At 38.6% G+C, this 72,089-nt stretch overlaps 3 protein-coding genes and 3 pseudogenes across 3 annotated transcripts in view; 1 reads left to right on the top strand and 5 right to left on the bottom strand.

The window, feature by feature from the left end:
• Window positions 1–48,502: 48,502 nt before the first annotated feature.
• Window positions 48,503–50,398, bottom strand: LOC148561363 (expansin-A8-like). The gene is made up of 3 exons (XM_088490271.1): window positions 50,143–50,398; window positions 49,418–49,730; window positions 48,503–49,204 (listed from the first exon to the last, which is right to left on the bottom strand). Exons 1-3 carry the CDS (start codon window positions 50,285–50,287, stop codon window positions 48,901–48,903), a joined length of 762 nt encoding a protein of 253 aa, XP_088346397.1. The 5' UTR covers window positions 50,288–50,398; the 3' UTR covers window positions 48,503–48,900.
• A 2,495-nt stretch (window positions 50,399–52,893) lies between these two features.
• LOC148561362 (uncharacterized) lies at window positions 52,894–54,497 on the top strand. Its single transcript, XM_088490746.1, has 3 exons — window positions 52,894–53,416; window positions 53,837–54,414; window positions 54,477–54,497. The coding sequence occupies exons 1-3, from the start codon at window positions 52,894–52,896 to the stop codon at window positions 54,495–54,497; spliced, it is 1,122 nt and encodes a 373-aa protein (XP_088346872.1).
• Window positions 54,498–58,425: 3,928 nt separating this feature from the next.
• LOC148561361 (uncharacterized) lies at window positions 58,426–59,268 on the bottom strand (annotated as a pseudogene).
• Window positions 59,269–60,090: 822 nt separating this feature from the next.
• On the bottom strand, window positions 60,091–61,049 carry LOC148561360 (uncharacterized; annotated as a pseudogene).
• An 882-nt stretch (window positions 61,050–61,931) lies between these two features.
• LOC148561359 (uncharacterized) lies at window positions 61,932–62,876 on the bottom strand (annotated as a pseudogene).
• Window positions 62,877–69,346: 6,470 nt separating this feature from the next.
• LOC148561358 (transcription factor RF2b-like) overlaps window positions 69,347–72,089 on the bottom strand; it is a 2,758-nt gene continuing 15 nt past the window's right edge. Inside the window, exons 1-4 of the mRNA XM_088491742.1 lie at window positions 71,650–72,089; window positions 71,065–71,197; window positions 70,339–70,423; window positions 69,347–69,778 (exon numbers count right to left, since the gene is read on the bottom strand). The exon at window positions 71,650–72,089 is cut by the window's right edge and continues 15 nt beyond it. Coding sequence (XP_088347868.1) covers window positions 69,399–69,778; window positions 70,339–70,423; window positions 71,065–71,197; window positions 71,650–72,062 — 1,011 coding nt within the window. The 5' untranslated portion in view covers window positions 72,063–72,089 and the 3' untranslated portion in view covers window positions 69,347–69,398. The remainder of the gene's footprint in view (window positions 69,779–70,338; window positions 70,424–71,064; window positions 71,198–71,649) is intronic.

Below are 72,089 nucleotides of genomic sequence, written 5' to 3'. Positions count from 1 at the left end.
CGTACCTGACTTGTTGGACCGGCTGCGCTGCTGATCCTTTGTCACCGGAGGGTGGTGGTACCTGCAAGGGACTCCGATGCTTAAGTTAGCAAGGGTATTAAGCAGGTTTTTAGTAGAATCAGAGTATGAGTTATACCTGGGTGCTCCAGTATATTTATAATGGTGTAGAGTGACCTTTTTAGATAAGATAAGTTAGTTATCTTATCTTTATCTTTTAAGCGAGGTCATCTTATCTTCTGGGGAGCTGCCCTTATCTTTCTAGGCTTTAACTACCTTTAGATTGGACTGTGTCCCTTCATTTGGGCCTGTTTGGGCCCTTCATGTCGAATTGGCCGAACTCTTTTAAAGAAGAGGTCGGGGGGTCCTGACCTGAAGAGGTCGGTCGCCTTGTCGCTAAACATTCCGGGTCGGATAGCTCGACCCAGGGTATGAACAACAGGTTCTGCAGCGTTTCCTGGATGAGGCTTCGATTGTTGCCCCCTGGTTTGGTGCTGGCTAGCTTTGAGAGTGCATCAGCTCGGGCGTTATGTTCGCGGGGTATGTGGCGGACCTCATATTCCCCGAGTTGTTCGAGCTGTTCCTTGGTTTTATCCAAGTACTTTTTCACGGTGGGGTCCTTGGCTTGGTAGCTCCCTACTATTTGTGAAGTGACCACCTGTGAGTCGCTGTAGATGATGAGTTTTTTAGCTCCGACCTCTTTAGCCAGCTTCAAACTAGCTAGTAGTGCCTCATACTCAGCTTAGTTGTTTGAGGCAGGGAACCCAAATTTGAGGGAAAGTTTGATTTGGGTTCCCTGATCGCTTTCAAGTATCACGCCCGCGCCGCTTCCGTTTTTGTTTGAGGAGCTATCTACATAGAGATTCTATTTTGTAGGGGATTCCGGGGTGTCTGTAAATTCTGCAACGAAGTCGGCCAAATATTGGGATTTGATGGCTGTCCGAGTTTCGTATTGAAGGTCAAATTCAGACAACTTGACTGCCCATTGTAAGATTCTTCCTGCTAAATTTATTTTCTGCAGAATGCCTTTTATTGGCTGATTGGTCCGAACCCTGATGCTGTGGGCTTGGAAATATGGGCAAAGTCGCCGAGATGTTAAGATGAGAGCATAGGCAAATTTTTCTATTTTTTGGTAGTTCAGCTCGGATCCTTGTAATGCTTTGCTGATGAAGTATACGGGTTGTTGCCAACTGTCATCTTCTCGGACAAATGCTAAGGCTACTGCCCGACTTCCTATCGCGAGGTACAATATGAGTGGTTCTCCCTCCCGTGGCCGAGTTAGGATAGGTGGGTATCCCAGGAATCTTTTGAAATCTTGGAAGGCTTGTTCGCACTCAGTGGTCCATTCAAAATTTTTTCCTTTCCTTAGAGTGGTGTAGAAGGGGAGAGATCTTATTGCCGATCCGACTAAAAATCTGGACAAGGCTGTTGTTCCGAGGGTTACCTGAAACTGGAGGTCGATCTCGGATGAGATCTTCTGTACTGGTCGGAGATGACGTGTCCGACTGGCTGGTGGTGGCCGGAGCTGTTGTGTCCGACTTATTGGACTTGCTGCACCGCTGATCCTTGGCCACCGGAAGGTGGGGGGTACCTGCAAGAGACTCCGATGCTTAAGTTAGCACGGGTATTAAGCAGGTTTTATGTCGAATCAGAGTATGAGTTATACCTGGGTGCTCCAGTGTATTTATAGTAGTGTCGGCTGACCTTTCTGATAAGATAAGTTAGTTATCTTATCTTATCTTATCTTTATCTTGAATGAAGTCAGCTTATCTTTAAGGGAACCGCCTTTATCTCTGTAGGCTTGAACTGCCTTTGGATTTGGGTCGTGTTCCTCCATTTGGGCCCTTTACTGGGCTCTCATGTCGATTTGGCAGATCTCTTTAAGAAGAGGTCGGATAATTGGACCTGAAGAGGTTAGTCGTTTTGCCACCAATCATCCCGGGTCGGACAGTTCGACCCAGGGTATGAACAGTGCCCCTGCTTGAGCTCAGTCTTCTTTTCTGAGGTCGAGTTCTTGACTTCGGTCCTTCTCTAATGAAGCCGAACTCAAGCATTTTGTCGATTTCCTCTGTAGAAGCTTTTGAATGTAGAACATTTTTCCTCTAAAAGTGCGCGCTTTTATATCGGTGCTGTTTTGGGAATGCAAGCGGTTTTAATATCCGCATTTAATTGGCATTTAATTGCCCCGTTTCCCCTAACTTCTCTATTTTTTTTGAATTTTGCACTCAGGAAAACGGTTTCTCTCCTTCGCCCTTTTCGTAACTTCTTCACATTTCTTCTTTCACTCTCTCGCTTTCTGTCTTTCGCTTGTGCTTCTGCTTTCGTCGCTTGGCATTTTTTCTGGGCAGCCTTTGTCTCTGCGCTTCCTCTCTTCCTCGCAACTTCTTCCGTCTCCAGGTTAGTCCCATTTCATATTTTCCTCGTTTGTTTTTGTCTTTGCGATGGTTTTCCTTTTGATCTTCTTTTTGGAGAAAGTTTGGATCTTTCCGTTTTTTATCATGCTTGACTTGTTGCATGCTCTGAAATTTCTTTTTTTTTGGTGCGAATCTTTTTCTTGTTGCTTGAATCTTTTTCTTTTGCATGTTGCCGCCGTCTCTGTTTGTGCCTTGGCTGATGATTTTTTTCTTGATTTCAAAAGAAAGTTTGCGTCTTTGCTGCTTGGTCTTTTTTGACATTTCTGATATACTGTAGAAGTAGTGTTTTTTGCTGGTAAACTATAAAAGTGTGGTCCTTTGCGTTTTTGCTTCCTTTGTTTTCTTTTTGGATTTTGTTTTGATGAGTGCTGGGATGTAAGCCGTAGAAATAACTTGAAAATCTTGCTTGTTTACTGCCTCCAAGGGATGCCCCAAGACCTTTGTCTTGAGTCTTGGGGTTTTCCCTTTTTGTTTATCCGCCCGTCGAGATGTTTTGCCCTCTGTCCGAGATATTTTTGTATAATCCATTCTTCCTTTCTTTTTGTAGGATTTAGTTGACCTCATGTCTTCCCGAAATAACGTAACAGAAATGCCTTCCCAGGTTCCCGCGGGTATGGCTGATTGGGTGGACTCCATGGTTCTTATGTGTGTCTCGCTGGTTGATTCCGAATTTTGTACTCAGCTTAGGCAGTTTCACAGTGTCTGTAGTAATTCTGGTGATGAGAAGAATTATGAACTTGTCCCTCCCTCTTCTGACGAGAGAGTCTGTTTTTCGACTCGAGTTGTTGACAATCGCCCCTTCTTTTATGCTTACGATTTTTTCTTTGGTCAACTGGGTATTACTCTTCCTTTTACTCCATTTGAAACCGACTTGTTATGGTCTTGTAATGTTGCCCCTTCTCAACTTCACCCCAACTCCTGGGGTTTTATAAAAATTTTCCAGTTGCTGTGTGACGGTTTTGGTATTCCTGCTTCCCAATCTCTCTTTTTCTATTTGTTTGTTTTGACTAAGCCCGGTGTGGTAAAAAAGAAGTCAGCTTAGGTTTCCTTTCGTTCTACCCAAGGAAAGAAAATTTTTTCCATGTTTGACGAGTCGTTCCGTGACTTTAAGAACTACTTTTTCAAGGTCTGAGCTGTTGAAGGAGCTCGACCCTTTTTTCTGGATGAAAATGACGAACCTGCCTTTCCCTTGGAATGGCAAAAAGACATGAGGGTCTCCCGGTATTCATGGGAGATGTTGGATGAGGCTGAGCGGGCCTTTGTGACTATCTTGGAAGAACGCTGGGGTCAACCTCCCCATCTTGACACAAAAGAAATTCCTAACCAATCCTTCTCTTCTTCAATCTAAACTGGGTATCTTGTGTTTCTTTTATGATTTTGTTTATGTGGCTTGTAGCTGTCTTTTCCGACTTGTCCGACTTGTAGCTGAGTTTTCTGTTTTGTTTTGCAGAGGCAATGAAGAATAATGAATCCATGAAAGCTTATAAGAGGGTGCAGAGGGCGACTGCTGCCAGAAATGCTGCTGCCCTGGCGGCTGGGGAGGGATCTTCCCAAGTGCGCGGGAAGCCATTGGTGCAGAGTTCTGCCGGGGTGAAGAAGGTGATCCCTACTCCCCGAGTTCGTTTGGCAGATCCTCACATCACCTCTGCTGCCCCTTCGGTTGCTCCTCCCAATAAAAAACAAAAAACTGCTGAGCCTTTTGACCTCGATGCTCCTGATTTTAATGCTATTGAATTCGTGGATCAACAAATCGGCCCCTACGGTGCTCTTTCCATGGACGATGTGTCCATCCTTCATCACTTGGATTTTATGGCTCGAAATCATGTTAAGATGGCGTACATGTCGGCTGCCATATATCGGACTGCTCAGAATCTCCCTCTCCATGCTACTAAGGCATTTATGGAAGAGGCGAAACAAGAATTCGACCGGATGAAGGGATTGAAGGAGGAGCTTGAGGTGAAGGTGGCTAAGCTGGAAAAAGACTTGGAGAACGAGAAGGCGAGTTCTGAAGCGCTGGCTGCTTCTTTGAGGTTGGCTGAAGACGCAGCCTTGATGCATAAGGATAGCTATGTTACATCCTATAGGGAGGGGAGGCGCCTGAGAGAGGAGCTTGACAATGCCCGGGAAGACTATGCTGAGCTCCAAGGTCATCTCGTTGGCAGCGTGACTGCTGCTTATGAGAACTTGAGAGAACAAGTTCGAATCATTGCTCCCGAGGCCGATCTTACCCTCTTTAGCTTGGATAATATTGTCAGGGATGGCAAGATTGTCCCTGATGATGAGGGTGATGACGATGAGGTGGTTCATCCCCCTGTGTTTTCTACCAAGGTGCCGACTTCTTCCGCTCCTCCAGTTGGGCCTGAGTTGGATTGCCATATCCTGAACCGGGAGGATGGTACTGTAGATACGGTGCCGATTCAGACTCGCCCCCCTCTCCTTGTTCTGACGCAGTCAAGAAGGCTCCTGATGCTGCCGAGAAGGCTTCTGATGCTTGTTGATCTTTTTCTTTAAAGTAGTTGGCCCGGCTTGTGGGCATTTGGAAACTTTTTATTTTATTGCTGACATTTCTTAGTTGCTTTTCTAGCAACTTTTTATTTTTGAAAAACAAACAATTAGCTTGCCGTCTTTTGGATAGTAAGTGTTGGTGGACTTTCGAAGCCTTATGACTCTGTAAAGAACAGGTTTTTTGGCCAGGCTTCCTTCTGCCAATGCTGACATCTTGCAGCCCGACCTCCTTGGGTTTTTGTTGTGTAGCTTGAATCTCCGTAGTTGTAGGGGTCTGACTTGTTTGGTTTTCTCGCTTTGTGTGTGTTCTTTAGCGCTCTATAACCGATTTCTTTGCGTTGGTCCCCTGCTAAACTCTTGGACCTTTGTCAGGTCTCTTTCGTAGATTACTTTTTACGATCTTCTCGTTTGTAGGAGATCGACTTCGTTAGGTCGACCTTTTCCAGGTTATTTTCGTAATCCTCTTTCTTGGACCTTTGTTAGGTCTCTTTCAGGGATTACTTTCAGTAGTAGGAGTCCGACTTGGTTGTATCGGTCTCCTTTAAGTTATTTTTTGTAATCCTCTTTCTTGGACCTTTGTCAGGTCTCTTTCAGGGATTACTTTTATAACTTTTTAGTAGTAGGAGTCCGACTTCATTATATCAGTCTCCTTTAAGTTATTTTTGTAATCCTCTTTCTTGGACCTTTGTCAGGTCTCTTTCAGGGATTACTTTTATAACTTTTTAGTAGTAGGAGTCCGACTTCATTATATCGGTCTCCTTTAAGTTATTTTTGTAATCCTCTTTCTTGGATCTTTGTCAGATCTCTTTCAGGGATTACTTTTATAACTTTTTAGTAGTAGGAGTCCGACTTCATTATATCGGTCTCCTTTAAGTTATTTTTGTAATCCTCTTTCTTGGATCTTTGTCAGATCTCTTTCAGGGATTACTTTTATAACTTTTTAGTAGTAGGAGTCCGACTTCATTATATCGGTCTCCTTTAAGTTATTTGTAGTCCTCTTTCTTGGATCCTTGTCAGATCTCTTTCAGGGACTACTTTGATAACTTTCCATTTTGGGCTGACTTTGTCATGTCGAGCCCTTCTAAGTTAAAGTAATCCTCTTTAATAGGGTTGGCCAGACCTCTTTCCAGGGTTTACTTATAACTTGGGTTGACTTGGTCCGACTTCTCAACGTCGGCCAGTCTTTAAGTTATTATTTTAGCAATCCGTAAGACCTCGTCAGGTTTTTTTTTAGATCACTTTCGATAACTTCTTACATTATTCTGTGTTCATCTTTGCCGATTTGTAGAAAGTGGTTGTCATCTCTAGATCGTCCTTTGGGTGAATCGCGTTTTCACCTTTATCGGACGGTTGTCTTTATCGTGATCGTGCAGTGAAATTGTTTTTCACTTTCTGCCGATCTGTTGCTTTATAATCGGACGATGAATGCTTTAGATTAATGTGTCTTGAAATCTTTGTAGAGTATCTTTAAATATATTTTATTTAAAGGGAAAGTGCAAATATATACATATAGGATTGTCTGAGTCTCAACTTGGTGCCTCGTTAAAAAACTTTTTCAGGAAAAAGAGTGCATCCAATGTTGAGATCTTTTATCTTTTCTGAGGTTGCAGGCGTGCCATGACCTGGGAAGCTCTCGTCCATCGAGTTCAGACAGTCTGTAGTAGCCCTTTCCAAGTACTTCTACAACTCGGTAGGGTCCTTTCCAGTTTGCTGCCAGCTTTCCCTCTCCTAGTCGAGTTGTTCCGATATCATTTCGGATTAGGATGAGATCATTTTCTATGAAACTTCTCGGCACTACTTTTTGATTATATCTGGAAGCCATTCGGCGTTTTAGAGCTTCTTCCCTGATCCGAGCTCTTTCTTGGATTTCGGGTAACAAGTCGAGCTCTTCTCTCTGAAGTTGGAAGTTTGCTTCCTCATTGTAGTGAACTATTCTGGGCGACCCTTCCTCAATCTCTATTGGAATCATCGCCTCTGTTCCGTATGCTAATCGGAAGGGGGATTCCTTCGTGGTGGAATGTGGCATTGTTCGATATGCCCACAGGACCTGTGGGAGCTCTTCTGCCCAGGCTCCCTTTGCATCTTGTAATCTCCGTTTTAATCCGGCCAATATGACTTTGTTAGCAGCTTCGGCCTGCCCATTGGCTTGTGGATGTTCGACGGAGGTGTACTGGTGCTTTATATTCAAGTCGGCTACTAGTTTTCTGAAGCTTGTATCTGTGAATTGGGTGCCATTGTCTGTGGTTATTGAATATGGAACCCCGAATCTTGTGACAATATTTCGATATAAGAATTTCCAGCTTCTTTGAGCGGTGGCATTGGCTAAGGGCTTTGCCTCGATCCACTTTGTAAAGTAATCTACTCCCACTATGAGAAATTTAACTTGTCCTGATCCCTGTGGGAAGGGGCCGAGAAGATCGAGTCCCCATTTTGCAAACGGCCAAGGCGAAGTCACGCTGATGAGCTCTTCTGGCGGGGCGATGTGAAAGTTGGCATGTTTTTGACATGGTGGACATGTCTTTACAAATTCTGTGGCTTCTTTCTGTAGAGTTGGCCAATAAAATCCCGCCTGGAGTACTTTTTTGGCGAGAGCTCGTGCTCCGAGATGATTGCCACAAATGTCGCCGTGTATTTCTTCTAGCACTTCCCTTGTGTTGGAGGTCGGCACGCATTTTAGTAAAGGTATTGAGATTCCTCTTTTATACAGGATGTTGTTTATGATGGTGTAGTACTGTGCCCCCCTTTTTAACTTCTTTGCCTCTTTTTCTTCTGCGGGGAGTGTTCCTTCTTTGAGGTAGTTGATTATGGGGGTCATCCATCCTTGGTCCTGACTTGTTATGGCCAGGACTTTTTCCTCTTCCGAGATTGACGGGTTTTGTAACATTTCCTGGATGAGGCTTCTATTGTTGCCCCCTGGTTTGGTGCTGGCTAGTTTTGAGAGTGCATCAGCTCGGGCATTTTGTTCGCGGGGTATGTGGCAGATCTTATATTCCCCGATTTGTCCGAGTAGTTCCTTGGTTTTATCCAAATATTTTTTCATGGTGGGGTCTTTGGCTTGGTAGCTCCCTGTTATTTGTGATGTGACCACTTGTGAATCGCTGTAAATGTTGAGTTTTTGAGCTCCGACCTCTTTAGCCAGCTTCAAACCAGCTAATAATGCTTCATATTCTGCTTGGTTATTGGAGGCCGGGAACCCGAACTTGAGGGAGAGCTCAACTTGGGTTCCTTGGTTGCTTTCTATTATCACGCCTGCACCGCTTCCAGTTTTATTTGAGGAACCGTCCACGTAGAGATTCCATTCTGTGGGAGTTTCCAGGGTATCCGTGAATTCTGCGATGAAGTCGGCCAAATACTTTGATTTGATGGCCGTCCGAGCTTCATATTGGAGGTCGAATTCTGACAACTCGACTGCCCATTATAGAATTTTACCTGCTAAATATGTTTTCTGCAATATTCCTTTTATGGGCTGGTTAGTTCTAACCTTAATGGTGTGAGCCTGAAAGTACGGGCGGAGTCGTCGAGATGTTAGGATGAGAGTATAGGCAAATTTTTCTATTTTCTGGTAGTTCAGCTCGGATCCCTGTAGTGCTTTGCTAATGAAGTAGACGGGTTGTTGCCCATTTTCGTCTTCTCTGACTAGTGCTGAGGCTATCGCCCGGCTTCCTACTGCGAGATATAATATGAGTGGTTCTCCTTCTCGTGGTCGAGATAGGATAGGTGGCCGTCCTAAGAACTCCTTGAAGTCTCGGAAAGCTTGCTCACATTCTGTCGTCCATTCGAACTGTCTTCCCTTTCTTAAAGTAGCATAGAAGGGGAGAGATCTTATCGCAGCTCCTGCTAAGAATCGGGATAGGGCGGCCAATCTCCCGTTGAGTTGTTGTACTTCTTTGACACAGGTTGGGCTCTTCATGTTGAGTATAGCTTGACATTTGTCTGGATTTACTTCAATTCCCCTTTGTGTGAGCATGAAACCCAAGAATTTGCCTGCTTCGACTGCGAAGGTGCATTTTGCGGGGTTGAGTCGCATGTTATGCTTCCTTATAGTGTCAAACACTTGAGCTAGGTCGGACAATAATGTATCTTCGCTTTGTAATTTTATCAACATGTCGTCAACATAGACTTCCATGTTTTTTCCGATGTGATCTGAGAAGACTTTATTCATTAGCCTTTGATAAGTAGCTCCCGCGTTCTTGAGACCGAAAGGCATCACGATGTAGCAGTAGTTCGCCTTTGGTGTTAAGAACGAGGTCTTTTCTTGATCTAGTGGATGCATGGGGATTTGGTTGTATCCCGAATAGGCATCCATAAACGAGAGGTATCTATATCCGGAGGAGGCATCTACCAGAGTGTCAATACTTGGGAGTGGGTATGGATCTTTTGGGCAGGCTTTGTTGAGATCGGTATAATCGGTACACATGCGCCACTTCCCGTTTGATTTTTTCACCAAGACGACGTTGGCTAGCCATAGTGGGTACTTCACTTCTCTTATGAATCCTGCCTCCAGTAATGTTTGTACTTGTTCTTCCACAGCTTGGAATCGTTCTGGTCCGAGTTTTCTTCGCTTCTGCTACACCGACCGAGATCCTGGATAGACCGCCAACTTGTGGCACATTAGCTTAGGGTCTATGCCTGGCATGTCTGCGCCTTTCCATGCGAAGAGGTTGACATTATCTCGTAAGAATTGTATCAGTAATTCCTTTGAATCTCTTCTTAGGACCGTGCCGATATTAGTCGTTTTGTCCGAGGTGTCTCCAATCTGAACCTTCTCTACCTCACCTTCTGGGTGCGGACGGAGCTCTTCTCGACGCTGAGCTCTGCCAAGCTCAATTGTATGAAACTCTTCTCCTCTGCCTTTGAGGTTTAAGCTCTCGTTATAACAGCAACGTGCCATCTTTTGATCTGCTTTTATCGTGGCTATCCCCTCTACAGTTGGGAATTTCATGCATAGATGCGGAGTCGAGACTATTGCGCCAAGTTGATTGAGTGTTGTCCGACCTATGAGAGCATTGTAGGCCGAACTTACGTCGACCACAATGTAGTCTATTTTGAGGGTCCTAGATTGGTTCCCTTTTCCAAAAGTAGTGTGTAGCGATACGTATCCCAGCGGTTGTATCGGAGTGTCTCCTAGTCCAAACAGATTGTTTGGGTATGCTCTAAGTTCCTTTTCGTCTAAACCGAGCTTGTCGAAGGCTGTTTTGAATAAGATGTCAGCAGAACTCCCTTGGTCTACTAGTGTGCAGTGTAGATTGGCGTTTTCCAGTATAATAGTGATAACCATGGGATCGTCGTGTCCCGAGATGATGCCGGATGCGTCCTCTTTAGTAAATGTTATCGCCGGGATGTCGGGTGCTTCCTCCTTTCCCTCAACATGATATACTTCTTTGAGATATCTCTTTCGGGATGATTTGGAGATCCCACCTCCCGCGAATCCACCGTGTATCATGTGGACGTGTCTTTCTGGTGTCCGAGGTGACCGTTCAACTCGTCCATCATCTTCTTCTCTCCGTCTTTTTCTTTGGTCATCATCCCGGGTGGCCAGAAATCGATCTAATTTTCCTTCTCTTACCAATTTTTCTATGATATTTTTCAAGTCGAAGCACTCGTTGGTAGAGTGCCCTCGAATTCGATGGTATTCACGATATTCCTTCCGGTTTCCTCCTCCCCTTTTACCTTTGAGTGGCCGCGTTGGGGGGATTTTTTCTGTATGGTAGACTTCTTTGTACACGTCGACCAGGGATGCTTTTAGAGGAGTATAGTTGTGGTATTTTTTGATTTTCTCACCCTGTCGATCTTCTTTCCTTTTGGGGTCCTTGTCTTTGTCTCGGTAGGAGGCCCTAGATTTTGAGATTTCCCCGAGCCAAGCGTTCTCTTCCATGTTGATGTATTTTTCTACTCGCTCCTGGACTTCGTCTAAGGAGGTAGGATACTTTTTTGATATAGATTGGCTGAAAGGTCCCTCTCGTAAGCCATTGATAAGCCCCATGATGGTGGCCTCTATTGGTAAACTTTGTATGTTCATGCATGTTTTGTTGAATCTTTCCATGTAGTTGCGGAGGCTCTCCCGATCTCCTTGCTTGATCCCTAGTAAGCTGGGTGCGTGCTTGGCCTTATCTTTCTGGATGGAGAATCTGGCCAGGAACTTTTTGGCCAGGTTGTCGAAGTTTGAGATAGACTTCGGAGGTAAGTTTTCGAACCATCTGATCGCCGTATTCGTGAGAGTTGTTGGAAAAGCTTTGCAGCGAACGGCATCTGAGGCATCGGTAAGGTACATTCTGCTTCTGAAATTGCTGAGATGATGGTTGGGATCTGTAGTGCCATCATACAAAACCATATCCGGGAGCTTGAAATCCTTTGGGATTTTGGTCTTCATGATTTCCCTGGTGAATGGATCATGTTCTTTGCGTGAATTTTCCTCAGGAGTGATCCGAGGAGCTTTTGATTTGAGGTCGGCCTCCAATTGCTGTAGTTTTTCTTCTAGTTCTCGACATCGCCGTACCTCTCTTTGTAGATCCTTTCCGATCTCCCGTTGTTGTTGGGTTTCTTTCTCGAGTTGCTTTAAGCAATCTTGAAATGCTTCCATGGCTCCCGGATTTGGTGAGTTTTTGTCCCCGTTGGATTCCGGAGTATCCTTTAGCGTAGTGTCCGCGTTCTTGTACGGTGTTCTGTTCTCCAGATCCGAGTCGTGGTTGTTGTCATGGCCGTCCGCCATGGTTTTGGGATGACTTTCAGGTTCCCCGGCAACGGCGCCAATGTTCTGAGGGTTACCTGAAACTGGAGGTCGATCTCGGATGAGATCTTCCGTACTGGTCGGAGATGACGTGTCCGGCTGGCTGGTGGCGGCCGAAGCTGTTGTGTCCGACTTATTGGACTTGCTGCACTGCTGATCCTTGGCCACCGGAAGGTGGAGGGTACCTGCAAGAGATTTCGATGCTTAAGTTAGCACGGGTATTAAGCAGGTTTTATGTCGAATCAGAGTATGAGTTATACCTGGGTGCTCCAGTGTATTTATAGTAGTGTGGGCTGACCTTTCTGATAAGATAAGTTAGTTATCTTATCTTATCTTATCTTTATCTTGAGTGAAGTCAGCTTATCTTTAAGGGAACCGCCTTTATCTCTGTAGGCTTGAACTGCCTTTGGATTTGGGTCGTGTTCCTCCATTTGGGCCCTTTACTCGGCTCTCCTGTCGATTTGGCCGATCTCTTTAAGAAGAGGTTGGATAGTCGGACCTGAAGAGGTTTGTCGTTTTGCCACCAATCATCCCGGGTCGGACAGTTCGACCCAGGGTATGAACAGCTGCTAACCTTCCATTGAGTTGTTGTACCTCTTTGACACAAGTCGGGCTCTTCATGTCGAGTATGGCCCGGCATTTATCTAGAATTGCCTCGATTCCTCTTTGTGTGAGCATAAAACCCAGGAATTTGCCAGCTTCTACTGCGAATGTGCATTTTATAGGATTAAGTAGCATGACATGCCTTCTTATGGTGTCGAATACTTGGGCGAGATCGGATAGCAACGTCTCTTCACTTTATGTCTTTATTAACATGTCGTCCACATAAACTTCCATGATTTTTCCGATGTGATCCGTGAAGACTTTGTTCATTAATCTCTGGTAAGTAGCCCCTGTGTTTTTAAGTCCAAAAGGCATGACGATGTAGCAGTAGTTTGCTCTTGGAGTTAAGAATGAAGTTTTCTCTTGGTCGGGAGGGTACATCGGAATTTGATTGTATCCCAAATATGCATCCATAAACGAGAGGTACTTGTATCCAGAGGAGGCATCCACTAGGACATCGATACTTCGGAGTGGGTAAGGATCTTTTGGACAGGCTTTGTTGAGATCAGTGTAGTCGGTGCACATTCGCCACTTTCCATTTGATTTTTTCACCAAGACGACGTTAGCTAGCCATAGTGGGTACTTGACTTCTCTTATGAATCCTGCCTCCAGTAGAGCTTGTACCTGCTCTTCCACAGCTTGAGATCGTTATGGTCCGAGCTTTCTTCGTCTCTGTTGTACTGGCCGAGATCCTAGGTAGACCGCCAGCTTATGGCACATTAATTTAGGGTCTATGCCTGGCATGTCTGCTGCCTTTCACACAAAGAGGTCGACGTTATCTCGTAAGAACTATACGAGTGATTCTTTCATGTCTCCTTTTAAGATTGTACCAATATTGGTTGTTTTGTCCGGGATGTCTCCGATCTGGACTTTCTCTATTTCACCTTCGGGCTGCGGGCGGAGTTCTTCCCGCCTCTGAACTCCTCCGAGTTCGATTGTATGGAACTCTTCTCCTCTGCCTCTGAGGTTTAGACTTTCGTTGTAGCAGCGGCGTGTTGTTTTCTGGTCTGCTTTTATTGTAGCTATCCCTTCTGCAGTTGGGAATTTCATGCATAGATGTGGAGTCGAGACTATTGCGCCGAGCTGATTTAATGTTGTCCGACCTATTAAAGCGTTGTAGGCCGAACTTACGTCGACCACGATGTAGTCTATCTTAAGTGTCCGTGCCCGGCTTCCTTTTCCGAAGGTTGTGTGTAGTGAGACGTATCCAAGTGGTTGAACTGGGGTGTCTCCCAGTCCGAACAGGCTGTTCGGATATGCTCTGAGTTCCTTTTCTTCTAGGCCAAGCTTGTCAAAGGCAGTTTTGAATAAGATGTCAGCGGAGCTCCCTTGGTCTATCAGTGTGCGGTGGAGATTTGCGTTTGCCAGTATAATAATGATGACCATGGGATCGTCATGTCCTGAGATGATACCGGATGCGACTTCTTTGGTGAAAGTAATTGCGGGGATGTCGGGTGCTTCCTCCTTTCCCTCGACATGATATACTTCTTTAAGATATCTTTTGCGAGATGATTTGGAGATTCCTCCTCTCGCAAATCCGCCGTGTATCTTGTGGACATGTCTTTCTGGTGTACGAGGTGATCGCTCGGTTCGTCCGACATCTTCATCCCTTCTTCTTTTTCTTTGCTCATCGTCTCGAGTGGCCAAGTACCGATCTAATTTTCCTTCTCTTACTAGTTTTTCTATGACATTCTTTAAGTCAAAACATTCGTTGGTGGAATGCCCGCGGATTCGGTGGTATTCGCAATATTCAGACCGATTTCTTCCTCCTTTTTTGCCTTTGAGTGGTCAAGCTGGGGTATTTTTTCAGTATGGCAGACCTTTCTGTAGACATCCACAAGGGACACCCGAAGAGGGGTGTAATTGTGGTATTTTTTGATTTTTTCCCCATGTCGATCTTCTTTCTTTTTGGACTCTTTATCCTTATCTCGAGAGGAGTATGTGGATCCGAATTTTGAAGTCTCTCCTAGTTGAGAGTTCTCCTCCATGTTGATGTACTTCTCTGCCCGTTCTTGCACTTTATTCAGAGATGTGGGGTGTTTTTTCGATATAGATTGGCTAAAAGGTCCCTCTCGTAAGCCATTGATGAGGCCCATAATGGCGGCCTCTGTTGATAGGCTTTGTATGTCCAGGCATGTTTTGTTGAATCTTTCCATGTAGTTGCGAAGACTTTCCCGATCTCCTTGCCTGATTTCCAATAAACTTGGGGCGTGCTTAGCCTTGTCTTTTTGGATGGAGAATCTGGCTAAAAACTTCTTGGCTAAGTCATCGAAGCTTGAGATGGACCTAGGAGGTAGATTGTCGAACCATCTAATTGCTGTCTTTGTTAAAGTAGTTGGAAAGGCTTTGCAGCGAACTGCATCTGAGGCATCGGTGAGGTACATTCTACTTCTGAAATTGCTGAGATGATGGCCGGGATCTGTAGTCCCATCATACAGAGTCATGTCGGGAAGTTTGAAGTCTCTTGGGATTTTAGCCTTCATGATCTCTTTGGTGAACGGATCTTGGTCTTTACGAGAGTCATCTTCGTGACTTGATCGAGTAGTCTTGGTTTTGAGATCGGCTTCGAGTTTTAGGAGCTTGTCCTCTATCTCACGGCGTCGCCTAACTTCCCTTCGTAAGTCTCTCTCAGCTTTTCGTTGATGCTCCATCTCCTTTTTGAGTTGCTTCACGCGATCTTGAAGTGCCTCCACGGCTCCCATATTCAGTGAATTGTTGTCTTTGTTAGGTTGAGGAGTATCTTTTGGTGTAGTGTCCACGTTTTTGTGTGGTGTTCTATCCTCTATATCCGAATCGTGGTCGTTGTCATGGTCGTCTGCCATGGTGGTGGGATGACTTCTAGGTTCCCCGGCAACGACGCCAATGTTCCGAGGGTTACCTGAAATGGTAAGTCGATCTCGGACGAGATCTTCTGTCCTGGTTGGCAGTGACGTGTCCGGCTGGTGAGTGGCGGCCGGAGTTGTTGTGTCCGACTTGTTGGACAGGCTGTGCTGCTGATCCTTCGCCACCGGAGGGTGGGGGTACCTGCAAGGGACTCCGATGCTTAAGTTAGCAAGGGTATTGAACAGGTTTTTTGTAGAATCAGAGTATGAGTTATACCTGGGAGCTCTAGTGTATTTATAATGGTGTAGAGTGACCTGATAAGATAAGTTAGTTATCTTTATCTTATCTTTAGGTGGGGTCATCTTATCTTTAAGGGAACCACCCTTATCTCTATAGACTTTGAGCCGCCTTTGGATTGGAGTCGTATTCCTCTATTTGGGCCCTTTATTGGGCTTTCCTGGCAATTTGGCCGAGCTCTTTGAGAAGAGGTCAGATAGTCTGATCTGAAGAGGTCGGTCACCTTGTCGCTAAACATCCCGGGTCGGATAGCTCGACCCAGGGTATGAACAGTAATCTTGTCATATTCAAGAATCTGAATACTAGAAGAATTGTGCCATGCCAGTCTTAGACATCAAGAAGACCAAGAGTCCGTTTTAAAAATAGTAGTGCTGAAAGGGCAACAATTCACAAGGCCTATTGAGCTAAGACAGGACAACAAGAAGCCCAATAAAGCTTTTCAAATTTAATGGGAGACATAATTTTTATTAATTTTCGAAATTTTTAGTCATTTAACTTTAATTTGTTTTGCCGTTAGAGTTTGTTGGAAGATTTGATTTACTTCTGATTTACTTAGTAGAAATTTTAGGGATTTTAAATTTAAATCAAATCTGATCTAATCCAATAAGATCAAATCTGATTTAAATTAGTTATCTTATCTTATCTTTTAGTTAGTTTGTTAGGGGTCTATTTAAACACCTTTGGTGAGACAATTTACACAACTTTGATGAATAAAATTTTTTAGTGCTTTATGCACGTTTTTTTAGTGTGATTAAGTGAGCTGAGTGATTTACTTCGCTTGTTACATGGAGAAGATTGAGTGATTCAATTTTCATCCCTCTGATCTAGCTTCGACAAGAGTGCATTAGTATCATTGAATTCCACGGAGTCCTTAGTTTCTCATACACCTAACCATAAAATTCCTAGTGTTTTTATATCAACTTTTCCATGCTTTGTAGATTCAATGGTCAATTATGGAGGCATTAATATGGAGGAAAAGGAAGAGAGACTACATACTTTGGACAAGATATTGAATGTATGGTTGGAAAGATTGAACTTGCACACACGAGGGACATACCCATAATTCAGTGGATAGAGCAGAGCTATCAAACCACAGTATTTGAACTAGGAGATTGGGTTTGGATTCCTTGGAGGGAAAAAGAGCTCCTCATTCAAGATTCAAGGATGAATCTTTTTGAAGAGGGAGAGGATGATACGTGGTCAGGAGGGCATTTTCGTCATCTTAGAGCTAAGTGGGCAAAATGGTAATCTTGTCATATTCAAAGATCTGAATACCAGAAGAACTATGCCATGCTAGTCTTAGACATCAAGAAAACCAAGAATCCGTCTCAAAAATAGTAGTGCTGAAAGGACAATAATTCATAAGGCCCATTGGGCTAAGGCGTGACAACGAGAAGCCCAATAAAGCTTTTCAAATTCAATAGGAGGCATAGTTTTTATTAATTTTTGAATTTTTAGTCATTTAATTTTAATTTGTTTTGCTGTTAGAATTTGTTGGAAGATTTGATTTACTTTTGATTTTCTTAGTAGTATTTTTAAGGATTTTAAATTTAAATCAAATCTGATCTAATCTAATCCAATAAGATCAAATCTGATTTAAATTAGTTATCTTATCTTATCTTTTAGCTAGTTTGTTAGGGGTCTATTTAAACACCTTTGGTGAGACAATTTACACAACTTTGATGAATAAAATTTCTTTAGTGCTTTATGCACGTTTTTTTAGTGTGCTTAAGTGAGGTGAGTGATTTGCTTCGCTTGTTGCATGGAGAAGATTGAGTGATTCAATTTTCATCCCTCTGATCTAGGTTGTCAAGGATAGGTTCTTTGAAGGTCTAGCAGGAAAAACCCTTCCGGGGGCCTAGGTTGCTAAGAACAAGTTTCTTAGAGGTCTAGTAGGAAAAATCCCATTTGTCTATCCTTTAATGTTTCTGTTGAGTCTTTTCTTCGTCTTTTTCTTATCCCTCTATCCTTCGTTCTAATTTTTTCTTATCATGGGATGATGATAATGATGATGTGGAACCTGCCACGATTGCTGATGATAGCGATAATGATATAGCAAGGAGTATTCCAGTTGGGATGATAGAGCATTTAGTTCGGAAACTCAGTAATACCCCCCACACTTTTCGACTTTAGACTTGGAGGCTATGACACAGCAGGGGTTACTTGATGTAGTATCTAGATTTGGGGCCAGAGATACATAGGATACATGAGGTCTAGCTAAGTTCCAAGTTGGTTAGCAATTTCAGGATAAAGAGGAGGTCATCTTAAGCATGAAGACTTATAGTATCCGCCATGGGGTTGAGTCCAAATTGCTGGAATCTGATCATGTCAAGTACCATAGAAAGTGTAAGGAGTTTGGCAACGGTTGCACATGCATGATTTGGATCACTCTTCACCAGTAGAAGGGTATTTGGGAGGTAAGACGGTACAATAGAACTCATATATGTCAGGTCACGTGTAACACCCTAATATTCAATCCTTATGCTCGAGTCATAAGTCAGTGATAATAAGGTGATACGACTCTCAAGGTGGATTTTTAATACATAGTTATAAGTATAATTGAACGGAGTATTTATCGAGAAGCCTGAAAAGGAGTGAAAATAAAATCGCGAAATCATAACACTCACGTATCGACAAAAGGAAGGTAAAGCGTGAACTGAGATGATATAAAGATAATGCCATCGAGAAGAATAAGATAAAACAAAATATAGATAGGTAACATAAATAATTAGCCACTAGTCACGACCCGCGAAGTTTAGGCCGGCTAGGATACAGTATAAAAGCAGTTTGACAACCATATCTCCTAATCTCTCCCAAAGGATACACAAGGGCCTCTATAGGCAAGTTTCCAAAAGGATTAAATACATAGCATGAGTTCTTTAAAAACAAAAGCGGAGAGAATCTAAGCAAAATGTAAATAAGAGATCTTAAAGGTCTTCGTCGTCTTTCAGACAAACCACAGCTCACTGCATAGCACCTGGACCTACATCTGAAAAATAAGAGATATATACGGAATAAGAACCCCCGACCCATGGGTTCCCAGTACGGTAAAAGTGCCAAATAAATATAATGCATTGTAATAAAAACTCACTAAGCATCCTAAACTTGCTTTCACCAAATATTCATCCTATATTCTCGCTAATCTATAAATAGGCAACTATCATAAGGGAATGCTAAATCTAATTCATATTCCTCATGCTTTCCAACTTTCTAACTCTCCGACAATTCACAATCAGAATTATAAACAAAACCATCCCCAACTATTCTATCTCAGCAATTCTATATCATTACCTCATATCCTCACCTGGAGCAAGTGAAATCACTTCACTGCGTCTACCCAGGGAAATTAAATTACCTCATTCAATAATCATCATTTTAAATTAATCATATCATTATTCCATTTCAACAAGAACAACCTTCAGTGTCAACTGATACCAGCATGAGAGACCTCTCAGTGGTACAAACATAAGTAATACAGACAAGTAATACACAATTAAAGTACAAGTAAACCAAGTAGCATTTAACCAGGTAGTATAGCATATATGTACAATTTAGCAATCCAAAACAAAATAGGTAAACCCAAACAAGTCAAACATATGCAAATGATGAATGCCTGCCCTATGACTGATGATATCATCTATCGGTTACAAAGCTAACCCGACATGTCCTGGTAGCTAACCATTGGACAATCCTTGCGAGCGCGCATCCCCAAGCTCAAAGTCATAACCAATAAAATAAAATATCCATGGGAGAGAGCTCATCTGGAAAGGTCTAAGTGTCCGACCACATCTGATGACGCAGGATCAACAGAATCTCGGATCTCAACCTGGAACAAGTGGAGCCAACCCAGTGCATAAGGAAATCCGAAACTTAGATAGTTTCACAAATCTTAAATCAACCTCGACTGGGAGCAAGTGGGGGCTAACCACCGTATCTACCCGAGGAGTCTCAAACCAAACCCGGAGCAAGTGGAATCACTCTACTGCATCTACCCAAGCATGTATATCTCACCACGTCCCGGAGCAAGTGGAATCAATGCCACTACATCTACCCAGGCAGGTATATCACAACTAGTATCATATTTAATATCAATCTCATAATCGTTATCATTCTCATTAACAATCTCATAATCATCATCATTCTCCTTATCAGTCTCATAATCATCATCATTCTCATCAACAATCTCATCATCATCATCACTCTCGCTAATAATCTCATAATCATAATCATTTTCACGATTCATCTCTAATTTTCTTCTTATTTCATCCACAGAACTTACTAAGCTTAAGTCACCGTCCTCTAAACTCATAACCACAATTGCTCCTTTTATTCTTTTACTATTCTCACCCTTGATTCAATACCCTAAAATGGGTAAAAAGGTTTTGAGTAAGTGTTACAGAAGGTTGCAAGCTTGTCGGGAAGGTAAACAGTTAGAAACAAAGTTTTCTTTGAAAAACAGGGTAGTGTGTGTATGCATAGGGTTGTGCGTACGCACGCCCAGAAAGATTTTCAAGAAGTGTGCGTACGCATAGAGGGGTGCGTATGCACAGTAAGTAAAAATTTTCATTCTGCTTATACGCACGATGCGTGCGAACGCCCTCAATAGTGTGCACCTACCCACGTGTGCGTGCGCACAGCTTGCAAAACCTCGTTGGTTGTGTGTGCGCACAGAGCGTACTAGCGCTCCCAACAACAGCCATATCTCTGTGTGTGCGTGTGCACAAGAGTGTGTGTGCGCACATTTTAAAAAAATACACAAGGTGTGCGTGCACACAGGACTGTGCGTGCGAACACATACCAGAAATCACAAATTCTGCAGCATTCACAGAATTCAGATTTCAGACACCAACTTTCAACGATCATATCTTTCTCTATAAAATCTTTACCGTTTTAAAGTTCCTTGAAAAATATTTAATTTGATATTAAATCCATCTAATTTCAAAAACGGCAGCTCCAAATATGATCCGTCAAAGTTGGCTTAAAACTCATTTTTACCAAAAACACATATTGACCAATTTTTCAATGATTCACTAGTCTCAATCATTTTCCAACCAACAAAATGAATCTAGACCAACTCATATTACCTGTTCACACACAACCAATTCCAATGCTTCTCCTTTTACACATTCCACCTCAATTGCATCTATTCCACATTCTGAAAAACCTCATTTTTTCACTATTTCATTAATTAATCACATTTTCATATAATACATACCAACCCATCATTCAATCTCATACATTATCACACAATTCAATCATCTCTTACTGTCCTTACCTTTTTTCGGCCTCCGGCCCAAACTCCACGGCCTCCGACCCAAATTCACAATTCAATACACATTACTCAAACTATTAATCATTATTCAATTCCTCAATTCCACAACATACCAAACACACTCATTCCAATTCATTAATTTCCACATCATAATATATATATATATATATATATATATATACATCAATTCAAATCAAGACACACAATTCAAACCTAATTCTAGGGGCATCTAGCCTAGGAATTCACATCACACCACACGGTACTTAAATAAAACTTAAACCGTACCTCTTGTAGTCACAATAATTTGATCCTTCCTTGTAAATTTCCACTAAGCACTAGCTTTAAACTCCACCAAGAGTTTCGCAAGCCAAATTCAAGTTCCCAAGAGCACCAAAATCTCACCCAACAACTCTAACACAACCAATATCATACATACATCAACTTAGGGCTCACTAAATGTCATAAATTACAAGGGTTAGAGGGCTCTTTACCTTAATCCACGAAATTGGTTGATGGAATTCCCCAATGGCTCATTGATAAACCCATATTTCATGAGTTCTTTTGTGCTTAATTTGAGTGATTTATTCAATCCTCCACCTACTTATTCATATTAACTGCATGGTTTTACTTTCCCTTCCTTATTATGTCATATTGTGAAAAACATGTTTTTCTAAGCTTTAAAAATTAATTATTTTAATTACCTTCATTTCCATTCGATGCCGTGATTAGTGTGTTGAGTAGTTTCAGATTTTCTAAGGCAGAATGACTTAAAGGATGGAAAAGGAAACATACAAAAATGGAAGGAGAAAGCAAAACGGAGCTTTGAAGGAAACTGGTATTCACGCGATCGCATGGACGACGCGATCGCGTGCCAGAAGCGAAGATGCAGCGACGCAGCCGCATGACTGATGCGACCGCGTGACATAAGCAGAATGCATACGACGCGGACGCGTGACTGACGTGACCGCGTGGCAAGGAAAAGCTCCGAATGACGCGACCGCGTGACCCACGCGAACGCGTGACAGAGGCCACGTATCAGAATTTACAGAATACGCCCCCAGCAATTTCTGAAGCCCTTTTTGGCCCAGATCCAAGTACAGACAACATAGACCAGAGGTTATAAAGTGTGGGAATGCACCCATTCAAAGAGAGCTCGCATATTTTATTTTTTTCAATGATTTAGATTTAGTTGAGAGGGAGATCTTCTCCTCTCTCTCTCTCTCTCTTAGGATTTAGGATTTCTTCTTGCTTTAAGAGTGACTCTCAATCCAGGTTTTATATTTCTTTGTTCTAAACTTCCCTTTCACTTTATTTATTTATTTCAGTATAAGAGTTGGCTATTTACCTTTATAATTGAATCTATGAATTCTTCCATGTTACAGACTGTTATTTGAATTAATGATAATTGAGATATTTTCAGTTTATGATTGTTCTCTTTGATTTAAGTTACCATTGCTTCCCATCTAAGGACATTTTTATTATTCCAGCAATTTTACTTTTTCCCCTTTTGGTCCTGGTTAAGAATTCAGTAACTCAACAGTTATTAAACTCAACATAATTGATAATCGTTATCTTGCTAATTGAGCTGAACTTAAGTAATCCCAACCTTTTCTTAGGAAATAAATAGGATTCAAAGGTCAATTTAATTAGTCCCTTGACTTTCCTTTGCCCTAGTAAAGGTTGACCAAGTGGAGTTTAGATTCAACTTTCATTATAGTTGAGAGAGATAACTACGTTGGACCTCCAACTTCTCTTACCTTGCCAAAAGTCTGCTTTACAGTATTTATTTATTTTAATTGCCATTTACTTTACTTGTCATTTAAATTACTTGCTTCTCATCTTCTAAACCCCGATTACAACCTTTATAGCTAATAATAAGAACATACCTCCTCGCAGTTCCTTGAGAAGACGACCCGAGGTTTGAATACTCGGTTAACAATTTTTAAAGGGGTTTGTTACTTGTGACACCCAGAACGTTTGTATGAAAAGACTTTTGAAGGTTTAGAAACTATACTTGCAACGAGGATTTATCCGCAAATTTCTAGACCACGCAAAAGTTCTCTCATCAAAATGGCGTCGTTGCCGGGGAACTGCTAATGTGTGCCTTATTATTGGTTATTGTAAATATTTTTCTTTTGCTTGTTTATTTTTTTTTTTCTGTTTATCTTTATTTGCTACCATGAACTCTCACCCCTCTCGCTTTGAGTTTGGTTCTAATATTGTTAAAGGAAATAGAAGTTACAGCAGGAACGCGCATCAAGGTCAGACCAATCAAGGATGGATGGAACCAAGAGGATCTAATCAACCCTTTTGGCAGCAACACCCTCCGAGATATCCTGGACAAAGACCATTCTACAATGCATACCCAGCTGAAAGATATGGTGGACAACCTTGTAACTACCAACAAGCCCCACCCCGTGCATGTAAACCATCCTTTCAATATAACCTCGAACCACCACACTTACAAGCTTCTCTTCACCATTCGCCACCATATGATCCTTCCTTACCCCAGTGCCAATCCAATCGCTCCCAATCACCACCACTTTCCTTTGTGTCATGTCCAAGTCCAGCAACCCGAGAAGCAGAGGTTCGCCTAACGGAAACAGTAAATAAATTTCAAATAACCATTCAACAACTAGAGCAAGCGATAATTCAATGGGTTTCTAGGTGCTCAAATACACAAGGATCAGCCTCAGCCCCATGTGAACAGTCTAACAAAGAGCGTAGCATGAAGGAGATACCAGAAACTCCAGTGGACAAGACAGAAAATGAATTCGTACTAGAACAAGTAGAAGAAGCTGTCATCGCTCAAGAAGAAGAGTTGGTTGAAGATCTAGGAGATGCTGAACCTCCATGGGGATCCAGAATTGAGGAACACGCCGTCAAGGAGACTACAGTTGATGCTAAGGAGGATATTTTTCCAAGGCAAGTCGTTTATGAAGAATCAGACGGAATAATCCAAGAAACAAATTCCCTCGATAGTGATAGTCACAAGTCTAGCTCTCTTAGTGATGAACTTGCATCCGCAAGTGAATTCTCTGAGATCGAAGAATCTTCCCCAAGTGAATATGAAGATGATACAGAGGTAGATTTCTCTCAACCTCCAATCTATGACTCAAGTGATGAGGAAGACACAGAAGACTTTGACCAGGACACAGATACAATTGAAGATCTTTGCAAAGAAGTGGAGGAATTCAAAGAAGAGCACAATGAAATGGAACTTGCAGAACCACCAAAAACACCTATCCCAAGGCCATTACCAACTAATACAACTTCAAGTGGGTACAATCCTTAACTTATAACTTTACTTATTCACTTGAATATGGTTTGCTTGAAACAGATGGCCAGCTTAGAGCTCTCTGCGGCTTTAAGAGTAAGCGGGAAATGGCTCGTACTCAGAGCTGGTGCACAAGGTTCAATAAGGTTCCACGCTTCACCTCGAAGTACACGGATTGGTATCATGCTCAATTGCATGGATCACGGAAAACGTTTGGTCACCAAGGTGAGATTCTACTTTTTAAACCGCCCAAATGGAAACATGTAGATCAAGACGGAGGCGGATTTAAAAGCAAGGCTTGGAATCCTGGACTCTATCCTGACATTCGTCGTCCCAGGAGCCTGAAAATCTGTTTGGAGCTGCTCAGAAGCTTTGCATGCTTGGTTTGGGACCCCGGAGGCTATTGGCATTTCAAGCACTGGTGGAGATTTTTAGACGAATTTAAACATAAGCCACCATAACAGGATACTCCTCCAATGTCCAACTTAAGGACTTTAACTAAAAATGCTAGGTGGGAGACAACCCACCATGGTATAGTCGCTTCTTTTTCAATTTATTTCTTGTTAATTGCTTTCATTTTTCCTTTTTCATTTTAATTTATTAAACCTGGAATCATGCATAGCATTCATGCTAATCATTGCATTCTGCATTTTTCATGCATATATAAAAAAAAAGGGTGCACGACGCGACCGCATGCCCCATGCGATCGCGTCACTTGCACAATACCAATCCCACGCGACCGCGTGAGCGACTTGATCGCGTCGCATGGATTGCACATCACCCCAAAAGGAGACAAAGAGTTGCGCTAAAACGGCGCTGGAGTCGTGCATTTAGCACGAATTCCAGAGACGCGATCGCGCGACCCACGCGATCGCGTCACCCCTCTTTCCCCCCTCTCATGCGATCATGCGCTCCACGCGATCGCGTCACTCCCAGCGACCGCGTGCCCCACGCGACCGCGTGCCCCACGCGACCGCGTGCCCCACGCGACCGCGTGCCCCACGCGACCGCGTGCCCCACGTGGCCGCATGGATTCGAAAATATAACCCCCCCAGCCATGCGAACCCTATCAGTCGCGCAGCCCCCCACCCCCAACCCTCTTCTCCCTCTCTGCTTCTTCTTCCTCCAGCCACCACCCAGCACCACCCAGCCGCCACCGCGCCACCACCCAGACGCCACCGCCGTCCAGACACCACCGCCGTACCACCCCCTCCCCCTTTTTCTTCTTCTTTCTTCCTCTCTCCTCCCCTCTCCGCCACCACCCAGGGCCACCACCCACCACCGCCGGCCATCCAGTCGCACCCCCCCTCCGCCACCCACCCACAACCTCCCTCCCTTCCTCTATCACTAACCCTAAGACCCTATCTCCATTCCCCCTCAGCCACCACCGCGCCGCCGTGCCCCGCCACCGCGCCGGACACCACCGCCGCCATCACCCAACCGTTCTGCTTCTTTCGCTTTCCAGGTTCCACAACACGCACTCCCTTTTATCCGTTCGTCGTTTTTCTGTATTTTTTTCCGTTTTTGTTCATACTTAGGATAGATAGATATGCATGCTGTAGTGGATTTTTAGGTTGTTAGGTAGCTTAGGCTGTGGTTAGTGGATCTAGGTCTGTTTACTTGCACTGTTCCTGTTTCTATTTTATCATAACTGCAATTCTGCTGTTCCTGTGACCTCGTTCATATGCTGTGATTTCTTGCATTTGCTGCTTGTTACTCTGAATTTTCCTGTTTCTATTAATTATAGGTAACTACAGCAAGTTTTTAATTCATATGAACTGCTATGATTGCTGTTTATTTTTCCGGGACAATCCAATTTTAGCCGGAATGCTGCCCAAATTTTTTGTAAATTGTTTTCATTCATGTTTTGGTTTTGCATTTCTGAACTCTGTTTTACTCTGCTTTACCCAAACCGTTTCATGAATTCTATGGCAGACTTTCTTACCCTCTTTGGTTTCCTGGTTCATAAACTGCTTTTGTGATTCACTGGTTCCAATTTTTTCTTTCTTTATTTCTATTCGAATCAGCATCACCCTGTTTTCCTTGTTCGATTATGAGTACTTCTATTCTTACCTATGAATCCTTGTTATATGGAATTTTTCTCTATGCCACTTACTTTAACCCGCACTTTACTAACTCACTAATTTTAATTTACTAATTTCTTCTTCAAATTCTAACCATACTAACCCTTTTGATCTCTTTTCTGTTTATTTTCACTTTCCTCTAACTTTCTAACCATGGCATATTGATTATTTTTCCATTTAACATAAATTCAATCACATTTCATATACTCATTTTCCTTATTTTATTTCTCCTTTGCCTGTTTGAGTTTCCTTTGTTTAATTGCCTATTTACTTTACTATTTTTATCCACATCCTGGTTTTCTATTTTTTAGGATACCTGCCTCACAAAGGAAAGGAAAAGGCAAGGCTACTGGCAAGCACAAGCGCGGAGATTCCTCACAGTCCATCATTGCCCTCATGCACAATTCCTCATGGCGGGAGAAGAACTTCACACAGCAGGAAAAAGCTGACCAGCTGCTCCCTGCAAATGATCCTATAAAATTTGCAAACCGGTACTGTGAGCTGAAGTACCCGGCTTTTGCAAACTCCAGAAATCTATACCTGGAGCGAACTCTGAAGATTCCAGAAGCACTCCAGCAGTACACCACTGAGCAAATCAAGCAAAGGGGCTGGTTCTTTCTGGAGAGAACACTGACAGAGGTCAACGCATCTTGGGTCCGGGAATTCTACTGCAACTACTACCTCACCACCCTAGATGTAGTGAACCTGAGAGAAAAACAAATTCTGGTCACTGAGGAGGCCTTAGAGGACATTCTCCGGCTCCCAGCCAAGTCCGATCAGCCTAATGGTTATTCAAAGGCTGAGGAGGACATGCGTCAGATGCAGTTTGATTGGGATGCCGTGAAGGCACGGATAGCTCTCGACCCGACAGTTCCTTGGGAGATGGGTCAGAACACCACCATGCCTAGAGGGATCAAGAGAGCGTACTTAAATGATGAGGCTCGGTTATGGCATCAGATCTTGAGTAATTATGTGATGCCGAGTACTCACGAAACGGAGATCCCGGCTGCTATGATCACCCCCCTTTGGTGTGTGATGGAGGGGAAGGACCTTTATCTGCCACGCTTTATCCGGCATTTTATGGCCAGGGTCCACGTCCGAGGCACCCTCCCTTTTCCGTATCTGGTTACACAGCTAGGCCGTCGAGCTGACGTGCCATGAGAGGATGCCGATGAGAGACCACCAGCGGCGGATTGCAGGAAGATCATTCCTCACAGCAGGAACTTCTTAGCTTTGGGCTACAGACCACCACCCTTCACTGCTACTGATGAGCCAGCCCCACCGGCTGCTGGACCCTCTTCATCCACAGCTGCCACTGCTGCTCCTGCTGCTACCACTGCACCTTCATCTGCCTATGAGCCCGTATACCGTCTTGTGCACCGCCTATTCCGACAGTTTGATCAGATGGAGCACCGTAACCGGCGCCGGTATGAGAGATTGGAGCGTCGCAATAAGCGACGCTATGAGCACCTGAAGCTGATGATACGATCCGGTGACATCCCCTCTGAGCCCGACACACCATCTGAGCCATCAGAGGAGGAGGAGGATGGGCACGAGGAGGAGACTCATTTCCAGGAGGAGACCCATCAGCAGGCAGCTACAGAGCAGGCTGCCCCGCATCAGGAGGTTATGCCCCAGATAGAGGCTGCGGATCCGGAGATCCTGATCTAGTCAGACCCACCTCTACAGCAGCCAGACCCTCAGCCCACCACCACCACAGAGCCTCCAGCTGCCATCCCTACCAGTGATCACACCCCTTCACACCCGGCTTGATTGAGCATCAGGGACGATGCTTCATTTTAAGTGTGGAGAGGTCGCCATCTCTGGCGTTTATTTTGGTGAACCACTACATACTTTTTCTTTTATTTTGAATATTTTTCTGTATTTTTCTTTTTACTGTTATTTTCTGAGTACTTATACATTGCTTTTATGTATTTTTACTCTATTTTTGCATATTGCATCTTTAGTTCATATTTTTAGTTATTTAGTTTAGTTTGCAATTCTGATTTATTAGTGGATTAATTAGTATAGTTTACCCTTTTTAGCATAAGATAGTATAGTTTAAATTGAAAAATATAAAAAGAAAGTAAGCTAGGAAATTGAACATATCAGATTTAAATCCATAAACCTTGTATATAGCATTACATGATGTAGTTAAGCTGACAACATTTCATCAAGGAGGAACATTAAAACTTTAAAAGCTACCCTAAATAATTTTTTTTTATGAGAATAATGGGAATTTTTAACTAAACCTGCATAACATATATGAATGATATATGATGTTTGAGTTAGAGAACACACAGCCTGTGAGTCTTGAGCTTAATTGTATGGTTGCATTCAAACCATAACTTCATTCCTGTGTGTTTCGCTTCTTTTTATTCTGATGTTCTTTACTTTGCTTTAATCTATATGTCCAATTATAGAATATAGAATAGATACATACCAAAAGAATGATTGAGGCCATCATTTAATTTTAGCTCACTTACCCCAAATTAGCCTACCTTTCACATCACCCTTGTCAGCCCCCTTGAGCCTTTAAAATCCCTTTTATTCTATTTAGCCACACTACTAGCCTTAAGCAGAAAAACAAAATAAAATCCCAAGTTGAATCCTTGGTTAGCTTAAGATAGAAAATTATGAATAGATTAGAACATGGGAAACCTATTGGGAACATGGATGATAGAAACAAAAGGGTAGAGAAGTTAAAAGAAATAAAATAAATTTGGGTAGCATGCTCATGAGAAAATCAAGGTGATTTAATTGCCATGTGCCTTGAAAAAAAAAATTCAGCATTTAATAAAAGGGGATACAAAAAAAATTCCCCAATGCAAAATAAAAGCAATGCACATGGAATAAAAAAATAAAAAGTGAAACATGAGCATGTAACAATAAGTGGGATAATATGGGAAAATAGGTAAAGAGATTTTGTTTTACTAAATATGTATGTTAAGGTGAGATCTTAGTCTAATTAAGGATTCACTTATTAGCTCACTTGACCCTATACATAAATCCTTACCTTTACCTTGACCCCATTACAACCTCAATTAAAGACCTCATGACTTTTTGGTATTACTATATTTTATAATTGTTGATTAGTTAGATAAAAAACAAAGCTATAGAAAGTAAGAATAAAAAGAAAAGTAGAGTGAATAAATCCAGTAAACACTGAGTGGCTAGAGGGTAAACACAAAATCCAGTGAGGGTTCAATAACTTATCAACATATATCTGTACTTAATTTACTAATTGTTTTGCAAGTTTGTACAATGTTTTCTTTCCCATCTCATTTGCTGAAATGCTTCATTATTTAACGGTTGGCTATACATATACATGACTCCTTGAGAATATGAACTAACTTGACTACATGTAAGCTTTATATATGAGTGAATAATTTAGAGTTGCATGATGCATCATTCATTTAGGTAGTTGCATTTAAATTAGGTTGCATTGCATGACATTCCATCACTTTAACCTTAATTATTTACCTTGGGTTTAGCATGAGGACATACTAGTGTTTAAGTGTGGGGAGGTTGATAAACCCATATTTCATGAGTTCTTTTGTGCTTAATTTGAGTGATTTATTCAATCCTCCACCTACTTATTCATATTAACTGCATGGTTTTACTTTCCCTTCCTTATTATGTCATATTGTGAAAAACATGTTTCTCTAAGCTTTAAAAATTAATTATTTTAATTACCTTCATTTCCATTCGATGCCGTGATTAGTGTGTTGAGCAGTTTCAGATTTTCTAAGGCAGAATGACTTAAAGGATGAAAAAGGAAACATACAAAAATGGAAGGAGAAAGCAAAACGGAGATTTGAAGGAAACTGGTATTCACGCGATCGCATGGACGACGCGATCGCGTGCCAGAAGCGAAGATGCAGCGACACAGCCGCATGACTGACGCGACCGCGCGACATAAGCAAAACGCATACGACGCGGACGCGTGACTGACGCGACCGCGTGGCAAGGAAAAGCTCCGAATGATGCGACCGCGTGACAGAGGCCACATATCAGAATTTACAGAATACGCCCCCAGTGATTTCTGAAGCTCTTTTTGGCCCAGATCCAAGTACAGACAGCATAGACCAGAGGTTATAAAGTGTGGGAATGCACCCATTCAAAGAGAGCTCACATATTTTATTTTTTTTAATGATTTAGATTTAGTTGAGAGGGAGATCTTCTCCTCTCTCTCTTAGGATTTAGGATTTCTTCTTGCTTTAAGAGTGACTCTCAATCCAGGTTTTATATTTCTTTGTTCTAAACTTCCCTTTCACTTTATTTATTTATTTCAGTATAAGAGTTGGCTATTTACCTTTATAATTGAATCTATGAATTCTTCCATGTTACAGACTGTTATTTGAATTAATGATAATTGAGGTATTTTCAGTTTATGATTGTTCTCTTTGATTTAAGTTACCATTGCTTCCCATCTAAGGACATTTTTATTATTCCAGCAATTTTACTTTTTCCCCTTTTGGTCCTGGTTAAGAATTCAGTAACTTAACAGTTATTAAACTCAACATAATTGATAATCGTTATCTTGTTAATTGAGCTGAACTTAAGTAATCCCAACCTTTTCTTAGGAAATAAATAGGATTCAAAGGTCAATTTAATTAGTCCCTTGACTTTCCTTTGCCCTAGTAAAGGTTGACCAAGTGGAGTTTAGATTCAACTTTCATTATAGTTGAGAGAGATAACTACGTTGGACCTCCAACTTCTCTTACCTTGCCAAAAGTCTGCTTTACAGTATTTATTTATTTTAATTTCCATTTACTTTACTTGTCATTTAAATTACTTGCTTCTCATCTTCTAAACCCCAATTACAACCTTTATAGCCAATAATAAGAACATACCTCCTCGCAGTTCCTTGAGAAGACGACCCGAGGTTTGAATACTCGGTTAACAATTTTTAAAGGGGTTTGTTACTTGTGACACCCAAAACATTTGTATGAAAGGACTTTTGAAGGTTTAGAAACTATACTTGCAACGAGGATTTATCTGCAAATTTCTAGACCACGCAAAAGTTCTCTCATCACTCATACTAGAACACTCCTAAACAACTAAAACCACAAGATTTCCTCAAAACCTAAACCAAATTTGAAATACAAGAGAAAAAACAAAACTGGGTAGAGGTCTTTGAGAAACTTACCACATTACCTAGATAGAATCGAAGAGGGCGAGAAGAGCGACGCGTGGTCGCAAACGGCTTGTCGATTGGAGTTTCGTAGCTCAAGTTATGGTGATTTGAAGTATTTGGGAGCATCTCTTTTCATTTCAGCAAAAATCACATTAAATGAGGGTTGCGGTGGCTGAATGGCTTTAAGTTAGGGTTTATATATGTTGGGCTTGGGCACAACTTGGGCTCGATTCACATATATGGCCCGTTTGGCCCATTTTTGGGCCAAAACCTTTAAGATTGGCGTTTTAAATGTGTGTTTAATTATTTTTACCTTCTCACTTACAACTTTTAAGTTTTTAATCTTTCTTGCTAAAAATTAATTTTCTCAGCTGCAATACCGGGCAGATTTCAGCCGGTACTGACAGTCAAATTTTTCACTGCGCATTTTTTACGCAGAAAATTATGTTTTCCGACTCAGAAAAATTCACTGAGTCCAAATATCATATTTAAATTATCAAATTCATATTGCTAAATTTTCTAACCATATTCGCTCATATTTAATTTATTATTTAATAAATTACGGTTTGACCAGATTTTATGCTACGTCAATATCTAGTGAGTACATGATGCTTGATTCTCATGTTATATCGGCTTTTATACTACCTATGATTAGAGCTGATGCTACTGTGACGATCAAGGTACTGCAGAATATGACAGAGGCACATTTCAAATTTAGATCGACTTACAAGAGGGTTTGGTTGGCTAAGTAGAAGGTCGTTGCGTAGATTTATGGAGATTGAGAAGAGTCATATAATGAGCTGCCGAGATGGGTACTAGGTGTGCAGATAATAATGCCAGGTAGTGTTGTAGTGTTGAAGATGAGTCCTGTGTGAGTTGGAGGGGAAGTCAATGAGTCATCAGTTTATTTTTATTGGTTTTTTTGGACATCCCCACCGTGTATCGAGGCCTTTAGGTATTGTAAGTCGTTGGTTAATATTGATGGGACATTCCATCAGCTTATTTCCTTCTTTCATTTACTTTAATGTTATGTCGTTTGTAAGTTTTGTTGTATTTTGTATTCCCGTGTTACTATTAACTGAATTTCATTATTTGATATCTAGTTATGTCGTGTATTCTTGACTCGTGTTAGGAAACAGTCATATAAGAAATTATGAAATAGTAATTACAAGACATTAAAAGTTCACATTACATAAAATGAGATAAAACAAACATCGTATCTCAGCAACATATAGGTACCATCTAAATAATATAACATACATCTTATACTAATAACATATAACAATCATGAAAAATAATAATGCATACACCGTAATCAAAAGAGATATGAACTTGTAAAGCAGTGGTGGCGGCCTTGATACTCTGTGCTCTCTGGGCCAGAGGGACCTCATCCTCATCTCTGTCACCATCATACTCTATCTCGTCTAGTGTGCACTCGTGTGGCCTAGATGGATTAGGATGTACTGGGGGAGCTACAGCGAATGCCGGGGGGAAGGGGGGAAGAGTACCATCCAATGCAAATGTGTCATCCAAAGGTCCAAATGGAGGCTTATTCAGATCCACATCAAGGAGTGTTTGGGGTCCGGCTAGTTGAGATCTGCGACGCTCCAAGTCATCCTCCTGCATGATCACTCTAATCTCATCAAGAAAGCATGACCCTCCGAACTCTGTGTCAAGGCCCTTATTGCCAAGCAAGTCAGATAGCATATCACTTGGGATAATGTACATCTGACTCTCGTGCACCGCTATGTCACTACTAGGAACCCCAACAAAATAATCACCAAACCCTCCACCACCACCACCATCACCACCTAATCTACCACCACCATAACCATTGTCTCCACCACCACCATAACCATAACAATCTCTACCGAGACTACTGCCACCTCCTCCATCATCATCACCACCACCACCCTCACCTCCTCCACTACCACCACCCATACCACCATCATCTCCACCGCTACCTCCTCCACCACCACCACCCTCACCTTCTCCACTACGACCATCTATATCCACCATCATCTCCACCGCAACCTCCATCATCACCACTATCATCATCTCCATCGTCATCTCCACCATCACCACCCCATCTCCATCATCACCACCATCATCTCCGCCTCCCCCTGCATATCGACTTCTACCTTGACCACCACACCTCCTTCCTCATCGGCCACGATCCCTAACTCCTCTACAGCCTCGACTCCTCCCCTCCAATGCATCAATCGCATCGTTGAGCTACCTCTACTCACGCTAACTTGAACATGTCCCAACACGACATCTCTTCTCAACACGATGTGATGAGTTTGAAAAACTCTTAATTAATATTTATGATGACTAAACATTATTAAAAATAATTAACTGCAAAAATTAATAATCTAATTTGATTAAATAGTTTTTGTTGCAGGTTTTAATATTGGGCCGAAAAATGAGTTTCTGGCTTAAGCCCAAAAACCAGCCTTGTTGCATGATTATATACTAAGTGGCTGAAATTTTATATTGTTGGGCCAAGCTTAATGTTGCTTACAACCAAGCCCATGGTTAATTTTTTATGAGAGCTTCTTATGCTTGATCCGAAACAATTTTCATCAAGAATGCAAATGTTAACCAAATGGGCCAGAATTTAAATAGTATCACTAAGCCCAATTTGTTATGCATGCATGGTCCGAAAAGAAAAATGGAATTGAGGCACAAAGATGAAAACCCAACTCATTGAACTTTGGTTGCATGCTTCCAACGGACTTCACACATTAACTTATTATGGAATTCAAATTTTATAAAGAAAAGTTAATGCAGTCCTTGGGAATATGAAAGAGAAAAAGTCAAGTGATATGATGGAAATTAATGGTAGCTTACACACTACTTCACAAGCTTGGAGAAATGCACCTAATTAATTTATCTATCATAACTCTCATAGCTTTGCTTTTCTCTTTCTTCCTTCTCTCTATTTGCTTCTCTTCTTTCTTCGGTCCTTGTCCAGGAAATAATGGAAGAAATGTTCTTCAACCAACAGAAGGAAGAAGCTGCATGCATCAAGACCATCAAGCTAATGATGGCAAGAAAACATACTAAAATAAAAATGAGCTGTGGCTAAGATACTTACCAAATGTGGTCAGATTTGGTGAGGTTATCTTGAGCTTTGCATGCTCAAAAAGGAAGAAGAAGATCTCGGTCAGCAAGGGAGATTCTTGAAGCATGGCTTGTCTTTGATTCTGCTCAACCACCACAGGGAGTAGCTAGAGTGGCGAAGTGATGGTTGAAGGCAGAGATTGAAGCAGATGAAGTCATTATCATCATGAAGCATCAAGGGCCAGAATTTCATCTTGGAGAGCAAGCCAAGGATGGAGAGCTCGGATTGATGAAGGGTGATGATCAAGAAATGACTAGAGGTAATTGCATGTTGGGTTTTGCATGGTTATCTCTTCTCTCTCTATGTGGCCGAACCGGTTTTGTTGAAGGAGGAAGAAGTTGGTTCGGTTTTGGCTTCAATAAGTGGAGGCTCCCCTCTTCTATAATAAGTGGTGGACAGCCACTGTTTGAGGCAAGGAGAAAATTTGAGAGTGCAAGGCACAGTGTTCTCAGAGCTACCTGAGCTAACAGTTTTCTCTTCTCCTTCAATGTATTCAGTTTTATATTTTTCTGTTTAATTTTGTCATGTCTTGAGTCTCATGGTAAAAGGCAAACAGTAAGGTTTGTAATGAAAAAGCCATAGAGCGGAAAAAGGCAGAGAGTGCAAAATTAAAAGAAAAAGCCATAGATGTCTTAGAGTTCCTTTGTTCATCTATGTTGTGTTTCATGATTCTGTGGGAATCCCCTTGTAAGTTGGGTTAGCACTTTACAAGTTGTAATCAGATTGATTATAGTGAAATTCCATCATGTTTGTGATGGAGACTGGATGTAGGCTGCACTGCACTTAGCAGCTGAACCAGGATATATCTGGGTGTAATCTTTCTTCTCTCCAACTCCATCTCTGTTTTCTACTGCACAGGAGCAAAAACTAAAATGTCTCGTGCCAAGTGACGAGACAAAACAAAAAGTCTCGTGGCAAGTGACGAGCAAAAACAAAAAGTCTCGTATCCAGAGACGAGCCAAAACAGAAAAGTCTCCTCTGAGTTCAGCAAGTATTAAGCAACTAAAAAGGGGGCTAAGATTCAACCTCCCCCCCTTCTCTTAGCCACTGAAACCATCAATTGGTATCAGAGCTTGGTCTCAAAGAGATCAAGCTTTGCAGCTTGGAGTAAAGATCCTCATGGCAGAAAATAGTGGCGCAAATGTGGTGTCTTATAATCTAACTGAAGGTCAATCAAGCAACAGACCCCCTCTTTTCAATGGAAAAAATTATACCTATTGGAAGGAGAGGATGAAGATATTTGTACAAGCAGTGGATTACAGACTTTGGAAGATTATTCTCGAAGGGCCTCAATTTCCAACTATCACAAGTGCAGAAGGAGTTGTTTCTCTCAAACCAGAAGCAAGATGGACCGAGGAAGATAGGAAGAAGGTGGAGTTAAATGCCAAGGCAATAAATCTGCTCAATTGTGCTATCAGCTTCGAGGAGTACCGACGGGTATCAAGATGCACAATGGCAAAGGAAATCTGGGACAAATTACAAATCACCCATGAAGGAACCACCATTGTCAAGAAGACTCGGACAGATATGCTAAATAGAGAATATGAAATGTTTGCAATGAAGGAAGGAGAGTCCATTGATGAACTGTTCGAACGGTTCAATGCTATCATTGTTGGCTTAGATGCTCTGGGAATTACACATTCTGATTCTGTGCTAGTAAGAAGAGTGTTGAGATGTCTCACAAAAGAGTGGGAAACTAAAGCTTTAATTATTTCTGAGAGCAGTAGCTTAGACTCCATGACACTTGATGATTTGAGAGGAAATCTTCTTGCTTTTGAAAATACCTATTTGAAAAAAGATACAAAAAAGAAAGGAATTGCATTTTCTTCTGTGACTAACCCTCTGGATGATGAATCCAGTGATAACTCTTCTGAAAATGAGTTTGTTTTATTTGCAAAAAAATTCAGGAAAATGGCTAAGCTCAAAGGCAAAGGCAGTAGCTCAAGGATGATGAAGAAAGACTTGAGCAAAGTAATTTGTTACAATTGCAAGAAATGGGGCATTTCAAATCTAATTGTCCCAAGCTGAAAAAGGAAGAAAAGCCGAAAAAAGGAAAGAAGAAAGGACTGATGGCCACATGGGAAGACTTGGAGAATGATTCTGATGATGATGATGAAGAGACCGAGACCAAGTCACAAACATGTCTTATAGCAGACCACATAGATCAGGTAGTCTTTCATAACCCTAACACTGAAGATCTTCATCTTATGATAGACCACCTTTCTGAAAAAATAAGATGTTTTCTACTAGAAAATCAAGAACTTGAACAGCAAATTACCATTCTTAAGGACGAAAACAGTTTTCTAAAAGAAAAAGTGAGAGAGGCCGAAACTGCTTGTGATCTTGTTGAAGAAAATAAGCAATTAAGAGCCCAAGTTAGGAGCTGTGAAAGTAACCATTGTGTTCTTGCATATGTAGACTGTTTTAAGCAAAATGAAGAGTTGCTTAAAGAGGTTAAAAGACTTAAGGAAAACTTGGCCAAGTTTACACAAAGTTCTGAAAGTTTAAATCACATCTTGGCTAGTCAAAAACCTCTTTATGATAAGGCTGGGTTGGGGTTCTATAAATCTGAAAATTCACATTTTGAAAATATTGCTTCATTTTCGAATGACACAAGATTTCAAGATCCCACCTACTTTAACAAAAAGGCAACTCCAAGGTTTTGTAGACTATGCAATCGGAATGGACACTTTCCCATTCAATGCTTTTTCGGTGAAAGAATGGTTGGTGACAAGGTTTATAAAATTGTTTTTTATTACAATGGCTTAGGACATAGAAGATGGTTTAATGTAAAAGGATCCAAAAAGATTTGGATACCTAAGGTTACTTAAGCATTGTTTTGTAGGTGTGCCTAGCATCCAAAAGGAAGGAAAATATGTGGTATATGGACAGCGGATGCTCTAGGCATATGACCGGAAAGGCAACCTTCTTCATAAAGCTTGATGACTATGATGGAGGACTTGTCACTTTCGGTGATGATGCAAAAGGAAAAATTGTGGCTGTTGGGAAAGTTGGTAAAAACTTTTCTTCTTGTATAAATGATGTTCTCCTTGTACATGGCTTGAAACATAATTTGATTAGTGTTAGTCAACTTTGTGATTTGGGTTTTGAAGTTATCTTTAAGAAATTTGTTTGTTTAGTTGTGTGTGAGAAAACTGGGAATGTTCTTCTTGAAGCTAAAAGATGTAACAATGTGTATGGATTAACTCTTGAGGATTTAAAGGAACAAAATGTAACATGCTTCACATCTTTTGAATCTGAAAAATGGCTTTGGCATAGAAAGTTGGGACATGCTAGCATGTATCAAATTTCTAAGCTAGTCAAAAGAAATTTGGTTAGAGGAATCCCAAACATCAAGTTTGATAAGGATCTTACTTGTGATGCTTGTCAATTAGGCAAACAAGTAAAATCCTCTTTTAAATCAAAAGATGGAATCTCAACCAAAAGGCCATTGGAAATGTTACATATTGATCTTTTTGGTCCTACTAGAACTCAAAGTTTAGGAGGTAAACATTATGGTCTTGTGGTGGTAGATGATTACTCTAGATTTGGTTGGGTACTTTTCCTTGCTCATAAGAACGATGCCTTTCATGCTTTTTCCACCCTTTGTAAGAAAATTCAAAATGAAAAGAATTTGAAAATTGCCCATTTAAGAAGTGATCATGGAAGAGAATTTGAAAATCAAGATTTTGAAAAATTCTGTGATGACTTAGGGATTTCTCATAACTTTTCATGCCCTAGAACCCCCCAACAAAATGGGGTGGTTGAAAGAAGGAATAGAAGCCTTCAAGAAATGACTAGGGCTATGTTATGTGAGAGTGAAATTCCTAAATTCTTATGGGCTGAGGCTGTGAACACAGCATGTTATATTTTGAATAGAACAATCATTAGAAAAGGGTTAAAGAAAACGCCTTATGAGCTATGGAAAGGAACCCCTCCAAATCTTAAGTACTTTCATGTTTTTGGATGCAAATGTTTTGTGCTTAACAATAAAGAAAATCTTGGAAAATTTGATCCAAAATCATATGAAGGAATGTTTGTTGGATATTCCACCACAAGCAAGGCCTATAGAGTTTATCTCAAGGAACATAGGACAATAGAGGAATCCATACATGTTACGTTTTGTGATTCTAACTTAATTCCCAGCATTGTGAAGGATATTGATTCAGATTGTGAAGAAGATGGAACAAGCAAAGAAAAACCCAAATCTGTCCAGAATGAAGAATCTGTCAGCCCGATTCTGTCTCGTCAGATTGAAGGAGAAACTTCCATTTTATCTCCTAAGCAGACACGAGAAACTGAAACAGCGAGACCACCAGAAGCTCATCAAAGTTCAACACCTGCCCGAAAATCTAGAGAATGGAAGTCTATAAGGGGTTATCCTCATGATTTCATCATTGGTGATCCCTCTCATGGTGTAACAACAAGATCCTCCACCAAAAGACAAACCGAACCTAGCAACTTTGCTTTCTTGTCACAAATGGAGCCCAACAATGTCAGACAAGCTCTTGAAGATCCATCATGGGTCAAGGCCATGCAAGAGGAGCTAGCTCAATTTGACAAGAATGAGGTTTGGACATTAGTACCTTATTCGGATGGTATGAAGGTAACGGGTACTAAGTGGGTCTTTAAAAATAAACTTGGTGAGGATGGACAAGTTGTTCGTAACAAGGCTAGATTAGTGGCCCAAGGTTACGATCAAGAAGAGGGTATAGATTTTGATGAGTCATTTGCTCCGGTAGCTAGAATGGAAGCAATTCGGTTGCTTCTTGCCTATGCCGCCCATAAAGGTTTCAAAATGTTTCAAATGGATGTTAAGTGTGCTTTCCTTAATTGTTTTATTGATAGAGAAGTGTATGTGGCACAACCCCCCGGTTTTGAACATAAAGAGTTTCCAAATCATGTTTTTAAATTAACTAAAGCTCTTTATGGTCTTAGACAAGCTCCAAGAGCTTGGTATGAAAGGCTTAGTGCCTTCTTGTTAGAAAATAAATTTCAAAGGGGTACCACCGACACTACTTTATTCATTAAAGCATCCAATGATGATATACTTCTTGTTCAAGTTTATGTTGATGACATTGTATTTGGTTCGGCCAACATTTCCTTGTGTGAAGAGTTTGGAAAACTCATGACTAGTGAGTTTGAAATGAGTTTAATGGGAGAGCTTACTTTCTTTCTTGGCCTCCAAATTAAACAAACTCCTAGTGGTACTTTTGTTTACCAAGGAAAGTATGCAAAAGAACTTATTAAAAAGTTTGGCCTAGAAAACTCCAAAGCAATGGGTACACCAATGCATCCCAACACAAAACTTGAAAAGGATGATGATGGTCAAGATGTGGATGAAACAAAGTATAGAGGAATGATAGGTTCACTCATGTACCTTACCTCCTCTAGACCGGATATTGTTCAAAGTGTGGGTGTATGTTCAAGATTTCAATCTCACCCAAAAGAATCCCATCTTACGGCCGTTAAACGCATCATTAGGTACATTAAGGGAACTTGTGATTATGGCTTGTGGTATCCTAAATCTGATGAATTTTGTGCAGTAGGGTTTTGTGATGCAGATTATGCAGGAGATAGAGTGGATAGAAGAAGAACGTCCGGCATGTGTTGCTTCCTTGGAAGCGCACTCAACATGTGGTCAAGCAAGAAACAAGCCACAGTGGCTTTATCCACAGCTGAAGCAGAATACATTTCCGCATCTGCATGTTGCACTCAATTAATTTGGTTAAAAACACAATTGGAAGATTACAAATTAAAAATCAATAGTATACCCCTATTTTGTGATAATATGAGTGCAATAAATATTTCAAAAAATCCTGTTTTGCACTCAAGAACAAAGCACATTGAAATTAAATATCATTTCATTAGAGAACATGTGCAAAAGGGAACTATTGATATTCAATTTGTAAAATCTGAAGATCAAATTGCTGATATTTTTACAAAACCCCTCTGTGAAGACAGATTCTGTAGCTTGAGAAAAAGTTTGGGAATGTTTGATTTAAATTTTATTGAAAATCTATGAATTTGTGACTCTGTTCAGTTTTTGCTCGTAGGTTTGGACGAGATAAAAATAATGGCATGATGAAAGAGCTGTGGTCAAGGGGGAGGCAGCGCAGAATTCAAAATTTTATGGGCCCCACCAAAATTCCTTGACCCCACCTTAACGGTTATGGTAGTTATCTTTCTACAAATAAGAATCTTCCTCTTGTGTCATCAAATCTCCTTGGAAGTGGTTATTGTCAAATCAAATCCCTATATCCATCTAATCCCTTGATTTAAGGCAACAACTTTTCAGTTTTGGATTTCAAAAGTTAAAAGGGAAATCATTTTTGGATAATAACCACCCATTATGGTCATTAACCGTCCACTAATGGTCATTACTCTCCATATTCTCTTTCCAAACCCCATTAAATGTGTTCACCCACCTTGTCTCTCTCTCCCTCTCAATTCGGTTATCACCCCCAACCTTTCATATTTCATTCCCCCATTACCATGAAAAAGAAAACCGCACCAAGAAAGAGTGAAAGAATTCTTCTTTCTCAAAAACCATCAACACCCCAAACTCACACTCACATCCATATACATTCTACTCCCTCATCCTCTCCCTCACCTCCAACCAAACAAACCGAAGCCATGAGAAGAAAGGTAGTGGCCTAAAAGAGTTCCGGAAGAGGACGAAACAGGAAGAACAAGGACCCCCAAGAGGAAGAAGAGCAAGAATCTCATACTTCTCCCATTCCTTCACCTCCACCATCATCACCGAAACGAACTACTCCTGGAAAAAGCTCCCAAAAGAATCAGGGGTTTGCACTCAATGACACTACTGAACCTCCAAACTTGGAATTCATGGAATTCAGAGACAAGTATGGCAAGACTCACTCCCACTTTGATCCAAGCAGATTTAACTCGTGCACCTCTTTTGAGTTTCATAAAGAGGTTATGGAGAAGCGTCATTTGTGCACAACCTATCTTGTTAGTCTTGAAAATCTCACCAACAAGGGTATCAATATCTCCTCTCTGTTTGAACTCCTCAACTGGAAGCCTCTGCTTCTCATCCAGAAACCAGTCTACCCTGGTCTTGTTCGAGAATTTTATGCCAATATGCGGCTCATTGACGGCACCCTTCATTCCTATGTCAAAAGGGTTCAAATAGCCCTTGATGCTGAAACAATTGGAGCGGCCCTTGGGTTCAAAGATGAAGGACCGCGAGCGTACATGGTGGAAAAATGGGACACACAAGTTGGCGTTCCATACAAAACTGTTCTTAAGCACATTTGCGAGAACCTTTCTGGATTGCATGGCACCATTCCAACACATAAAGCTCTAGGACCGGTCAATTCCCTGCTTCACCGAATCATCACTCATATTCTGACTCCTCAAAGTGGCTCACACAACTGAGTAACATTTTCTGACTGTCTCATCTTATTTGCTTTGGTTACCTCTACTCCTATATCCTTTGGTTATATTATGATTAGACACATGTGGGATTCTGTTAGAAGCACCAGAAAGGCCAACCTGCCTTATGGTATATTTTTAACTAGAATATTTGAGTACTTTAAAGTTGATTTGTTGAATGAGGCTGTAGAAAACAAGGTGTCTTCAATTAGAGGAGGAGGAGCAACTAAGGACACTAAAGGGCGAAAATCTGCTGCATCGGATAGTGAGTATGAAGGCAGGCCAGAATCTTCCAAAACAATTAAGTCCATCAAACAGATTTTGGGAGAACTTTCGAACATGGCAGATCTGATGTATAAATCCCACAAAGAAGCCCGCAAGCAAGCTTATGAAAGTGAGAAAGCTTGGAACAATTGCAAAGAAAGGGTTAATCTGATGATGGAACGTTTGGGAGATGATAGTGACGGGGATGCTGAAGAACAAATTAATTTTTCTAATGATTAGTGACTGTTTTTACTCTGTTTGATATTGGCTCCAATAGGCTCAATCTGTTTTTTGTATGAGCATGACTTAATACTCCCTGCTCTAGGATAATCTCTAGGATATTGTCATATACTGTTGCTACTTTCTCTTAAATATTTTGCTGTGTTGATCATGTTTTGTGCAGGTACCCCCATGATGACAAAAGGGGGAGGAAATTTATGTGTTTTCCAAAATTGAAATTGGAACGAAACAGGGGAACAAGGGATGAAATTTCAAAATTGAAACGAAACAGGGGAACAGGGGATGAAATTTTAAAATTGAAAATTCTTGATCACCCTTGTTCAAAGAATGTGTTCAAAGAATGCATGTTGTTATTGCATTCACTATGGTTGCTGCTTGAACTGCATTTGGTTTATAATGATGTTTGATTTATTTTTGATGCCTGGCTGTTGATTCATCATTGATAAACTTGTTGTTTGGAAAACTTATTTTTGGCAGTTCCTTTAAATTGTTTAAAACATTAAAACTGCCTTGTTTTGATTATGTGTACTTCAAATACTTTTTCATCATGTTGTTTTGCTCTGATATCTCTAACAGGAAAGGATTTGAAAATTTGTTTTTTGAATGAAATGGGTTGAGCAGTAAAACAGATTATGATATCAAATGAGTTTTGATTATCAATTAAAACTGCTCATAAATCAAGCATTTAGCATCATAAAATATGCTAAATAACATTGTTACTTGAAGCTTGATTTAAAAATGTTACAGGTTAAGTGCTTCCCTTGGTAACATAAGCATACATCAAGGGGGAGCATTGTGACATTTTGAAAGGGGGAGAAATTCAAATCAAAGGGAGTATTCTTTACTCAATCTCTAAATTTTTTCCCATTTCAATTTTAATAATGTTTGTCATCAAGGGGGAGATTGATGAGTTTGGAAAACTCTTAATTAATATTTATGATGACTAAACATTATTAAAAATAATTAACTGCAAAAATTAATAATCTGATTTGATTAAATAATTTTTGTTGCAGGTTTTAATATTGGGCCGAAAAATGAGTTTCTGGCTTAAGCCCAAAAACCAGCCTTGTTGCATGATTATATACTAAGTGGCTGAAATTTTATATTGTTGGGCCAAGCTTAATGTTGCTTACAACCAAGCCCATGGTTAATTTTTGATGAGAGCTTCTTATGCTTGATCCGAAACAATTTTCATCAAGAAAGCAAATGTTAACCAAATGGGCCAGAATTTAAATAGTATCACTAAGCCCAATTTGTTATGCATGCATGGTCCGAAAAGAAAAATGGAATTGAGGCACAAAGATGAAAACCCAACTCATTGAACTTTGGTTGCATGCTTCCAACGGACTTCACACATTAACTTATTATGGAATTCAAATTTTATAAAGAAAAGTTAATGCAATCCTTGGGAATATGAAAGAGAAAAAGTCAAGTGATATGATGGAAATTAATGGTTGCTTACACACTACTTCACAAGCTTGGAGAAATGCACCTAATTAATTTATCTATCATAACTCTCATAGCTTTGCTTTTCTCTTTCTTCCTTCTCTCTATTTGCTTCTCTTCTTTCTTCGGTCCTTGTCCAGGAAATAATGGAAGAAATGTTCTTCAACCAACAGAAGGAAGAAGCTGCATGCATCAAGACCATCAAGCTAATGATGGCAAGAAAACATACTAAAATAAAAATGAGCTGTGGCTAAGATACTTACCAAATGTGGTCAGATTTGGTGAGGTTATCTTGAGCTTTGCATGCTCAAAAAGGAAGAAGAAGATCTCGGTCAGCAAGGGAGATTCTTGAAGCATGGCTTGTCTTTGATTCTACTCAACCACCACAGGGAGTAGCTAGAGTGGCGAAGTGATGGTTGAAGGCAGAGATTGAAGCAGATGAAGTCATCATCATCATGAAGCATCAAGGGCCAGAATTTCATCTTGGAGAGCAAGCCAAGGATGGAGAGCTCGGATTGATGAAGGGTGATGATCAAGAAATGACTAGAGGTAATTGCATGTTGGGTTTTGCATGGTTATCTCTTCTCTCTCTATGTGGCCGAACCGGTTTTGTTGAAGGAGGAAGAAGTTGGTTCGGTTTTGGCTTCAATAAGTGGAGGCTCCCCTCTTCTATAATAAGTGGTGGACAGCCACTGTTTGAGGCAAGGAGAAAATTTGAGAGTGCAAGGCACAGTGTTCTCAGAGCTACCTGAGCTAACAGTTTTCTCTTCTCCTTCAATGTATTCAGTTTTGTATTTTTCTGTTTAATTTTGTCATGTCTTGAGTCTCATGGTAAAAGGCAAACAGTAAGGTTTGTAATGAAAAAGCCATAGAGCGGAAAAAGGCAGAGAGTGCAAAATTAAAAGAAAAAGCCATAGATGTCTTAGAGTTCCTTTGTTCATCTATGTTGTGTTTCATGATTCTGTGGGAATCCCCTTGTAAGTTGGGTTAGCACTTTACAAGTTGTAATCAGATTGATTATAGTGAAATTTCATCATGTTTGTGATGGAGACTGGATGTAGGCTGCACTGCACTTAGCAGCTGAACCAGGATATATCTGGGTGTAATCTTTCTTCTCTCCAACTCCATCTCTGTTTTCTACTGCACAGGAGCAAAAACTAAAATGTCTCGTGCCAAGTGACGAGACAAAACAAAAAGTCTTGTGGCAAGTGACGAGCAAAAACAAAAAGTCTCGTATCCAGAGACGAGCCAAAACAGAAAAGTCTCCTCTGAGTTCAGCAAGTATTAAGCAACTAAAAAGGGGCTAAGATTCAACCCCCTCTTCTCTTAGCCACTGAAACCATCACGATGCCTGTCTGGAATATCAAGCACCTAGTCCATATCAGAATCTGTCTTGGACCTCTCTGCATCGCCTAGGTCGGGATTTCAATTGCTCTGGGATCACGGAGAAATTGCTCAAGTGACAAGAAACTCTTGCCATGCTCATGCCACCACTCCAAGTACACCTGTGACGGTCCTGGGTATGGAATGACGTCAAATCGTAACACATGTTGCGCCTTGTTGGTCCAATGAATGTGCCAACTTTATAAGGCAGTGAGAAACCACCAATCTCAATCTTTGGTATCCTTCGACATCAAGAAATCAATGTTGAGTGCGGCATGCGGTCGATGCTGCACTCCACCAAGTTGCAGTAGCACTTGATCCACCTGATGTCACTCTATTATAAAAAAAAATCAATGTCGTTACAGCCCTCCATAACGCCATATGTCGTGGCTCTAAAATCTCGGGATGCACCACCTGAACGACCTTCGGCGAGCTATATGGCATTCACGTGAACTGTAAAAAGACGTGGTTCTCGCATGTCATTATAAATAGTAAAAGGCCCAAAATAACTTAACAATAAATATTTTGAAAGCTTAAACACTCACATCCTCAGCCTGAAGTAAATCTATTTTGAGCCTTCAATGCGCGACTCGAGGCCTCTTCTCGCTCAATGTTGGCTGATAACCTGACCACCTGTAACCCAAGACATTTTTATCAATAAAGGCCATATTCTGGAAAAATATTAACAAACATAACAATCGTAAATAGCAAGTACCTCGACGCCAATGGCCAATGACAGGCATCAAACCCATCAGGCATGAAACTAGGGAATCCACGAAAGATCCATAGCTGAAGAAGCTGCAACGGACCAGCCGACTTTACCACGTTTCTGTTGGCCACACGGCACATGCACCGGTATAACCACGAGAGAACAGCAGATCTCCAGCTGTATCTACCCATGTAATCCAGCCTGGCTACGTATGTTTGACAACAAATGTGAAGACGTGCACCAGACTTGTCACCGAAAAGTTGAGTCGATTACATCATCATGATGTACGCCGTCGCAAACCTCCTAACCGTATCCTCACTTGCTCCCTGAGGAAGCTCACTGAATATGTCCTGCATCCAAGTGCACTTCAAGTGAACTTGTCGATGCAATTCGTCTGAGCTAAAACACTCAGTAGCTCCTCGAACCAAGCCCATGCTGGTCGGCCACCCTCAATGTATCTCTCAAAGTTTGTCAGGCATCCATTGACGTACTCACCATCGATCGGGAGCCCTAACTGGTACACTACATCCTCTAGCATAATTGTGCACTCCCCGAATGACATATGGAAAGTATGCATCTCCAGACGCCATCTCTCTACAAATACACTCACTAATAGCTCATCCAACCTAAACCAGGTCTCGTTTAGCCTCGCAAGATGGCATAAACCAGCCTTCTGCAAGTACAGTACAATCCTATCGTCTAGGAGACATACCATACTGCCTTCTCATGCTGGTGATACATCAGTGGGCTGCATAACGATAAAAAATTATTTTTAAGAACCATAACAAAATAGTTCACTAAAGGAATATTGAATAATGTATTACCTAATCGAAAAAATGTCCTAAACCCAAATAAATAATCTTACAAGCTCAAAAAAAAAATCCGACCTAAATCTAAATGGACCTAACATGGAACACTAATAAAAAACAACTTTAATGTAAAACATATCACAATCCTAAATCACTATTATTACTAACACTTTGGAGTTAAATTAAATTCTAACTAAACTAATTTTCACTACTAATTAATCTAACATTTATAACTTACAAATTTTAACAGAGCCTATAGTTACTATTCTAACTAACAGTTATTTATAATCACTACTATAAGAAGAATTTGTAATTTTAAAATTCTAACAAACTACTAAATCACTACTCTAACCACCATTTGTAGTTTAAAAATTCTAATTTCTATCTAACGTTTATAAACAAATACTCTAAGCGGCTTAATATTACTAACATTACTAATCTATCTTGAAAAATAAATTTCATTCACTAACCTATTCATTGATGTCACTAGTAATATTATGGATAACTCCGTCCAATCGATAGATACGATTGGGGTCGTCCTTCATGTCTACAGTTTTGAATCTTATGGTGTTGTTGCCTAACTTTTCTCTCTAGGGTGCATTTAGAAGGTGGGAAGATTGTAAATTGTAATTCGAAATAACTGAATTTGAATTCTATATATAGGTGTAATGTTAGTAAATCGAATCTAATACATTTGATTTAGCTATGCTCTACAATGCCTATAAATCGAAGTTATTCGATTCGATTTATTAGAGGATGTAAATCGAAACCACTTGTTTCGATTTACTATGGGTATAAATCGAAGCCTATCATTTTGATTTACTATAGACATAAATTGAAGTCTATTGTTTTAATTTACTATGTGCTAATCATTTTAATATTTTTTAACATGTTAAATCGACATTATGTATTTTAATTTAAAATTTTTTTTACTAATTTAAATCTTATGATTCGATTTATCTTTAGAATGTATAAATGGAATCTAATAACTTCGATTTATATATAAACACAAACAAAACAACCATGTAATATTATTATATTTAAGACAATACGTAATGTTGATTTTTATTTGGTTTGTTATGTGCTTTACCCTAAAACTTGTGATTGATTATACCAAAATTCAAAACAATGTGATTCAACTATGTGAAAAAGAGAAAGGATCCGGACTTTTAAGTTTAAGGCTTTTAAGCTAAACATTAGAAAATGTTAATGATTGGGGAGGATTTGTTTAGATGAAGTCATAATATCAAACTTGTCATTATTAAACAAACAGAAATAATATTTCTTAAGCTCTACGTGGTTTCTCTTTCTCCTACTAAAAAGAAAATATCAAACCCAATCATTGGTTTTAGTTATCTACTCTAAGTGATTGGATATCCTATATCTTTTATACAACATCTGATTTTTGAATCCGTGGTTTTACTACAAAGCATCTCCAAAGTCCAAACGCTGAAATCGTATCAAGTTTGGACCTAGAAATGGGTCACGTTGTGAAGTTAAGTAGGTACTTAATATTTTATGTTTTTCTAACTCGTAATTTAATCATTCAGCGACTATCTTTTCTCACAGAATCTTGTGCTAGTAGGTTTCACATGGCATGAATGTATTTGGTGGAAGGTAGTTATCGCAAAATAACGACCGACAGATTCACAAAATTAAAATGAAATTACTCTACTTGATAATTGGGATTTGGGAAGAAAGATTTTATAGAAGCCATATGAAATCGATGCATTTCTACTCTTGATAGTTTCCATTTATAGTCCAAGTCAAACATATGCCACCGGAAATTGCTCTGTTTCTTGGAATTCTTCAAGTTTAATGCTACTTTATCTCCGTTCCCTTTTTAATGTTATAGGAAAAAAAAATAAGATGGTCAACTAGTACTTTAAAATGTTATGTGTTGGATTGAGGATTTAATTTGTAATAAGATTCTAATTTATAAATTTACTGTAGTATGCAACAATTAAACAGTAAAATGGGACAAGACTTGCAAATCAAAAAGCAGCATGATATTGAATCAAATCGCCCCCAACTTAGTTTTTCTACCATTTGGGGATCAAATATACAAAGCTATTGAGAATTTGGGATCACCATCACCTATAACATAACAACTAGGAGATGATGATCAATGACAATGAGATATTAATCATATATCCCGTGACACAAAAACAACTATATATTATATATATTTAGGCCTAGCGGGTGCCATATAGCCACCACAGCATAAAGACCATGTTGGCCTTTTTACTTTTTAACTTTTAACTCCTCCCTCCTAATTCTACCTCTCCTTTTCTTTTAACTCCCACACTCTCCCAACTCCAACAAGCAAAAAGCAAATGGCAATACTATATTACATGCACAAACAAAGTTTGAATTGGGGGGTTTCTAAAACTGTGACCCCTCAAATGTTTGTCCAAATTGCCAATTGGAAGGAGCAACATTGTAGCTAGTGACTGTTCTGCCATCACTGGCTGTGACTTGGAAGGAGAGGCTCTGGCCATTGAGGTATGAGTTGCTCTGCCAGTTCTGGCCCCAGTTCCTTGACATGGTTTGCCACCCTGTCTTCGAGCCCTTGATAGACACCGAGTGAATGTCTCCGGCTCCGCCCACATTTGTGATCAGAACCAGGTTGAAGTATGAGTGTCCATTCACTGTAAACCTTATTCCTCCTTTCTTGACACAGGGGACTCTGTTTCACACACAAAAAAAAAGTCAATGCATGATTCTAGTCAACACTTAGAGCTAAAAGAGCCTAGAAAAAAGTTACAAGTCCCACATTGGTTAGTTAAGCAAATCCAATGTGGTATTTATGATGAAGCTATTATTTTTATAGGATTTACTCATTGGATAAAATAATTAAAAGTTTTTGTATTTCTGTCGAGAGACCGTTATCGGAATTTACCTCCTGAAAGAAACGGGGACAATTCCGGCTCTGTATTGAGCAATTTGAAGGAAAGCAGGCTCAGCAAGATCAAAGTGTTGGAGGGGAGGGTTGCACCAGCCACCATTGTCATTAGACAAGGCAAAGTTAGGTGGGCAGAAGTTCGTGGCGGTGACCGTGATGGCGCCGGGGAGGCACCATTTGGGGTCACCGTTACACCTCATCTCATAGCAAGACCCGCAGCTCAAGCCATTGTTGAATAGAGCAGTGCTGAGTGCTGCAGTGTTAGTCCCATATCCTTGGCTATACAAGTTTCCATAGCCACAAGCACCACCTGCAATCATTAACTCTCGTTAGAAGAAAGTCTAAGATAGTAAATAATGCTTGATTCAAACCCTTAAAAGGCACCACCTTGGGACCCCATATGTCCAAATAAAAAGGCTAGGCACAATAATAAGTGTATGCAAAAAAAAAAAAAAATCATAGTGTTGTTTAATTTATTTTTAATGTGTAAGTTGTATTTTAAATATATTATGTACAAATAACTGATATAGTGATTGATTTTGTTACGTATATTTAATATGGTTGTTATAGTATTTTTTCAACAATAATTACCAATTTAGATGAAACTAGGCATTAAAGAATTAATATATTTAAATAGTATATTGATGTACTAATCTTTTTTAAACATATTGTTATTTTAAAACCATAGTGTGATTATCTAGAGTAACACTTAATGAACATACCCATTGTGCCGGATGCATCTCCACCACCATAAAATGTGGCATGGCCACCTTGCCATCCTCCACCATAGTCAGCAAATGTGCCTCTAAGGCATAGATTGAGAGCAATGAAGAGAAGGGAGATGGCAGAGGCTGCTATAATTGCCATTGTTGTGTGGTGCTAGCTACTAGAAAGCTAAGGGGATCTAGGATATGAGAGTGAGAGAAAGAGAGAGAGATGCTTTATTTGTTGCTTGTTGCTTAATGCTTAGCAAAAGGGTTTGGCTTGGTATTTATATAGGAAAAACTTAGCATAAGGTTAAGGGCATTAGGGACTATGTATGTGGGGTTATATGGGGTTGGAAAAGACAAGTTATGAGCCAAGAAAGGGTTTCAATCGCTCGCTCTCACTCGCTCTCTCATTCACATATTCATCACATCGTCGAGAGTTGCAAGAATCAAGGCGCACATGCACATGTTTCGGTTATTACACTACCAACTGCTTAATCTACGGCCCCACATGGCACATGCATTTCCCCTCTTGTTTTTTCTTTTCTCATATTCTTAATTAACTAATATATATGCTTATGTATGAAACCAGTACTAATATAGTAATATGGTTTTTCTTTAATCAATTTAGATTTGTTTAATGGTTACTTCAATTATTTTTTTAAACAAGTATTTTGAAGTTTGAATTTTTTTTTTTTTGGATATACAATAATTTATTAGTCAACAATAAGCCTTTAAATAGAATCATAATTTTTAGAAAATTAGTCTATAGTCAGTCGAAGTGGGAGATACTATAAACAATAAAGAAAAATTAGAATTTTTTTTCTTTCTTAGAATATAGAAGTCCCTTAAATCACGGTGCATAAGAAAGCCACTAATTTTGGGTTATCTAACCTCTAAGATACGTCCAACTTAGTGTGCTGTTGAGGGCAGCACCAAACGGGGTAGAAAATTTAATGCCATATGCGAAGGTATCCTAATTCCTACATAGCCTATTTTCCACAGTTTCATACTTGCTACACTCGTCAATGAAATTAAACCATTATTCTTCATTCAAATTATTAAGGGCAACCAAAACCTCAATTTGACTAATAATAAACTGGTATGTATAGTGGTAGTAACTTTATTATTTGAATGCGTTGCTGCTACAAGAGTACCCTCTTTATTATTTGAAGAGTTGCATTAAATTACCAGTGTGTGCAATTGTTCATGGTTCTGTCTTCTTATGCATGAAAAAGGACAAAAGAGTTCGAAGAAAATTCGTATTAATGTTGCAGAGGATCTGAGAAATTAGCCGACATGAAGAGAAGGAATCCACAGAAACCAATAACTCGAGTATTTTGGTTACACGTGTGCCATGCTCAACTAAAGAGGCTTTCATTAAAGTAGAGTAACCTATTAAAAAATGCTTCAAAATTATCAGATTTCTAATACGTTTAGATTTGTTAACAAAAGAATACTTTTAAAATATAACAAAAAAAATTAACTATTAAATATATATCTTTTAAAAATATTTTAAGATTTAGATTTTGATACGTTTTTTAAAACCTATTAGAAAAATAAATATTTTAAATAAACTGTAATATTTATAGATCAAATAGATAATTTTTCCAACTGTTTTTGTTAATAGCCAAAAATATAATAAAAAATTATCATCTAAAGATCAAATTTTAGTTTATATTTTTAGATACATTTTTTTTAAATAGATATTTGAATATTTGAATATTCTCATTAAATTTCAGATTAAATACATGAATAATTTTGTAATCACAAAATTTGTTTACTGTTTATTAAAAGTAATATATTTTGTTATTTTTATCTTATTTTAAAATAATTTTTATCATTAATAAATTTTGAAAATATTTTTATTAGTATTTTAATACTTTCCACGAAAAAAGAAATTCAAAGTTTACAAAGAAAAATGGAAGTTACCCACCTAAGGGGAAAATCTCTTCTCTTTTTGTCTGTATTTTCTTTTGATTGCAATATTATAGTTGGTAATCACTGGCAGCACGTATGAGTCATTTCAAATGACTAATTCGTGAATAAACAATCCTATAATTTTAAGTGTCGGTTACTTTTGACATCTTCTAAATCTAATTCTACTAATTAAGCGGACACTAATATAATTCTATAACTTAAAGTAGCATGCATTGATGTGACTATAATACTAATAAAAGTTATGGTAATACAATTAAAGAATCCAATGGTCTCAACTAAAATTCCTAAGCCTTTTCTAGGTGAAAGAATGGTAGTAACTTTCTATGCATGACAATAATTTGGTTGATTGAATCAAATTAATATCATGTAGGGTTTATATTTTTTTTGGTTTATTCAAATGGTATCTCCCAATCTTAAGGGTCTACCGTTGATCAATAAATTGCTGCATACATAAAGTGGGGTTCGAACTCCCGACACTTGCTTAAGCAAACGAGTAAACTGACCACTCGACCAACCCAAATTGGTTATGTAGGGTTTATATAATTAGAATGATATGAACATGGGAGGAAAAGTATCATGAAGTTCAGTAAGCACAATAACTAACTCGCATTAACCAATTTGATGATAAAACAAGGCCTTTACTTTTAAATTACTAACTTCATTTGTTAAGGGTGAATTATAAAGTACAGATGCAAATTTATGGATATTCTGTTTTATTCACAAACAAAGTAACAACACAATGAGCAACAAATCAGAGACTCAGAATCCTCATATAATTGCTATAACGGTGGAGGGTGCCAGCCTTTAAGTGGCACCCAAAGAAATATGAAACTACTCTTGTGGAATTGTCGGGGTTTGGGGAGATCCCTGACAATCCACAATCTTAAAGGGATTTGCAAATCTTACTCTCCCGAAGTTGGTTTTATCTGTGAAACAAAAAATCAATCTCGACAAGTTGAAGGAAAACTAAGATCTTGTGGTTTCAAAGAATGGTTTATTGTGGATCCGGATGGATTATCAGGGGGTTTGGCAATGGCATGGAGGGATGGTTGCACTATTCAGATTTTACAGCATGGTAGATTCTTCATTGCGGCATCAGTTCTGACAGCTAGTTCTAATGATCCCTATGGTGTTCTAGGTGTTTATCTCAGTTCAAATGATCAACATAGAATGGCTCAGTTTGCTGAATTAACTTCAGTCTCCCAACAGTTCGATGGTAAAATTGTGTTAATGGGTGATTTTAATGCCATTTCTAATCAATTGGAGAAAGCATGTGGGGGTGCTAAATCTCCTTCTTCTATTAAAACCTTTAACAGGTTTATTAATGATAATTCTCTAATTGATATTGGTATGTTCGGAAGACCATTCACTTGGTCAAATAGACGGAGTGGTGATGAGTTGATATAGGAAAGACTGGACCAATTCCTGGTAGGAGTTGATTGGCAGCAACTCTATCCCAATGCAGCGGTTCTTAGACTGTCAGAATCAGGCTCAGATCACTCCCCTCTTCTCTTAGACTCTAATCCGAGAACTAAGAGATCTAAACGCCGATTCAAATTCCAAGAAAGATGGTGTTCTAATGATGAAATAAGGCAGATTGTTAGAGAGGTTTGGCACGAACAGATTGATGGTTCATCCATGTATATCCTAGCTCAAAAAATAAAGCGTTGTCGGCATAAGATTGTCAGATGGCAGCAAGAACACAGATGTAATTCGAAGGTGGAGATTGATTTACTACAGTCTGAATTAGAGGAACTTCGTTTAGTAGGAATTCATGGAGGTGATATCATTTCAGAAATAGAGGACAAACTTGAAAAAGCTTTGCAAAATGAGGAATCTTATTGGAAAGATAAGTCTAGAGTCAAATGGCTCAAATCCGGTGATCAGAATACAACTTTCTTCCATCAGAAATTTAGAAATCAAACCCGAAGGAATAGAATTTGGCAACTAACTGGCAGTGATGGTGAAGTGGCTACTTCAAATGCTAGTATTGCTTCTGTGGCTGAATCTTATTTCAAGGATATCTTTTCCTCCACTTGTCATGAGAACCCTGAACCTCTGTTTACTGATTTTGAACCTAAGGTTACAGCTCAAATGAACCGTAGGCTTCAAAGACCAGTGACTATGGAGGAAGTAAAACGTGCAACATTTAGCATTCATCCTCAAAGTGCTCCAGGAGATGATGGTATGACAGCAAAATTTTTTCAAAGCTTGTGTAACATACTTAGTGGTGATGTGTTTCGAGCAGTTAAGAGCTTCTTTTCAGGGGGCAGAATTTTGAAGGATTTTAACCACACTCAGATCTATCTTATTCCCAAGATTTCTGATGCTAAAGATATGACCCAAGTAAGACCAATAAGCCTATCTTCAGTCTTTTACAAGATTATCTCTAAAGTATTTGTACATAGACTTCATGGTATGATGAATAGACTAATTAGCTCTATGCAGAGTGCTTTTATTAAAGGCAGATTAATCTTTGATAATATCCTAATTGCTCATGAGTGTATGCATTACTTGAAGAACAAAAAAAGGGGACTCGAAAATAAAATGGCACTAAAATTATATATGAGTAAGGCATATGATAGGGTGGAATGACACTTTCTTTGGTTTATATTGGAGAAGTTTGGTTTTGACTCCCGGTGGATCATGTGGATTCGAGAATTAGTGACAACTGTTTCTTATTCTGTTATTGTGGAAGGACAACCTTATGGTTTCTTCAAACCAAATAGAGGTATTCGACAAGGAGATCCTTTATCTCCCTATCTTTTTCTTTTCTGTGCAGAAGGTCTTTCCTTCTTGCTACACAAGGCAGAACAAAACAGACTAATTCAGGGTCTTCAGATACATAGGCGATGTCCCAAGGTCAACCACCTCCTCTTTGTTGATGATTCCATCTTATTTTGTAAGGCTAATCCCGAAGCATGTTCAAATATCCTGCATTTATTGAATTCTTATGAAAGCATCAGTGGCCAGAGGGTAAATCTTAATAAATCTGCTATATTCTTTAGCCACAACACTCTCTCCACTACTCGTACACTACTGGCTAGCTCTATGAATATTAATCATATTGGGACTCGGGATAAATACCTTGGTTTGCCTTCTACAGTCTCTAAATTGAAAAAGGCTTCTTTTAGTATGATAAAAAAAAAAGGTTCGGAAAAGAATCCAAAGGGTGGAAGCGCAATCTTCTATCGTCAGGTGGTAGACACGTATTGCTTAAGGCAGTGGGAGAAGCTATTCCTATTTATACATTGTCTTGCTTCAAGTTGCCTGATGGTTTAATTTCGGAAATTCACTCTCTACTTTCTCAGTTCTGGTGGAGACAAAAAGATTCTGAAAGGCGGATGGCTTGGATTAGCTGGGACACTATGACTCGCCCACGAAAAGAAGGAGGCCTTGGATTTAAAGATCTCAGAATCCAAAATCTGGCGCTTTTAGGCAAACAATTTTGGCGACTCGTAACACAGCCTACTTCCTTATTATCAAAAATCCTAAGAGGTAAATACTTTAGCAATGGTAATGCTATAACGGCAGAAATTGGAGTCTTACCTTCTTGGGGATGGAGGAGCATACTGGAAGACCGAAAGATTGTTGAAAAAGGTCTTAATTGAGCTGTGGGTACTGGAGAGAATATCCGAACCTTTGAGGATCCTTTGCTGCCTCCTCCGTATCTTTTAATGATTTCTGACATGCCAAATAGACATGCTATTTCTGAGTTGGTTCCAAGAGTTAAAGATCTAATTACTGAAGATAGGAATTGGAATTAGAATCTCATTCAAGAATTATTTTCCCAAAACGTTGCAAACAGGATTTTGTCAATTAAAATTCAGCAGAGTAGGAACAAATTGCAATGGGATTTGAATAAATCCAAGCAATATGATACAGCTTCAGGTTACAGAATTGGCTATTTATTTTACCATCCGTCTCTGGAGCTTTGCCCTAATTATATGCAGCAGAAAAAGCCGTGGATTGATCTATGGAAATTAAACTTGCCTCACAAAATTAAGCTATTTATCTAGAAAGATCTCCATGGCCGGCTTCCGGTGCTTGCTCAGATTCATCACCGCATCTTATCTATATCACCAATATGCCCCTGCTGTCATGAAGCAACCGAAACAGTCACTCATTGTTTGATCGATTGCTCTAGAATTAAAGATGTATGGTCTCAGAGTTATCTTCGTGACTGTCTTTCCCCTCAGAGTCCTAATGACTTTTGGACATGGTGGACTGCATCAACAGAGATGCTTAACCCGTTGAAGAATGCTGATCGTAATCCTCAATTGCTTGCCATCATTTGCTGGAACTGTTGGAAAACTCGCAACCAGTTGATTTTTGAAGGTTCTACTTCAATGCCGTCTGCCATTCTAGCAAGCTCTGTCAAGTTGCTCCGTGAAATCCAAAGAACTCCCAATTTAGGTCGTCATCTCCATGAGGCAAGATCTTAGTTGCATTCAATTTGATTTATCATTCTTTCTTCTTTAAGTTTTTTCTTCTTTTTTCGACCACGCACCGTTGAATGAATACCTTCAGTGTAGTGTTTTTGGAAAATTCCCACCTTTCATTATGCTATCTTGCTTTTGGACACCTTTGTATTCCATTTTTCAATAAGTAATGAAATATAACCTATTATCTTTAGAAAAAAAAAAGGTAATACATAGTCTGAGTGTTTATTATAAATCTGCAAGATAACGTAAGAAAAAGAAAATAAAATTATAATTAATATACTGTAATTACGGGATGTTATTGTTATTATAAAAAAGGAAAAAAAATACGAAATAACATAAAATTCATTCTTAAAGATGAGTACATGTATCAGTCTATGTAGAAGGGAAATAGTAAAACACTGTCTCCATAAGATATTAAATACATTTTTTATCTTTTTTTTTAATCCTTTTAATGTTAAAATTTCTTTTTTTATTGTATTAAAAAATATGAGATTTATTATTAGAATGTGATTTATTATATTTTTAGAATAAAGTAATTACACACATAAATTTAATATTAACTGAATTTATTTTATTTAAACTAACGGATGATCATGCAATAATAATAATAATAATACTCTAAATTAACTTTTAATAATTTTGTTTCAAATAAATTAGTACTTAATAAAAAAATATTGACATAATAGTTCATGCTATTTTATAAAATTAGATAAATCAATTTTAAATAATATAAGAGGACAAATTAATTTCTTCTATCCTCAAATTTTAGATAATTTAATTCTTTAATCGTATTAATTTTATAAAAAGTGAATAAAATTAGTATTTTTTTAACAGAATTACGAACTGATTTAGATTATTCTTTTATTTTATTAGATACTAATATATCTAATATTTTAGTTGTCTTTGAATCTTATCATTATGGTCATTCAAATTTTGAATATTAATTTTTTATTCAAAATTTAAAATTTTTGCAACTTAAATTATATCTTATCTAAATTTTAAAATTATTAATTTTTTTCAAATCAAAATGAATTGATCCAATCCAAATAACAATTATTAGAATCGGAATGAATAAAAAAATAAATTCAAGTTAATATAATGTAAATTCTTATCATTTGAATCAAATTTTATTAGATTGAAAAATAAAATAAAATAAATATAAATAAAATTGTAATAAATTATATTGATTTTATTTTTTAAATTAATCTATATATATTGCGTTTCAAAAATGCTATATAATGTATACGAAAAAATATAAATATTTTTTAATCTTTAAATAATTTAAAACATATATAAACAAATATAAAATATGAAATTTATTATTTTTAAAAGTTTTACTCAGTGCATGCATATTTAAAATCTTATCATAGTCTTCTAATAAATTTTAATGTTAACGCCATAAGGACGTATTCTGATGTGCACATAAATTACACCTTTTTTTTTAAGTTGGGTCACTTATTTTAACCCCAAAAAATAAATAAAAAATAAAAAATTTAGATAAAATCTGTACAAATAGATCTGTACAATAAAGTGATCTAATATACACAATTTAGCTTATTTAATATGTTGGACTAAACATATTAAATTATCATTCTACTTTAGTTTATGACAATAATAAAAAAGTTTTGTGTTCTACAAATTTAATCTAACAGAATATATAAATTTAATTTTAATATTAGTATTTATTATTTTATCTTATCTTATCTTTAACTTATATTTATTTGTTCTTATCTTATCTTTATTTGCTTTTATCTTTCATAGGTCAATACTCTATATATATTTAGTTTTACCTTCAATTCAATTTAATTCAATTCAATCAATCAACAATCAATAAAAATTCTTTCATCTTTTATTTTCTTTTTCTATTCTTTCACAATTTTATCCTGGTATCAGAACAATTTCTATATTTTTTTTAGTTCAAAGCTTGGATTTCTTGATCCAATTTTGATATCTCTTATTTTATAAAATTCTTCCAATTCTAGTTGCCTTTTCTTTGCTTCCATCAAGGCATCTTCCATATAAACATTGTAGCCAATTTTTCCATCTTCTCAAATACTAAGTGCCATTCACCCAACATTGCCTTACACATGGAATATTTTTTATTCGTTTTCTTACTTAACCGCTCCGAAATCGTAGACTCGTCGTCATCTTCCTCCTCTTCTTCTTCCTCTTCCATCCACTCTCTCTTCCCCTTCCTCTTCCACCCACTCTACTTCTTTGAATTCATCATCATTTGTGTGAACCTCTTCCTCTTCCTCTTTCTCTTCTTTAGTGAAATTTATACCGGTTTCATCAGAACAATAGTTATTACTGTCAACAAAGAAAAAAATCGATCGAGGTGGCAGAGGAAGTATACGCCAGTAACGAGAAGAGACCAGAAATACATTAAGAAAATTGGATTAACAAAGATGATAGATCCCCGGAGAACTGCAGCAGGCGTAACCACCACCAGCAACCTCTCCAGAATGAAGAGAATTCTCTGTACCCACGGTGGCATCTGGCTGGTCACCACGGCGGTATAGAACCACCGAAATACGTAGAATGTGGGCATGATGGTGTCAGTAAACAGCACCAGAGAAATAAACGACCACGTGTGAGGATCATCAGTGCTAGGGCAAGTGGCCACGGTGTGTGCTGCACATGGCCACCATATTGAAGCAGTGACGATGGCGATGAAAACCAACGCATTACGCTCAATCAAGAAAGCCTTGAACTCAACTTCTGACCTTTCTTTTTCTGTCATTCTGTTTGCCATTGTTGACACTGTTTAATAAAGGTTATTAGATTATACTACGCGGGGAAAAAGAAGGTGAAGCCCTGTTCAACTATCATTCATGGAATAGTAACTATGGCCTGTCTACGCCTTCTTCCAGCAGTTCCATCTGCGTCTTCTTCCGACAGTTCCGTCTGCATTCTGTTTCAGCAGTTCAATCTGCACTCTGTTTTAGTAGTTCTATTTGCACTCTTATTGCGCTCCACGCGTCCTCTCTATTTTATCGCGCTCTACGCACCCTCTTTTATTGCGCTATACGCGCCCTCTGAAGATCAATCTTATCGCGCTCTACGCGCTTTTTTTTAAGATCGCTGCTTGCTCTCTCTCCCTCAAGCACATTATTTCCTTTTATATTTTTGCCGTCGGCAACTCTAGCTTCATCGCACGCATCTACCTCTGCATCACTGCGCCACACGCGTCTTCCTTAATCATTTCATCGGAACTTATCCAAACTGTGGATTATTTTCAATCCACCAGCTTGCGGAGGCGTATTAAACTACTCTTCTACCTTAGTCCTTGACAACAATAAAGAAGTCTCATGGCCCACAAATTCAGCCCAACAGAATATATGAAGTCAGTTTTAATGTTAGTCTTTATTATTTTATCTTATCTTATATTTATCTTATATTTATTTGTTCTTATCTTATCTTTATTTGCTTTTATTTTTCATAGGCCTATGCTCTATATATATTTAGTTTTACCTTCATAATTTACAATTCAATTCAATTTAATCATTCAACAATCAATAAAAATTCCTTCATTTTTTCTTTTCTTTTCCTATTCTTTCACAATTTTATCATGGTATCAAAGCAATTCCTGTTTTTCTTGGTTCAAAGCTTGGATTTCTTGATCTAATTTTGATATCTCTTTTTTTTTTATATAAAATTCTTCCAATTCTTGTTACCTTTTCTTTGCTTTCATCATGGCATCTTCCATAAACATTGTGGCCAATTTTTCCATCTTCTCAAATGCTAAGTGCCATTCACCCAACATTGCCTCACACTTCAAACATTCTTTATTCGTCTTCTTACTTAGCCACTCCAAAATCGTAGACTCGTCATCATCTTCCTCCTCTTCCTCTTTTTATTCCTCTTCTTCTTCCTCTTTCACACACTCTACTTCTTTGAATTCATCATCACTTGTGTGAACCTCTTCCTCTTCCTCTTCCACCCACTCTACTTCCTTGAATTCATCCTCACTTTTGTGAACCTCTTCCTTTTTCTCTTCCTCTTCTTGGTCTTTTCCATTATCATGATCTTTTTCTTCTTCTTCTTCTCTCTTGGCAGAATTTATACTGGTTTCATCAGAACAGTAGTATTACTGTCAACAAAGAATAAAAATTGATCAAGGCGACAGAGGAAGTATACGCCAGTAACGAGAAGAGACCAAAAATACATTAAGAAAGTTGGATTAACAAAGATGCATTTCCAGAGAACCGCAGCAGGCATAACCACCACCGGCAACCTCTCCAGAATGAAGAGGATTCTCCCTACCCACAGTGACATCTGGGTGGTTGCCACGACAGTATAGAACCACCGAAATACGTAGAATGCGGATATGATGGTGTAGGTAAATAGCACCAGAGAAATAAACGACCATGTGTGAGGATCATCTGTGCTAGGGCAAGTGGCCACGGTGTGTGCTGCACATGGCCACCATATTGAAGCAGTGACGATGGCGATGAAAACTAACGCAATACGCTCAATCAAGAAAGCCATGAACTCAACTTCTGACCTTTCTTTTTTTGACATTCTATTTCCCATTGTTGAAACTGCTTAACAAAGGTTATTAGATTATACTACACGGGGAAAAAGAAGGTGAAGCCTTGTTCAACTATCATTCATGAAATAGTAACTATGGCTTGTCTACGCTTTCTTCCGGCAGTTTCATCTACGTCTTCTTCCGGCAGTTCTGGTGCATTCTATTTCAGCAGTCATGTCTGCATTTTATTTCAGCAGTTCAATCTGCACTTTGTTTTAACAGTTCCATCTGTACTCTGATTGCGATCCATGCGCCCTATCTTTTTTATCGCGCTCTACGCACCTCTTTTATTGCGCCATATGCGCCCTTTGTAGATCAATCTTATCGCGCTCTATGCACTTTTTTTTTAAGATCGCTGCTTGCTCTCTCTCCCTCAAGCACAACATTTTCTTTTATATTTTTTCCATCGGCAGCTCTAGCTCCGCCGCACGCATCTCCCTCTGCATTACTGCGCCACACCCGTCTTCCTCAATCATTTCATCGGAACTTATCCAAGCTGTGGATTATTGACATCTTCCATCCACCAGGTTGCGGGGGCGTATTAAACTACTCTTCTACCTTAGCCCATGACAACAATAAAGAAGTCTTGTGGCCCACAAATTCAGCCCAACAGAATACATAAATTTAGTTTTAATTTTAGTCTTTATTATTTTATCTTATCTTATATTTATTTGTTCTTATCTTATCTTTATTCGTTTTTATCTTTCATAAGCTTATGCTCTCTCTCTCTCTCTCTCTCTCTCTCTATATATATATATATATATATATATATATATTAAGTTTTACCTTCATAATTTACAATTCAATTCAATTCAATCAATCAACAATCAATAAAAATTCCTTCATCTTTTCTTTTTCTATTCTTTCACAATTTTATCATGGTATTAAAGCAATTCCTGTTTTTCTTGGTTCAAAGATTAGATTTCTTGATCCAATTTTGATATCTCTTTCTTTATAAAATTCTTCCAATTATTGTTACCTTTACTTTGCTTCCATCATGGCATCTTCCATAAACATCGTAGCCAATTTTTTCATCTTCTCAAATGCTAAGTGCTATTCACCCAATATTGCCTCACACTTGGAACATTCTTTATTTGTCTTCTTACTTTGCCACTCCGAAATCGTAGACTCGTCATCATCTTCCTTCTCTTCTTTTTCCTCTTCTTCTTCCTCTTTCACCCACTCTACTTCTTTGAATTCATCATCACTTGTGTGAACCTCTTCCTCTTCCACCCACTCTACTTCTTTGAATTCAACATCTATCACTTTTGCGAACCTCTTCCTCTTCTTGGTATTTTTCATTATCATAATCCTTTTCTTCTTCTTCGTCTTCTTCTCTTTTGGCAGAATTTATACCAGTTTCATCAGAACAGTAGTTATTACTGTCAACAAAGAATAAAAATCGATCGAGGAGGTAGAGGAAGTATACGGCAGTAATGAGAAGAGACCAAAAATATATTAAGAAAGTTGGATTAACAAAGATGGATCCCCGGAGAACCGCAGTAGGCATAACCACCACAAGCAACCTCTCCAAGATGAAGAGGATTTTCCGTAACCTCGGTGACATCTGGCTGGTCGCCACGGTGGTATAGAACCACCGAAATACGTAGAATGCGGGCATGATGGTGTATGTAGGTAAACAGCACTAGAGAAATAAACGACCAAATGTGAGGATCATCAGTGCTAGGGCAAGTGGCCATGGTGTGTGTTGCACATGACCACCATATTGAAGCAGTGACAATGGCGATGAAAACTAATGCAATACGCTCAATCAAGAAAGCCTTGAACTCAACTTCTGACCTTTCATTTTCTATCATTCTATTTGCCATTGTTGACACTGCTTAACAAAGGTTATTAGATTATTCTACGTGGAAAAAAAGAAGGTGAAGCCCTATTCAACTATCATTCATGGAATAGTCACTATGGCCCGTCTGTGCTTTTTTCTGGCAGTTCTATCTGCACCTTCTTCCTGCAGTTTTGTTTACATTCTATTTCAGCAATTCAATGTGCACTTTATTTTAGCAGTTCCATCTGCACTCTTATTGCACTTCACGCGCCCTCTCTTTTTTATCGCACTCTACGTGCCCTCTTTTATTGCGCCATACGCGCCCTCTGAAGATCAATCTTACCGCGCTCTACCTGCTTTTTTTTTAAGATCGCTGCTTGCTCTCTCTCCCTCAAGCACAACATTTTCTTTTATATTTTTGCCGTCAACAGCTCTAGCTCCGCCACACGCATCTTCCTCTGCATTACTGCGCCACACACGTATTCCTCAATCATTTCATCGGAACTTATCCAAACTGTGGATTATTGACATCTTCCATCCACCAGCTTGCGGGGGAGTATTAAACTACTCTTCTACTTTAGCCCATGACAACAATAAAGAAGTCTCGCGGTCCACAAATTCAGCCCAATAGAATACATAAATTAAGTTCTAATTTAGTCTTTATTATTTTATCTTATCTTATCTTTATCTTATATTTATTTGTTCTTATCTTATCTTTATTTGCTTTTATCTTTTATAGGCCAATACTCAATATATATTTAGTTTTACCTTCATAATTTACAATTCAATTCAATTCAATCAATCAACAATCAATAAAAATTTCTTCATTTTTTATTTTCTTTTTCTATTCTTTCACAATTTTATCAAAACTAATATTTGCATTGTTATAATCAAATTAAATGAAAAGTGTAACACAATTTTACATTCCATATATTAATAAAAATAACATTACAAACATCTTTGATCTCTTATCACGTTAAATCGTGACTATAACTAAAAAAAAATTTGATAAAAAATAAATACTACATTGTTTTTAGTATTATGTCATGGTTTAAAATTGTGCTCATAGCTCAATAGTTACAGTTTTCTGAACTAAGATTGTGATTTTTTTCGTTGCTAAAATATATGACTATAAATGCATAGTCACGTTTTGCTTAAACACTCTATACTCATTCACAAAAATAAATATAGATGGATGATTGTATAAAATATTTTATACTTTTAATATATCAAAATTAAACTATTTTAAATTTACATACTATATGTTTATTGTTAATAGTTAATAAAAGTAAGGCGGTAACTTTAAAGCCAAGATATCTTCATCATTTGAATTAGTTTAATTTTTACTGTACCTATAAATCCTAAATCGATATATTACTGCTGAGGAAATAAAGAAGCGTTAAAAGATTATTTGAAATACGCCAAATGGACAAGTTGTGTGGTGTGGTTGCGTTCAATCAAAGAACTAACCATTAACAAGGCGTGCGCGTTTAATAAAAAAGACTTGAAGGATGGTTAATTTGTTTCTTAATGTAACAAAGCTTTCAATTCAATGCTTGAAACAATTAATTGATCTTAGTGATGTTCCTTTTTGTATCCATGTGGCCATTAATATGAAGAGAAGCTATGGAAAGAGTTGTAGGAAAAGTGGTGAAGATCTTCTATTGGGCCCTACCATGTTACTAGCACATGCATGTCCCGTTCTTTGCGGCCCATTTTATTCATTCCTCATTGTCAGAAAAAGATAAAAAGAAAACAAGAAAATAACATGCAAACAAATTTGGATTATGACTTGTAGATAAATATGTTAATTAACTAATTAATGATTAATCTATCTCCAAGTGGATAATAATATCAGTGATGGCTGATGCCTGACGGGTATGCAACATGAGATTCTTTTTATTTTATTTAGCCATTATGAATATTATTAAACGGTGCAGAATTTTTTCATAAAATTAAAAGATGGTGACCCATAAGTATAACTGTATAACATGTTTATAATTTAGCTTTGTAGGAAATGAAAATAGAATTGTATCTTTCAAAAAAAAAGAAAAGAAAATAGAATTGAAAAATTTGACATTCTTTCCTTGTGACATAGTTCTTTCAATATTATATATAGATCTAACTTTTGTATTTGAAATTTTTATAGTAGAATGTGATGTCTATGGTTTAAGCACGAGTATTAGTATAATTCAGAAAAAATTCAATAATTTTAGTTAATGAAAAATGTTAACAAACTTGGTTCTTGAGTTCAGCCATTCCCCCCAAAACTCAGTTAATAAGTACCTGTGGCCTTAAATTTATGGGGAGTGCTAGGGGAATAATGAAAATTTTGAACAACATGAACAACCACCAATCAAATGAAAATACACTACACTCTAATTTAATGCTACTAATGAAATTTACTCTTTTAACCCTATTAATTCACATTGTTTACACATTGTTCAAAAATCTTGTTGGTTGCTTATACTTTTCCTAAATTTATTAATTAAGGCAATGAAAAACTCCTATATATTAATTATCAATTAGTATTAGGTTGACAAACCTGCTAATCTTGTCTTATTATGCATCGAAAAGACAATAGAGGATGGTTCCTACGAGTGATTATTATATGTGAAGGAACAATTTCTGCTCATTTTTACTGAAGGATGTTTTCACCTTTTTTTTTCTTCATTATTTCCCCATTAATAAAATTCCTGGGAATTCACCCTAGATTCATACATTAAAAGCAAAAGATAAATAACCAATTGAACTTTGAGTCTCCGCTTTTTCAGTGCTAGCTAGTCAATATTTGTGGCTTTACCGCAAATTAAAGAAAGAAATTGAAATAGAATAATGCAACATCTAAGATATGGAGTGCGAAAACTTATGTCAGTTTTTGATAGAGAAGCGGAAAATGGATGTCCAAAATGCGAACGACCAAAAGGGAAAACCATAAAGTCACTTGCCTAAGCATTTATGAGCATGCAACATTCCACGTTTCTTGTTCATATATATGTGATAAACTGATAACTGAAAAGGCTCAATAATTATGGCAAGGAAGAAATTTTAAAACAAGGAGAAAATTGGTGCTTGAAAGATCAAAGTATTAAAATTATTAGGAGAATATCGTTTCAGGGTAGCAGTGGGTGAAGGACACTAGAAATGAGATCCACAAATAGGGTATGTGGACTAAAAGAAAAGAAAAGAAGAGTATTGTGATTTGTGAAAGTGGCTTCCACAAGGGTTGTCCCCAAGACCACTTGGCCAACATGCAAAATATGATGTAAAGACACACACAAATAAAGCATTATATGGATATGGATTTTGGAATTGAAGGCATTGACGTAAAAGGGTGGTTTGAGAGGTCACATTTCAAGTGGTAGTTAAGTAGTGCAGTGGTCACATGAATTTTGAACATATAAGACCGGTCTTTCAGAAGAAATGCAAGTTCAAACTACCATGTTCCAAAATCCAAACCCTACCATGTGAAATTATTTAAGAGGGTTGTAACCAATTGAGTTTTCGTTACAACATGTTTGGTGCCCACATATCTGTTGAACTGTTATGTTGTCTCTTATCTACTTTGGACCCTTAGGTTAGTTGTTTCAACAAGTGATTAGGTTGAGGTTGTTAACAAGTTGAAATTAGGTTGAGAACGAAGAGGGATAGCAGTTATTTTGATGTTACTACTTACTATGTTGAACAATAGTTTCATTCTTGACTTGCGAATGTTAAATTTGAAATGTGCACTGAACTGGTCAGAATTCTTATTTTTTTGGATCTGCACTTGGAACAATTTCTTTTCTTAACAAGAATTTCAAAGATAATATTACCAACTGAATCATTCGACCAAGGTGAGAGAAATATATAATGATTCCCAATTTATATCTTTTGTTTATACCCAAGAAAAAAAAGTAGTTATTTTAAAAGATTTTAATCCATTTGAATCACTTATAAGAACAATTTTTGTTGTTGTTAAGGCACCGTTTGGTTGATATACATGTATGCCAAAGACAGAAATATGATAAGATGTATTTTTTGTTTGGTATGTAAGACACATAAATAAGAGAGACATGAGTATACAAATATACTCACAAAAAATATGTATCATGTGTCTCTCCAATTAGTTGAGACAATAATTTTTAGTTTGAGACACTGAAATTTTTACAATTTTATCCCTTTAATATTTTTGTAATTCCATCCATATTCTTAGCATTTTCAATCTAATTTCCTTTTCTTTAACCACTCTTCATTTCCTCTCTCTATAATCTATCCATACCCTATCCATGGCTGTTGCCCGACTTTGGACTTTGATGGCATCGCCCTTCATTCTCTTTATGGTGGCATTGTTTGTCTTCTCTTTGGTATTGTTGGTCTTTCTCTCCCTTTTACATTTCATTCTTCCTCTCTTTGGTGGCAGGAGCAATTGCAGATCTATAGTGAAAACAACCATAAATCTCATTACAAATTTAGTCTTTTTACATCGACTCTGCCCTTCTTTCACCTCTCCTCATCTTCATATTCTTTTCATTCTTCTCTATCTCTTTCTTTTCTTTCATTTACCCTAATGCCTTGTTTTACCTTATATTTAATTTGTATTTATTTAAAATTTTATTTTTTAATAAAAATTTTGAATCTGTTTGTATTGTTCAATTGGGATGCTATTGAAGAATTTTTTTTTATTTTATAAATGTTGAATTTGAAATTGAATTTTATTTGTGACGTTATTTATTATGGATGGAGTGATAACTCATTCTCTGTTTGAGTTGATGTTTAAATTGATGGAAATTTGTGTTTGTTATGCTGTTTTTTTTAGCAATTTTGTTAGTTTTGATGCTTATGAGATTGATTTTGTTTTGATTAAGAATTACTGGATTAAGAATTACCAAACAAAAAAGAATCTGTGTTGGTTTGAAGATGGTGATGCCATGGTAAATTGTAATGATTTTGAAAGAGAGTGAAAAGGTTGAAGTGATGATGGCGATATAGGAACGATAAGGGTAAAATTGACTTTTTAGTAGAATTATGAGTTGTATGTTCAGTCGATGTCTTATTAATTACCAAACACAATACAAAATTAATTTCTTCTTGTACCGATGTATTCTTATGTATTTGTGTGTACGTTTTCATACTTTCGAAACAACAACCAAATACAGCCTAAAGGCACAAGGGGAAAACGCTAAAATTTGAATCCATGTTCTTCATGTATAAATTTTATGTTTACTTATGATCTAATAGTCTCCAATTTAAACATTACAACATTACTTAAATTTTTTTTATCAGATAAATTGGACAACTTTTAATCCTAAGTATTATAACATTAAAACCCATCTATACTACACACTCACACATACAATACTTAAAGCAGTCTCATCTATCATTTAATCTTATCAAAATTTAAAACTGGGTATAACATATCAAGAGGCACCATGATTTGCCACTTGAACTAATGCTTCCACTCCAACATTACCTAAGCAATGCTTTCATGGAATCTTGGCAAATGTGAAACAAAAAAGCCTGAGTGTTGAAAATTAAAAGGATGAACGAACGAAAAAGACAATAACGGATAGGATAAACTATAAAGGAAAAGAAGGGATCATAACAATAAGCAGTGTTCGCCATTCATTTTTTCCCGTAATTTTTTTTGGACATGAGAATAACTAGTAAGATATGTGATTGTGGACATTTAAGGCACTGTTCATTCAGATGGATCCTTCAAAAGTGACAGTAGAATAGCCAACGAAAACGTCAGCCTTTTTGTCCATTTCTACGGACACATGACGACCTAACCAACATCCATTGCATACCAGTTGAATTCGCAAATGAAATTGATGACAAATGCTTATTTGTACAATGGGTTATAAGGAGAGAACTGACACAAACACCGGTTAATGGGTTATTAAATGGAAGGCCAATTCTATTCGGCCTATGAATTAATGCTTAAATTTTACCTACTTTATTTTTTGTAATAAATTTTAAATTTTTAAAAATTATTTATTTTTATACCTTTTAAATTAAATATTAATTTTTAATCTTTTTTAATAAATTAGGCATCACCTTTTAGACACTATAGCAATCACCTAAATGAAATGTCAAATAACTAATTTGGATTGGTCGAGTGGTCAACTCACATAAGCAAGTGTTGGGAGTATGAATCTCACCTTGTGCATGCAGCAACATTGGCCAGTGACAGACCCTTAAATGAAGTTCATATCCGTAACAGATTAATCTTTGGCCTATCAGGATAGAGAATACCGTGGGCAACAAAAAAAATAGAATGTGAAATTAGGCAAATATTATCAAAGTTGTTATAAAATAATTTGTTAAAAGGAAAAGAAAACCTGTCATATAATTCAAAAATAAAATAACAAAAACCTGTCTCACTTGAGCTCATACATTAATTTGAACCCTAATAAAAATTGGGAGGAGAAGAGGAGTGAAGAGATCAATGAACAAGACAAAAAAATGTGAATTTTTTATAAATGAATTGAATAGAAAAACAAAAATCAATCACTTGTGTCAGACTATGAACAATCTAATTAATAAACAAGGAGGTGAGACATGTTGGTCAGTCAAATTTAAATCAAAAGGCATTGTTGATTTTATTAACAGAAATGGAGGGACCATCATGAATCAGAACATGAGGGATCGGATGACTTATGTCTAGCACCTGAAATTGGCCAACAGGAACAGGATCACTTGGCAACATGTTTGACAAATTGTATGGAGTAGCTACATCAATCAGCGGTTGAGGGGAAGACATATTAGGCAATAGTGGATGCAAAGGAGGCATTTGCATGGTGTGAAGTTCGCTTGCAAAATGTTGCAGTTGAAGCGAGAAGAAAGGAGCTTGAGAATATGAAGCCCGTTGCATTGCCAAACTATTCGAATTGGGACGAGTTACCATCTCTCCAGTAGCAATCTTGAGTCTATCAACTTCTTTTTTCAGTGCTTCATTCAGAGCTATGATTTTTTTTAACCAAAGAAAAAGGATGGTTGAAGTCAAGCGTGTTACATAAATCACAATATATTAGCTGAAAGATTAACAAAAACAAATACACTCTTAGTTAGTCATTGAGCATGAGGGGGGAAAAACTATTTTTGAGGAGTGCAAGCAATCTAATACTTATGAAATTGAACTAAAAATTGCATAAAAGGTTGTAAACAATAACATCTCAGAAAATAATAATTCTGCATTTCTGCTCATATTGAGGAAAAAAAAATCCTCATTATCAATCTGGCTTCATGTCATGATCCATGTCATGAAGACATGGATCATCCATGTGAAAGGCAGAGGAAGACTTAGGAAGACCATCTATGAGGTGGTCAAATGATATCTACATGTAAACGATCTCTCTGTAGACATGATACATAATAGAGCTCAATGATGTCGTTTGATCTATATAGCCGACCCCACCTAGTGAGACAAGGCTTCGTTGTTGTATTAATTTGGCTTAAAAAATTCTCATATTTTCTTTGTATGATTGAAACATACCATCACATATTTATCCAAAAATACATACCATCACATAACTTAGCTTGTTGCTCCATAGCTTGTAAGCGTAGCCTAAGTTCAGTATTTTCAGTAGTCAAACCAGTTGTATCTCTCTGAAAAAGATTTTTCGCAATGAATAAGTCTTAGGTAGTATTATATGAATGTGTTAAGCCTTCCATAACCTACTAGAAATTTTACAACTAGTAAACAACACACATTTAAAGAAAACAAAATGCCTTTAAAAGGAAAACAGAAAACATGCCAAAGAGCAAATAACAAATGACCAAGGAATAGATAGGTGGTAACTGTTCTTGATATTTACAAGATAACATATCTAAACTACACATGAAACAAAATCAAGTATATCGAACAGGAATAGGATCCTCACACATTAAGGGATCATCATGCAGCAGATCGAATGATACGGAACAAATATATAGCATGAGAGGACCCATATCCTGTCCAACCAATCATAAGTAATGAACTTTTATAATTCAGAAAGTTAAATATTCGCATCATGTTTTATGTTTTCGTGCCAATACTAAATAATAAGGAGCCTAACATATCAATCATTATGAATGATTAGAGTTTTGGGACAAAGTATAGCACACATTAATGCAGGTATATTGTAATGTACTGTGCATAATTAGGATGAAGTAATGATACATGCATTAATGTGTGCTTTAAAAAAAGCAAGAGAATGAAAGAGAAAAGCACATGTATACTAGATGGAATGAAGGCAGCTACTAAGAACCTGGAAAAGATTTAATTGGGCTGAAAGAGTAGTTGCTTCTGTTTGAAGAACCTGAATTTTTCTCTCAAGCTCCACCACATAACAAGCTCTCCTCTCCTTTGAGCGGGCCGCCGACTTACGGTTGGCCAAAATCCTGCACAATTCGGGGGTATCCTCTTTAACTAATAGAAATATGAATCACCATTTAAAAAAGGAATCATGAACAGCACGATTCCAGAGAATACCATGCATTTTCTGTTTAAGTCAATTTTAATATTTCATTGACTAAATGTGAAAATTGATTTATGCAATAGATACATTGTCGCCCATCAGTTATGAATTTGTTCACCAAATCACCATTGTAAATGCTTTTCAACTTTTCAACTTGGGGGCAAGTGGCAGAGAGCGCCACTATGGACCGTTGTGGCCCATGCAAGTGCACAATCGCATTTCCTTTTAGAAAAAGAAATGATCTAAAAAATTGAATCAAAATTTTCACCTAAAGCTAACTTACAGGTTTGAGCTAAGCTATAATAACGCTATTATTCCTATGACAATTGAATATGAAGATTGAATAACGAATGAGAGAGAGAGAGAGAGAGGAACCTCTTGGCTCGCTTGGGATCAACGGTCCATAATTCAGCAAGCTTGTCAGGGGACATGGCCTTCTTGGCCTCAATGCCTTCCAACAACAACGAAGAAGAAGAGGCGTCATCCGCCGAGTTGCTACGCCGGTGACCAGGCCTCACGGTGGTTTTATTGGTATCTACAATGGGCGCGGGTGCAGAGGCAGGTGATAGCGGAGGTAGTTGGTGGTCGGATACTGGCTTAGAGAGGGATTCAGCTGCTACGGAAGATGAGGAGGAGGAGATGACGGTTTCGTTGTTAGGAATGGAATTTTTGAAATCAAAGGAATCAACATCCAAATCCACATCCATATCGAGATCGAGATCAAATTCGTCGGGGATTCGGACATGTAGCTCCGATTGAGTTCGACGGTGGTGCGAGAACGAAATCATTTTTGGGTTTTTTTAGGAGAGAGGAGA

Source organism: Arachis ipaensis, chromosome B6, assembly GCF_059453495.1.
Source record: "Arachis ipaensis isolate K30076 ecotype BB chromosome B6, ASM5945349v1, whole genome shotgun sequence".
Lineage (NCBI taxonomy): Eukaryota > Viridiplantae > Streptophyta > Magnoliopsida > Fabales > Fabaceae > Arachis > Arachis ipaensis.
Note: the sequence above shows the minus strand (reverse complement) of the source record. Positions and strands in the feature narration are given on the sequence as shown.

Coding starts and splice junctions, on each gene's coding strand:
- LOC148561363 (XM_088490271.1), bottom strand. CDS start 50,287: ATGGCAATTATAGCAGCCTCTGCCATCTCCCTTCTCTTCATTGCTCTC. Junction 49,731..50,142: donor AGATGCATCCGGCACAATGG/GTATGTTCATTA, acceptor TAATGATTGCAG/GTGGTGCTTGTGGCTATGGA. Junction 49,205..49,417: donor GTCCCCGTTTCTTTCAGGAG/GTAAATTCCGAT, acceptor TGTGTGAAACAG/AGTCCCCTGTGTCAAGAAAG.
- LOC148561362 (XM_088490746.1), top strand. CDS start 52,894: ATGAAACTACTCTTGTGGAATTGTCGGGGTTTGGGGAGATCCCTGACA. Junction 53,417..53,836: donor TAATTCTCTAATTGATATTG/GTATGTTCGGAA, acceptor TTCGTTTAGTAG/GAATTCATGGAGGTGATATC. Junction 54,415..54,476: donor ATGCTAAAGATATGACCCAA/GTAAGACCAATA, acceptor ATTTGTACATAG/ACTTCATGGTATGATGAATA.